Source organism: Euphorbia lathyris, chromosome 3 (genome assembly GCF_963576675.1).
Source record: "Euphorbia lathyris chromosome 3, ddEupLath1.1, whole genome shotgun sequence".
Classification (NCBI taxonomy): domain Eukaryota; kingdom Viridiplantae; phylum Streptophyta; class Magnoliopsida; order Malpighiales; family Euphorbiaceae; genus Euphorbia; species Euphorbia lathyris.
In genome coordinates this window covers 27,281,464-27,353,361 of record NC_088912.1, presented here as the reverse complement: position 1 = coordinate 27,353,361, position 71,898 = coordinate 27,281,464, and the positions used below count along the sequence as shown (strand labels likewise).

The 71,898-nt window shown below is 35.3% G+C and overlaps 5 protein-coding genes across 8 annotated transcripts; 3 read left to right on the top strand and 2 right to left on the bottom strand.

Moving 5' to 3' along the window:
- Positions 1-14,204: 14,204 nt before the first annotated feature.
- LOC136221757 (NAC domain-containing protein 55-like) lies at positions 14,205-15,766 on the top strand. Its single transcript, XM_066009191.1, has 3 exons — positions 14,205-14,373; positions 14,467-14,720; positions 15,449-15,766. Exons 1-3 carry the CDS (start codon positions 14,226-14,228, stop codon positions 15,755-15,757), a joined length of 711 nt encoding a protein of 236 aa, XP_065865263.1. The 5' UTR covers positions 14,205-14,225; the 3' UTR covers positions 15,758-15,766.
- A 9,150-nt stretch (positions 15,767-24,916) lies between these two features.
- Positions 24,917-30,802, top strand: LOC136224812 (endonuclease III homolog 1, chloroplastic). Of its 4 annotated transcripts, XM_066013237.1 has the most exons (13): positions 24,917-25,054; positions 25,219-25,331; positions 26,070-26,133; positions 26,367-26,486; positions 26,757-26,875; positions 27,301-27,367; positions 27,720-27,811; positions 27,961-28,098; positions 28,170-28,274; positions 28,876-28,959; positions 29,654-29,764; positions 30,345-30,396; positions 30,599-30,782. In XM_066013237.1, the coding sequence occupies exons 1-12, from the start codon at positions 24,982-24,984 to the stop codon at positions 30,360-30,362; spliced, it is 1,104 nt and encodes a 367-aa protein (XP_065869309.1). In that variant the 5' UTR covers positions 24,917-24,981; the 3' UTR covers positions 30,363-30,396; positions 30,599-30,782. The 4 variants fall into 4 exon arrangements, with proteins under 4 accessions (XP_065869309.1, XP_065869305.1, XP_065869308.1 ...); XM_066013233.1 differs by lacking the exon at positions 30,345-30,396 and having other exon boundaries at positions 30,599-30,802; XM_066013236.1 differs by lacking the exon at positions 30,599-30,782 and having other exon boundaries at positions 30,345-30,554.
- A 1,042-nt stretch (positions 30,803-31,844) lies between these two features.
- Positions 31,845-34,950, bottom strand: LOC136224689 (protein farnesyltransferase/geranylgeranyltransferase type-1 subunit alpha). The gene is made up of 5 exons (XM_066013096.1): positions 34,508-34,950; positions 34,310-34,419; positions 33,069-33,189; positions 32,851-32,946; positions 31,845-32,534 (listed from the first exon to the last, which is right to left on the bottom strand). The coding sequence occupies exons 1-5, from the start codon at positions 34,748-34,750 to the stop codon at positions 32,103-32,105; spliced, it is 1,002 nt and encodes a 333-aa protein (XP_065869168.1). The 5' UTR covers positions 34,751-34,950; the 3' UTR covers positions 31,845-32,102.
- A 5,314-nt stretch (positions 34,951-40,264) lies between these two features.
- LOC136224878 (gamma-secretase subunit APH1-like) lies at positions 40,265-44,865 on the top strand. The gene is made up of 6 exons (XM_066013308.1): positions 40,265-40,478; positions 40,812-40,967; positions 41,589-41,674; positions 41,913-42,038; positions 42,296-42,423; positions 44,483-44,865. Exons 1-6 carry the CDS (start codon positions 40,366-40,368, stop codon positions 44,618-44,620), a joined length of 747 nt encoding a protein of 248 aa, XP_065869380.1. The 5' UTR covers positions 40,265-40,365; the 3' UTR covers positions 44,621-44,865.
- Positions 44,866-46,407: 1,542 nt separating this feature from the next.
- LOC136223540 (uncharacterized) lies at positions 46,408-50,963 on the bottom strand. The gene is made up of 8 exons (XM_066011597.1): positions 50,777-50,963; positions 50,023-50,201; positions 49,848-49,910; positions 49,523-49,589; positions 49,298-49,398; positions 48,568-48,612; positions 47,570-48,040; positions 46,408-46,855 (listed from the first exon to the last, which is right to left on the bottom strand). The coding sequence occupies exons 2-8, from the start codon at positions 50,155-50,157 to the stop codon at positions 46,685-46,687; spliced, it is 1,053 nt and encodes a 350-aa protein (XP_065867669.1). The 5' UTR covers positions 50,158-50,201; positions 50,777-50,963; the 3' UTR covers positions 46,408-46,684.
- Between the last annotated feature and the right edge of the window lie 20,935 nt (positions 50,964-71,898).

The window sequence follows — 71,898 nt, the reverse complement described above, 5'->3', positions numbered from 1 at the left end:
GAGTATTTTTCCCAATTTATAGAAAAAACAGTACACAGAACATAAGCCTTTCCATTTAGGATGGATGATTGGCAATATTTTATTTTTGTTTTGTGTTGGTAAATATATAAAAATAGTTGTGAAGGTAGCTGGAAATTAAGTGGAAAATAATTCCAACAAGGCATGCCCTTCTTGTCTGATAATTCCAAGCTACTAGGGCCAGCCAGAGGAGGATATTACTTTTTCATAAATTTGTCCAGTGCCGTTTACCAATAAAAAAAAGCTCCTCGGTGTAGGAATGTTTTTTTCCGACTTAATACATCATTTGCCTCCTGAATTTGTCTAAAATGATTGATTGGTTCTTTGAACTTTCAAAATATTTCAATAGTCCCCCGAACTTGGATAAAATATTCAGTTAGCCCCCTAAACTTGCATAAAATATAATCAATTGATCACTCGGTCGTAAAAAAATAAGTTAAATACGGAAGATGTAATTCACGAGTCTTAAAAAAAGTAAAACGACCAAAATCGGAGTATACGATTATAATATTAGAAAAGACAAGTTATATAGTTGAGCAAGCAATAACTTCATTTTTAATCTATTTTTTAATTATGTAATAACATTCTAAGATGCGTGGAATACATATTCCGCATTTAACTTACTTTTTTTACGATCGAGCGATCAATTGATTACATTTTACGCAAGTTCATGGGGCTAACTGAACATTTTATGCAAGTTCAGGGGGTTATTGAGACACTTTGAAAGTTCAGGAGCCAATCAATCTTTTTGGACAAGTTCAGGGGACAAATGATGTATTAAGCCATAATAAAAATTATGGTTTAATAATAATGAAAAACTAGATTTTTAACTAAAATTACACTGCTTAAAAAGATAACAAACAAGGTATAAATAGTTTTTAATTTATATTAAGAAAGTAATTATAAATATAGTTTGATTTTTAAACAAAAGCTTAAAAATATATACATATACATGTGTGATGATATTCACAAGTTCCTAAATAAGTTTTGGGTCTTCTAATATGTCCGCTATTAATTCAGGAATTCATTGGAAGAGATGGGAAGACTTACGTGGTCCAAAATCGAAAGGCGGAATGGGTTTCAGGAATTTGCAGTTGTTCAATCAGGCTCTTTTAGCCAAACAGAGTTGGCGAATCCTGGATAACTCGGATTCACTGGTTTCACAGAAACTCAAGGCTCGTTATTTTCCTGAGTCCAACTTCCTTCAGGCCACCCTCGGTCATAACCCTTCATTCACTTGGCGGAGTATCCTGGCGGATAGAAAGCTTCTGACAAAGGGGCTGATTTGTAAAATCGGAAACGGGCAAAACACGTCCATATGGCAAAGTCCCTGGTTACCGGATAGTATTTCCCCATATCCGTCGAGCACCCCAATGGCTGTTGGGGCCAATAGTCTAGTGAGTGACCTGCTTGACACCGACGACAACTGGAAGTAGGATAACATTAATGCAATATTCAACGCCAGAGATCGAGCACTCATTTACTCCATTCCACGCCGCAACCTGAGAGTGGTTGATTCTTTGACTTGGTTCCCTGAGAAAGTGATATAGATTGAAATCGACTGAGAGTTTTAATCGTAAACTCACAAAGATTACAAACTTCTCTAGCTAAACTAGAAGGTTGAATAAACCCAAACAATGATAACCTTGGTGCTCCAATGGAGGCTTGAATGTTAATTTTATCAAAGTTTTTTAGAACATTACAAAAAGAGAAGCTTAAATACTCCAACTAAACATAGGGGAAAAGACTAAAAGCCCTTGAGTAGGGTTTTTAGCAAATCATATGAATGAGGGCAAAATAGGGAGGAAAAGGAGATAATGGCAGTTCAGTAATTTTGAAGGAATGGCAAAACAGTAATTAAGGGAAAATCAGAAATGGTCCCCCAACACAAGAACTTGGTGGAGAAGTCTTCTTCCCTTGGGCACACCCCGCGCCCTTGACCCTTTAGACCTGGAGACTCGGACTGGTGGGTTCTACGCGTGGCGTCCATGGTGGTCTGCCCTGTGTGGTTGACCTCTTGGACATTCTTTGCTCCGGAGGTTGGCTCCACGCTCCACGCTCCGCGTACTTGGTGGGATGCCCCGCGTGGGTGTGCTACTAGACTTTCGTTTGGAAGCGGGGCTCTCCACGCTCCGCGCATGAGGAGGCATGCGCCATGTGCTCTGCTGGTTGCCCTTACTTTCGCCTTCTTCGGGTGGTCTCTCCCGCGTCCCGTCTCTTGGTTCCTATTTCGGACTTAGGGAAAGGATCCCCTCATCATTCTCCCCTTCTTTGAAAGAGTCAGACTCCGCCTCCGAGGCCTTGGTGGGAAACGTTCCCTCGGGTTTCCACAAGCTAAGATCCTGCACATTAAAAGAAGAAGACATCTTCCCAAGCCAATTAGGAAGGGTTAGTTGGTAGGCATTGGCACTCATCTTCTTGCCAACTCGGTACGGGCCATACTTCTTCGGCCTCAACTTGCTACTCATAACATGCATGAGCCGTTCTTTTCCCAAGTACACCATCACCTCGTCCCCAACCTCAAACTGAACATCCCTCCGGTGCTCATCCGCCTTGGCCTTGATTTTGTTATTTTTCGCCTCAATGCTATGCCGGACTTCTTGGTGCATTTGATGGTAATCATTTGCCAATTGGTGGGCTGCCACACTCTTCTTCTCTCCCTTAGGGACCTCTCCCAAATCAAGTGAATAGTTGGGTGCTTTGGTGTACACAACCTCGAAAGGTGCTTTCCCGGTAGTAGAACTCACGGCAGAGTTGTAGGCAAACTCGGCTTGAGCAACCACACAATCCCACATCTTGGGTTTGTCCCGGCACTTGCTTCTCAACAGGTTTCCCAAAGTCCGATTTACTGATTCAGTTTTCCCATCCGTTTGCGGGTGAGCCGGCCAAAAGTGACTGACAAACTTTGTGTCTCGATCCGACAATATGCTCTTGGGAACCCCATATGTAACCTTACCACTTCACGGTAGAAAAGTTTAGCAATGGCGGTGGTGTCATTAGTCTTCCGATATGGGAGGAAATGGGCCATCTTCGAGAATCTGTCCACTACCACGAAGATAGAATCCATACCGTGCTGAGTCCTTGGTAGCCCCAACACAAAGTCCATTGAGAGATCCTCCCAAATGGTTTTCGGAACGGGTAAGTGCATACGTAACCCGACATTGGTAGCATGTCCCTTGGAGGTTTGGCAAATCTCACATCGCTCCATAATATATGCCACATCTCTCCTCATCCTAGGCCAAAAGTAACGGGAGCTAACCGCGCCCAAGGTCTTATCCCTACCAAAGTGGCCTCCTAATACCCCTCAATGTAGTTCTCGGATCACTCGTTCCCGTATGGACGTGCTTGGAAGACACAACTGACCTCCCTTCATAAGGAACCCATCCACCAACTGATATTCGCCTCTCTCGGCGCCGTTCCTACACTTCTCCCATTCACTTCCAAAGTCTGGATCTTCTTCATACTCTCCTTTGATATGCTCAAAATCCACTAATTCCAAATCTACGATCTTCAAGAGTGCTACCCTTTGGCTCAAAGCATCCGCCACTTTGTTTTGTTGACCCGCCTTGTGGAGAAGCTTATAAGGGAACTTGTCCACAAAAGCGGACCATCTAGCGTGCATGGAACTCCGGAGTTGCTTTTGACTTCCCAAATATTTAAGAACTTGGTGGTCGGTGTACAACATGAACTCCTTGCCAATGAGATAGTGCTCCCACGTGTTGAGAGCTCACACTACCGCATAAAACTCCTTATCGTAGGTGGCCCACTTTTGTCTCCAGTCACACAACTTCTCACTGAAATAAGCAATGCGCCGTCTCTCTTGCATAAACACTCCCCAACTCCTTCTCCACTCGCATCACACTCGACTTCGAAGAGCTTATCAAAATCTGGAAACACTAAAACTGGAGCGGTGCTTAGCTTTTCCTTTATCAATGCAAAGTTATTCTCTTGCTCGTCTTCCCACTTGAAGCCTCTACCCTTCTTCAAACACTCAGTCATAGGAGCCACAATAGCGCTGAAATTCCGGATGAACCGTCTATAGAAAGTAGCTAACCCATGAAAGCTTCTAATGACCCCAACAGTCTTCAGAGTCGGCCACTTTGGAATAGCTCTAACTTTCTCTTCACCAACCTGGATACCATTCCCACTGACCACATACCCGAGAAACACCAAACTTTCCATCACAAAATCACACTTCTTAGTGGTGGTAAAGACGGATCTCAAGTGCTCGACGTGCTCTTCCACTGTCTTACTATGGATGAGAATATCATCGAAGTAGACCACTACAAACTTCCCAATCACCGGACGCAAGACTTGGTTCATCAACCTCATGAAAGTACTCGGTGCATTGGTCATCCCAAATGGCATCACTAGCCACTCATACAAACCATCACGCATCTTAAACGCCGTCTTCCACTCTTCTCCCGCCTTAATCTGAATTTGGTGGTACCCACATCTCAAGTCAATCTTTGAAAAAACCTTGGACCCACCCAATTGGTTAAGCATATCATCAAGTCAGGGAATCAGAAACTTGTACCGTATAGTGATCTTATTGATGGCTCGGCTATCTACACACATCCTCCACGAACCATCTTTATTCGGTGTCAACAATGTCGGCACCGCACATGGACTCATACTCTCTCTAACGTAGCCCATACTTATCACTCTCCTTGGGACTCATCCGGTAGTGAGGGAGACTAGGCAAACTAGCTCCCGACACGAGATCAATATGGTGTTGGATGTCCCGTAGAGGTGGCAACCCATATGGCAACTCTTTCGGAAAGACGTCATGGAACTCATTAAGTAATCTCCCCACATCTTCCGGAACTTCTCCATCCTCGCTTCCTACCATATTTGACGGTGTGCTAGATTTCACCATAACTACGTAGACCGTTTGACTTTCCTCACACTCGTTAATAAATGCCTTGTGAATTGGGCAAACGATCAAAGTAGACTTCCCTTTCGTTTTATTCTCTTCTACAAGAGGTGTGAGAACATAACGAACCCCATCCTTCACAAACCGATAAGTATTCTTCTTTCCGACATGGGTAGCATCTCTATCAAATTGCCAAGGACGTCCCAAGAGTAGGTGGCAAGCACTCATCTCCACAATATCACAATAGACCTCATCCCGATACTCTCCAATATCAAGAGGTACCCGACACCTTTGAGCGACCTTCAACTCTCCCACGTTCTTAATCCACCCCACACTATACGGACTAGGGTGCGCCTGAATAACCAAACCGAACCTCTTAGCGGCGGTGTCGCTAATAATGTTCTCTTGGCTACCACTGTCAATGATTATATTACACTTCACCCCTTGCACTAGACATCGGGTTCGGAACAATTGGTGTTGTTGGTCCGCTTGTACTCTACTTGAGACCAAGAGCCTTCTCACTACATGTATAGCCTTTCCACCATCATACTCCCCCTCATACTCATCATCAATCGGATCGCAACAAACATCCCCCTCATCATCATATTCATCCTCATCATTATATCTCTCGACCATGTTGGCGCTTCTTCGTTTGGGGCACTCATTGGAACGATGACCCAGCTCATTATATCGAAAGCATTTGAATGGAGCCGGCCTTGTATAGGGGTTGTTGCCCCTAGGGGGTTGTGCCGCCTTGAAAGGCCTTACATCCCCACTAGGTGCCTTTCCCATATTAGGCGCCTTGGGATCACTTGAACTTGCAATGCCATTGCCTTTGTCAATTCCCTTGGGAGCTCCTCTCCCTCCATACGTACTCTCAACCCCGGTTCTCTTATAGCCATCACGCCCCCTCAAACTCAACTGAGATTCGGCTTTCAATGCTAAGTTACGGGCATCTTGGACCCGAATTACCATTTGCATTCCAATCCGGTCTTGAATGTTGTATCTCAATCCTTCAAGATACCTTGAAGTCTTTTGGCTTTTGGTTTCCGACAAGTTAGCCATTGTCGAAAGCCGCAAGAACTCCGAGGTGTACTCGTGCACACTCCTTGCACCTTGAGAGCAATTCCGATAAAAACTGTAGATGTATTGCTCGTAGTCGGGTGGTAGAATCCGCTCCCTCAACATCGACTTCATTCTAAGCCAAGATCTAATCGGCTCCCTTCCTCATCCTCTTCTCCCCTCTTTGACATTATCCCACCAAACCGAAGCTCCTCCTTTCAACTGATAAGCCACTAAACAAACTTTCCGATCCTCTGGTATACCCGCATAATCAAAGAACCGTTCCACCTCTAGTAACCAATCGAGAAAACCCTCTATATCGAGTTCTCCTCCAATCGATGGTAAGTCCACTTTCAACTTGAAGGCATCATCCCTCTCAAAATTCCCTTCATACGCCATTCTCACATTCGGCTCGCCTCTATACCCGCCTCTTTCATTACCCCGACCCCCATACGGATCATTCAAACTGAAATGTTCCCTTTCATAACCACCTACAACATCATTATGCACAATATCCATATTCCCGGCACGCACATGCACGGGACCAACAACATCATTCACATGCATATCATTCCTATGCCTATCATTCAAAGCATCATCATCCATTCTAATCCTCATATTCCTAGCAATCATAGGCATCTCAAAATCATCAAATAAATCTCCATCGCTATCACTATCAACATTCCTAATGTTCACGGGATTAGTTCGTCTTACCTCTTGAACTCGAGGGCCCATTGGTTGTGGTGCATGATTTCTTCTAGAGGGTGGTGTTGGTTGTCGTTCATGTTGGGGGCGGATTTGCTCTTCATGCTGCCGGTGAGGTTCTCCGGTGATAAGAGCTTGAGCATTCCGGCCTTCGAGTCTTAACCCTTCGATGGCAAAAAGGATATCCCGCTTACTTAAGTCATGTTTCTCATCTAGCACTCGTAAGGAGTCTGTTAGTTGCCTCACGGCACCTTCAAGAACCTCTACTTATTGCTCCATGGATCTGGTGGCTTCGTTTGTGATACGTGGTTGAACCATTTCCGAGAAGAAGTCTACGGGAAGGAAAACAACTCGGCTCTGATACCAACTGATATAGATTGAAATCGACTGAGAGTTTTAATCGTAAACTCGCAAAGATTACAAACTTCTCTAGCAAAACTAGAAGGTTGAATAAACCCAAACAAGGATAACCTTGGTGCTCCAATGGAGGCTTGAATGTTAATTTTATCAAAGTTTTTTAGAACATTACAAAAAGAGAAGCTTAAATACTCCAATTAAACATAGGGGTGATGACACGCGGAGAAATTCTGATTAACTTCCGTCCCTGTGGGGGCGTCGTTGGGTTCGACGGGGGGAAGCTCTGATGCCAAAGTCAGTAAGGAAGAACAAGAGAGCAAACTGAATTGACAAAGGGTAAGTGAATGTGTACCTTGATAGCCTGAGACGTAGGCTATATATAGCTAGAAATTTGTAACTTACAGTAACTAGAAAGTCTCCATTAATGTTCCATTAATGGCGATTACAAGTTACCTTTAAGCCGGCGGTTAGCTAATTGATAGCTCATTAATGGTCTTTATGGCCGGGTCGGCCCAGCCGTTCTAATGGCGAATGAGTGTTCAAGGAGATTCGCTTCATAGGTTCTCTGACGGGTCTCTTTTGATGGGACCTTTGGTGATCCGCCAGTCGGATCTCTTTGGAGGATCAATACGCGGCGTTCTTTAGGTGAATATCCCTCTTGGTCCTCGGGATAATTCTCAATGTTATCAAGGGGAAAAGACTAAAAGCCCTTGAGTAGGGTTTTTAGAAAATCATATGAATGAGGGCAAAATAGGGAGGAAAAGTAGATAATGGCAGTTCAGTAATTTTGAAGGAATGACAAAACAGTAATTAAGGGAAAATCAGAAATGGTCCCCCAACACAAGAACTTGGTGGAGAAGTCTTCTTCTCCTGGGCACGCCTCACGCCCCGCGCCCTTGACCCTCTAGACTTGGAGACTCGGACTGTTGGGTTCTACGCATGGCGTCCATGGTGGTACGCCCCGCGTGGTTGACCTCTTAGACATTCTTTGCTCCGGAAGTTGGCTCCACGCTCTGCGTACTTGGTGGGGTGCCCCGCGTGGGTGTGCTACTGGACTTTCGTCTAGAAGCGGGGCTCTCCACGCTCCACGCATGAGGAGGCACGCCCCGCATGCTCTGCTGGTTGCCCTTACTTTCACCTTCTTTGGGTGGTCTCTCCCGCATCCCGTCTCTTGGTTCCTGTTTCGGACTTAGGGAAAGGATGCCCTCATCAGAAAGCCGACTCTTACACGGTTCGTAGTGGCTACCACTTAGCTGCGAACTCATTCACACAGTCAAGTATCTCAACAACTGGGTTTCAATGACAATAAATTTGGAGGCTGTATGTCGCACCAAAAGTCAAAAACTATCTATGGCATTTGGTAGCTCGTTGCCTCCTAACTCTTTTGAACCTGGCTGATCATCCTAGTATGATCCCAAATATTTGCCCTGTGTGTCAAGTACCCAATGAGACAATTCAACACGCCATTGTTACATATTCCGTCGCTGCGTAAGTATGGCAATTATTTTTTCATAATGATTGTATGAATGGAATCACTGATTTTATTAAGTGGCTGCAATCTGCCTTTGCGTCTCAACTTAGTGGTGAAATTGGGTATATCTTGTGGTTCTTATAGCGGCACAGAAATAGGAAGGCTTGGGAGAATAGATTGCTACAACCTCGCTCCATCCATGCTTCTGCTATGGATGAATTCAATAACTGGAGATCAGCAAAGTCTCTTTCACACAGGCCGCAACATAGAGGAAGCTCGACTGAAACCTTTTGGCAAAAGCCAGTTGAAGGAACCTTCCGCTCCAATGTTGATGCGGGTACATTTCCAGAGTTTGGGTATTGCTCCTTCGATTTAATCCTTCGTGGCCATTTGGGGAGTTGTATTATAGAAAAAACGGGAGCTTGTCCTGGGAATTTTAGTCCCTCGTAGGCAAAGGCTATAACAATTAAGGAGGCATTAAGCTGGATTGAAACTAACAGACACATGGACAAAATCTAGATTCAGTCGGACTGTCAAGGCAATTCAAGAGGGTTTGGAAGGTTCCTCGTACTTAGTAGATATCATTTCTGAGTGTATTATTTTATTACGAGATCTTGAGTTGTGCTCTATCTCTTTTATTAAACATTCAGTGAATTCGGATGCTCATGCGCTTGCAAAGGCGGTCAGTTCTTTGTCTGTTCATGGTGAGTGGACATGTCCACCACATTTCCTGAGAAACATTCTTTCATATGATTTAAGTTAATAAAGATTCCGTTTATAAAAAAAAATAGCGGGAGAGGGTGGGACCCTCCACTATGTGGCACTTTGTAATTTACAAAGTAAACTAAAACCCATGTGTAGTGCACTCACCATTTGAGGTGCTCCACAAACCTACGTGAAACTCACAACCTAGAAATTTTATCTCAAATCCTAACGATGTTACTCCATCAAGTAACTCTCCTAATTTTAGGACAATGAAATAACCATTCTTCTAATGGTTGGGTGTTACAAGCAACAAGCTTGTAACATCCATTAGAATTGCTCTTAACATATGCAATTAGTCCTTTATTGATAGTGCCTATAGCCCTAATTAGGGTTTTAGAGCGTTTCCCCTGTTGGAGAATGATTGTCCCAATGGAAAGTTTCTACGTATATCGCCTTTTTAAAGACATGTCCAGGTTTGATGCCCTTAGGTGTATGTCTCCTAGTTATGGGCATTAGAATGAGGAGTCAATGGAACAAGACCCACACGACATGTCAGACATCAATACATTGTGTGGTTCGAAAAGCAACCGCGAAGGAGAAGGAAAAAAACCACATGGCATGTCAGTTAGCCGCACGTCATGTGGCTGGAAAAGGCTAGGATCTGTTTCTTTTCATTTAATTCACACGGCGTGTGAATAGTTTAACACTTCGTGCGGTTCATCGGATTTTCAGACCACACGGCGTGTGACTGGCTTTATCAGCAAGTTCTTCACATTTCTACTTTTGTCCTAATTACTAATCTGCCACCACCTATTTTACTTTTCTTGCCATTTTTATATTTACTAGTTTGTCATTACTTTACTTTGTACCCTTTTTAGCCCTAATGCTTTAGGTTATGTTAGTTATGTCTTAGAGCCTTTTAAGTCTCTCTAGCCCGAGATTTAAGGGGTATATTCCATTCTTCTTTTTTTGTGATGGATGCATCTTTTATCAATGTAAAATCTAAGTTAATGGGCAGATTGTGTAAAAGAATTTGAGGTGCAAATATTAGTTTGCAAATTAGGTTTTCGAATATGGAATCAGGCAAAATGAAAGGCTAAATTTAACTTCAAGAAATCAGAAACGAATATTTATAAGAGATCGAGAGATAAAACGGACTTTAAATGGTCTGAAACGAGAATGAAAAAATATTGGATATAAACTATAAAAGCTGAATTAAATGAACTAGAAATTATGAACAACACAACTTAGGAATCTAAGAACTTGACATTTGCATAAGTATTTTTAGGATTGTTGGTTGGTGATTTGGAATGAAGGTTTGAGGTTCTATTTATAATTTTTTAGGGTGGTTTGTTGGTTCTATTGGTTGCCAACTACCCTTATTTTTCTCACATTTTTTGTCCACTAATGCCATATCATCCCCACTACTTCCTAACTTCACTCCTACTACTTACCACATCATCCCACTACCTCATATTCTCTTGGGTTAGAGATTGTGTGGTTGTGCACATGTGTGAGTAAGGAATCAGACTTCAAGTATTAGCCCTTAGTTCGGTTTAGTGTCCATTGGTGCATCCCGATCTTCTCGAATTGTCAAACCACGTCTAGAAGGTTGTTGAAAATCTCAGCCACACAACTGGAATCAAAACTCTAGAAATCTTTGGAACGGAAGTTTCACTTACTTCGCATTCTGGATCGGTAAACTCTAGTAGCTAGGAAGCAAGAAAAGAGAAAAGGGTGGTAGTAAAGGCGCCAAAGTCTAGGCTAATTAGTAGCAATAAAAGCAAAGCTTTTCATAAAGCATAAATATCTGTTTTGGTAAGAATTTCGAGCTTGTTCCCCATGATATCGAGGGCGGCTTCTTCCCTATCCTGGGAGGACAACAGATTCTTTGTCAGAGCTTCCTGAATCTGAAGAATGAAGCCTCCCCTCTAAAGGAAGTCGATATACTTACTGTCTTTCTTTTATTTCTTCAACAAATTTGAAAGGAAACTCGGATGAAAGAATAAAAGAGGATGACTTCAGATTTTAGGCCTTACGAGGGTTTAGTTCTAAAATCTAGAATTTTAGATAAAAAACTTGCTAAAACCCGTGTTTTTTCGATGAAAAAAGATCATTTTAGCAAATCATATATCTTATGATATTAGAAATCGAGCTAGCGAGGCAAAGAAATTAAAATCCATTTCGTGAGCGGGTAAGAATTTACCTTTACCTAAAAAAGGAGTTGTGTTAGCTCGCGTCTACAAACCTCTTACGGCCTTTTCGGAGTTCATCGAGAAGAAGAATAAGAGTTTCGGCCTTGAGGCCATGAGAATATGGAAGGAGATCTCGCTATACCACATGTTGTGTGGCTCCTTTATATGCATAAGAAGTTGCTTTTATTCCTGATTCACACGACGTATGGAATAGGCCACACATCGTATGAATTTAGTCATTTTGGGAAGAGAGTTGTTCACTGCACCCACAAGCTGTATGGGAGCTCAACATGTCGTGTGGGTGCGCGTGAGCGGATCAATATTTTTAACTCCATAGCTCACACGGCCGAGCTGTGATTTTTTAAACTTTGATATAAATATACTATATACTTTTATTTAAATATAATTACAAATAAAATTTTATTTTTATGGGCCAACTGATGGTTTACTATATATATATATATAATCATAAAATACAAAATTTCTAAAATACAATCTAAATTTGCAACAGATTCTTATTATATGTTTGAATAATAGAGATTATAATGTAAAAAATTATGTGGAGGTTGTTCACCGTCCCCAAATTACTCAAATTACTTATCACCACTCTCTCTCGGACACTTTTGCCCTTTTCATTTTTTAAACTCAAAAACTGAAATTCTCTCAAATTTCTTTGAAATTCAAAAACCCGAACTATATTCATGGAACTTAAACACGGTAGAGGAAAAAGATTAATGATTCCTCGGATAAGTATTTTTATTTGAAAATCGAATCGAAAACACAAGTTCCGTCTCCAGATTCGTCTCCAGATTCGGAGACAAAACTCGTTGAATATGTGCTAAACGAGTGATTCACACCAGCTGGCCTAGGCAGAAACGGATGAACTACTCGTTTCTGCCTAGGCGGAAACGGGTGATCTCCGTTTCTGCCTAACCAGATGGTGTGAATCACCCGTCCAGGCCAATTTGGATGATTTTTTTTTATATATATATACTGATTGGATCAGTTAGTTTTTGGAGACGAATTTCAATTAATGTAAATAGGAACTGCAGTTATTCGATTTCCTCGACGTTCTTGGGTCCATTTTTTAGAAATCCAATTTTTGGCTCGGGAGAGAGAGGATATTGAGTTTTTTTAATGGAAAAATGAAAAAGGGCAAAAATGTCCAAGACGGACGGTGATAAGTAATTTGGTGGCGGTGAATAGCAAAATCCAAAATTATTTATCCTGAAATATATGTGAAGAAGAAATAAAATAAAAATATATTCAAGATGTAGAATATAAAAATAAAAGAAATACTAATATTTTTCACATTAAAGTTGTGATACATTTATGAAATATGTGTGATTTTAGAGATGAGAAAGATTTGTTCCCCAACAACTTTGCATATTTGTCATACCATATATCTCCTACAGTGACCTTCCTTTCATCTATATTTGCATATCAAAATCAATGGATATCATCCGTATCTTGTTAATTTCAATCAAAATATAATCTAACTATATATTATATGAATTTTCAATTTTAATCTATGCTTTCTCTTTGACAATTGTAAATTTTCTTCTTATCATTTATAATCTTTGGATGGCTCATAGTTGTTATTAGAAATTACTTGGTAATTGATAAAAGAAAATGTTGGTAGAGATTACAAAGTAATTATAGTGTCTCCCTATATTATATATATATATGGAGAGAATTTTTAACTTTATTAGATGTTTATATATATATGAGACTTTTTTCATATAAAATTAGTAAAACTTTATTAGATGTTTATATATTTATGTTGAATTAACTCTCTCCGTTTCATAACGCTCTCTCCGTCCCATTATATAAGTCGTTTTAGAAAGTCAATTTTTTTCAAAATATAAATCGTTTTGGTTTTCAAAAACTTTTAATTTAGTTTTTTGGTCCAAACATTAAATATTTTGTCTTGATTTATGTGTTTTTTAACATTCCAATGTTTATTGTCCAATAGTTACATACAATATAAATTAATAATTATTGGATTACATACAATATATATATATATATATATATATATATATAGACCAAAAATTTTCAATCAATCAATTAGAAGTCATTTCTTCTGAAAAAATACATCTATAGTTGATTGTTTTTTCTTTCCACCTAAACCAAAATGAACACCATCCTTAACTTTTTATAGTGCAAATACAACTTCTGGTATATTTTGCTCATGTTGTAGCAAGTAGTTGTTTAAGCTGATCATTGCTTGAAAGACCCTCCTTTGACGATACATTTGCGACAACGCAACTATCATCTGGTGGCTCTGGATCATTTCCATCATCATTGTTCATTATAAATAATCTATAAAATAATAAATATTGATTTATCGATAAATGAATAATTTATTCATTTATCGATAAATAAATAATCTCGTTTAATGAATATTTTTTTCGGTCCCAAGGATATGGATTTATCGAGGTTTTACTGTAAATGTTTAGAGAGGGAAAAATCCAAAAACAATGATTTTGGAAAATATAAAATTTTGTTTCATAATAAAAGTGGTACTAAATAACTTTAATTTTTGAAATTTTCCACTTTAAATTCCTTAACGGTTACTTTTATAATATCAATCTAAACGATCATCTTTTAGCAAAACGAAAACCTCAAACCCCATTTGAAAACATTTTTTTTTTTTTTAAGTTCTGTTAAAACAAAGTTGACGTATATGGTAAGGTTGCAAAGAAGAAATCAACCTCTCAAGATTATTATTATTGTCTTTATTTATATATATATATATGTTTTTGCTTCCTCTTTTAAATAGAAGATTCAAGTAAGATTAAGTGTGATTGAATAGGAGAGAAAGAAGAAGAAGATGGTGCCACAATACGGGTTCAGATTCAATCCAACAGACCAAGAGCTCATTGAAATCCTACTCCACAAAGCTTCCTCCCAAGAAATGTCTTCTCTAAGTTTCATTACACACATCAACATATATGAGCATGAACCCCATCTTCTTCATTGTATATTCCTATTCTTATCTTAATTTCTTTGTAGCTAGCTACTTATATACAATATGGTTGTAATAAATATTTAATTACTTTTTTTTGGTTCAGGGAATGAAAGTGCAGCAGTAGGAAAAGATGAGAGATACTATTATTACAAAAAGGAAAACGAGTCAAGGGAAGTAGCAGGAAGAGGATGGTGGAAAGCAACTAGCCATGTTAAGAAAGTTTATGTAAATGGAAATGTTGTTGGACTCAAGAGGCCTTTAACATTCCACAGGTATAGAGATAATGGTACTAGTCGAAGCAATGCCATCAAGACTAACTGGATCATGCATGAGTATACCCTCCATTCCAATCCAACGGTACTATTTTTATTACTTTGTGCTGATTTCAAAACCGAACATAAAAGTTTATGAACTTTGATATACGAAGATGGTGGAAAGAGAAGGTTGGGGGTGCAGGAGCACTCCTAGCTGTCCGGAACCACTCCACCCAGGGGGAGCAGAAGAGAAAACCGGGGAGTCCTATATTTTAACTTCAAAACCGAATATAAAAGTTTTTAACTTTACTATAGGTAGGGGAAGGTATGGGGGTGCTAGAGCATTCCCTCGCGGCTGGAAACCATACTTCTCAAGCATGGCTCCAATCCCCTTGCCACTGCTACTGGGTGCAACCAGTACAAGATAAAACGCCCAACCTTAACCAACTAGGCAATAACTGGTTAAGAGGCATAAATTAAATTATTTAATTATGTCTTTTGAAAATTATAGGCATTACATTATCATAAATACTAATTACATAAAATCTAAATAAACATCGATGGACCAATGTAAATACCCAGGTGAAATACCGGTAAATCACACCCCTTTACTAACTCGATGGTTTTTCAACTTTAAAGTTACTAACATGATAACACAGAATGCGAATTATCAATATTTCACGTGGTCAACCGGTATTTATATTGGTCAACTGGTATTTCAAAGTTTAGAGACTTTTATGTTCTCGTATTAGTACTTCAAAGTTGAGTAGCTAAGGGTGTATATATGGCATAAAATGAATCACTGAGTTATTGTTTTCCATGGTAATTAAGGAATGGAGACTTTGTAAGCTGAAATATAAGGGAAAGCCAAGCCTACAGGAAGAGATGGAGAATATAAGGCAAGCTCAGAACTCATCATCAAGGGATGATTTTGAAGCTGTAAATTATTCAATGGCACCATCAAATTCTAATGAAGAACAAAACTCATTGCTTGCTGATAATAATGCCAGCTGGGTGCAACTTCCACAGACTTCTTATATTGATATTGATGATCCTTACATAAATAGTGATCAATACTTAGAGTTAGAACCCATTCAAGAACAATTTCCTGCCCTTTGGTCATGGCACAATTTTACTTAAATTACATTATTTCCCCAATGTATATTAATCATATGTACAAAGAATGTTTATGTTTGATATCAGAGTTCTTAATTTTGTCTCATATTTTGGGTAACGATCAGAAGTTATGATTATATTTCGGTTTACTAGAAATCACTTTAAAAATAACATGGTGTTTGATAAAACAAAATGCGGTGTTACCAAATGAGACCCTAATGCAAACCTTATGATCTATTTAAAAGGGTGTCTGACTGTCGATGAACTAATTGAACTAAAAATTTAAGTTAGTTCAAAAATAGCTTTTTATTACTATCTCTAATACTCACGAACATTAAATTCGTTGTGTGGTAATATTATTTAAAATATTTATTGTATTTTACGAGATGATTAGTTGGAATTCACAAGTCATAGTTTATGATGACTTGAAATTTAGTCTAGAGCCTTGTGATAATTTAATAAATTTAAAACTTCTTTTAATTAGTCCATCAAATAAAAATATTCAAAAGTGATGATGATATCTGTTATAGGATTCTTCTTGTATTCACATTTGTTTATTAGGTAAGGGAATCTAAAGTACCAAGATTATGTCAAGGAATGAAATCTTATTGCATATCTAAGTTGATGTTAACACAAACAAAACAAGTCTTGGGTTTATTATTGTTTATGTTTCAAAAAAAGCTAGCTAGCTAGCTTATACTTGTTTGACACCTAAGCATTCTTGTTTGCTTTGGTGGTGGTGTTCTGCCTAGCTATGAAAAAGACCATACATTCATACTTAAGATAAAAACAAGTTTCTTTTATATAAAAGGACAAATAAAATTGAGTAAGAATCGAAGATTCGATACTAATTGAACAACACATCTTCCACTAAGATAGAATGGGAAGAATTCAAACTTGTGTACCCCTCCAATTTGTTTAGGCACACATCTAATGAATCGGATTTGAATAAGAAAAATTGGTATTTGATTCCGTCTGATTTAAATCTCGAGAAATCTAAGAAGATGAACGAGGAAGGATTCAAATGAAATCTTTTAATTTCTCATTGAAGCAAGAGGATTATAGAGCAGGGAATATAAAGAAAGCAAACCAAGAAAACAGTTACAGCCAAAATAACAAATTGAGGCATGTCTTTCAATGATTGGTACAATGCATGAATGATAGCAGCATGATGAGGAGAGAATGCATCAGGTGAGGATGTCGTATGAGGTGGTAAGCTGGAATGCTGCTAAAAGGTAATTTGAAACAGTGAAATTTGGAGATAAATTAGGGTTACAGTTGGTACCTATTTGAGATTTTTTTCAATTGATTATCATGTGTCTCCCTCAAACTTGACTTGGTACAGGTTGAACAAGCCAAGTTTGGATAGCAGAAAACGCAACTAAGGCGAATGTTGAGCTTTAGTAAACAGATTGACCAGTTGAAGCGCTGATGGGATAGGCATCAAACGTATCATTCCAGATTGAACTCGTTCTCTTATGACATGACAATCGATGTCAATGTGTTTAGTCCTCTCATGGAATACTTTTTTTTTTTTTGCAATGTGCATTGTTGACGTGTTATCACAAAAGAGCAGAGTTGGTGGAGGGGGCATTGGCTGCAATTCTTGAAGCAAATTTGTGAGCTAGTGAAGCTCGATCTCCGCGAGTCTGAACAAGACGCCCAAATCTAAATCGGGAAAGGCTTGGAGCTGCAATGGCTAGTATGGTTCTAATTGTGGTGAATTTTTCTATAGGGGAAAAAGTAGCATTGAAATCAACTCCCTCTAGTTATATGAAGCCCTTAGCCACCATGCGGACTTTGAACCTTGCAATAGGTCCATGGGCCTTGTGCTTTAATTTTTGAAGACTCATTTGCAGCCTACCTGTCTCTTTCATTCATGGCTTGTTGCTAGGGTGGTTTAGTCTGACATGTGATGCTGATAGAAAAACTTGTTTGGTAGTTGTAAGTTGAATTGTATGAGGTGATTTAGAGGATTGAGGCATTGATGTTCCTTGAATAAGGGTTACATGATAGTCCGTGAGGTAGGAAGGTGGGTATTTTGGTCTAATTGATGTTCTCAATGTGGGTTGTGTTTGTGTTTGAATGTTGGTCAATGTCATTGTGAGGAGGGTCAATATTATGTTCTAGTGTATCTATTGTGTGGTGTCGTGTATTGTCTGCTTTGTGTTCGAGGTTATCCTCGTCATCAAGCAATGTATCATTAAATGTATCCAACTCTCCTTCACTGTAGAACTGTGGACCTTATTGTGGTGCCATACCTATATAAGGATAACAGTTCTTAAAGAACTTCACAAGCCTGGAAAAGAAAATAATGTTAGTGGTTAAAGTCATCGACTTGTACCCCTTAACACCATGCATATATCCTAAAAATACACATTGCACAACCTTATCTGTAAATTTATTCATGTGCCTATCTAGAGTAGAAGCATAAGCCAGACAATCAAAAACTCATAACTGCTCTACGTCAAACTAATGACCATATAGCCTCACATATGGTGTGCTGTTTTGAATAGAGATAGATGGTAATATATTGATTAGGAACACAACATATATCACTGCTTTAGGCTATACGTGTTTTGGTAAAGAACTTTACATCATGATGGCTCTAGTGATGCTCATTATGTCTTGGTGCTTCCTCTTAACTCTTCCATTCTATTGAGGGGTTTCAGAAGATGTTGTCTGGTGCACTATCTATGTTTGTGCATAAAAGTCCTTCATGGTGAACCAGGTCCATTGTCAGATCGTATAACTTTGACCCCTTTATCAAACTGTGCGGAGGCATAGTTGTAGAATTGTTGTAACAACTATCCTGCCTCTACTTTAAAGTCCATCAATGTAATCCAAGTGTAACGACTACAATCATTCACTATTGTTAGGAAGTAATGCTTGTTTGAATATGAATCCTTAATTGACCCCCAAATGTCAACATGTATCAAATCAAAAGGTTGTTTTGCATGACTACCACTCAATTCAAAAGGTTGTTTGTTTTGTTTTGCTCTTTGAAAATGTCACAAGGCTTTTCATTGAATTGAAATGAGACAATACATAGTATTTTCAAACTACTCAACCTCTTAGTAGAGGGATTAACAAGCCTACAATGTCAAAAATGGCTTTGCAAGAAACATATAAAATAGTGATGATATTTGAGAAACTATGTGTTGGTTCCTCTAGGTAATAAAGCCCTTCATGCTCTCTAGCAAAGCCAATCCTCTCCAATTTTGTAGTTTCCTTTAGTACGCACAATCATCCAGTTACTACATCACATATCTTACTCGTTGATAGTAATTTGTTGGTTGAGATGAAGTTATATTCAAATTGAGGGATACACAAAACCTTGCGACGGACAAGTTTTGGACTTAATTCAACTATGTCAATGTATGATACACGTACTATATCCCTATTTGGCAAACTAGCTCTAAAATTTTCAATCTTAGTATATAAACTGTAATATCTTTTATCACAAATAATATGATCTATGGCACCTGTATCGATTATCCAAAACATTTTTGCAGATTTGCTCAATGAATAGCTTAGAATAATACCAGAGTTTTCTTTTCTGTTGAAGTCATTGACACTACCACCCTACCTGGAATTCGTAATGTTACATGAGGATCAGGCCCTTATTCCTAGTTCTTAGGTAGCATTGAGATCACCCTTCGGTACTGGTCTCGAGTGATTTTGAATGAGTCTTCATTTATCTAGAAATTGTGTGAATTATCTTCAACACTAGATTCACTGTCCCCTTTATCTTGACCTTGTGTTGCTGCGTAGTTAGCTCTACGCTTGGATTGGAAACCCTTGTTGTTGTTGTTTTTGTTATGGTTGCCATAGTTTGGATGGTACCCATGTTTCTTGAAGCAAATTTCTTCTGTGTGTCTTGGATTTCCACAATAGGTGCATACCGATTGGCTTTTATTATTTGGTTTGTGATTCTGAACCTTGTTATTATTTTTGTTTCTTCCATATCTATTTTGAGATGAAGCATACAAAGTGGATGTCTTCTTAGTTCATCATATTTCTAAATGCTCATAGATAGAGTTGCCTCTCATATTGGATAGACAATGTAAAAACCTTGTTGAGAGGTGGAAGGGGGTCAATGAGGAGGATCTGTAGCAAACAGTTGAGAAACTGTCGTTCAACCTTTGCAGGAAGGTAATGACCTTATCTACATTTTGTTGAGATCTCAATATAGTGAAGACATCACATATACACGCAGGATTACATCTACATTTGGGCACCGACCTCAAGTTGTGTAGTTTATATACGTGATATTTAGGTTGGTGTAGTATTCTGTAACATTGTTTCCTTCTTACCTAAAACTTTAGATTTCCCTCTTCAACTCCAAAATCCTTAGTGAATATCCTTGTGAAAACCTATGATGCAGATCCTGCCATACATCATAGGCTTTGTCAAATCACATCACACTTTGTGCAATCGGCAATGAAACAACATTCTGAAGCCATGACATGGCCATGTTATTGCAATGCTCCCAATGGTTGAACATGGTGTCTCCGACGATCGGCATCATGATTGTTCTGTCAACAAATGCAAATTTGTTTTTCGACATCAAGGCTACTTTCATGCAACGGGACCATATATTGATGATATAGTTGATTCCAGTGAGGATGTTAGTCATCAGGGATAAAGTTGGGGTTTCATTTTGGGAAAGGTGATAGGGACTGTTGACTATGATAGTTGCAGCCATTAGAATTAAAAGAAAATGCTTTCAACGGAGCAATATTCGCTCTAATACCATAAGAAGATGAATGATGAAGGATTCAAATGAAATCTTCTTAATTTCTCATTGAAGCAAAAGATTATAGAGCATGGAATATAAAGAAAGCAAACAAAGAAACGGTTACAGCCAAAATAACAAACTGTTGCTTGTCCTCTAATGATTGGTACATCGCATGAATGATGGCAGCATGATGAGGAGAGAATAGATCAGGTTGAGGATGTTGTATGAGATGGTAAGGTAGAATGCTGCTACAAGGTAATTTGAAACAATGAAATTTGGGGATAAATTAAGGTTACCGTTGGAATCTATTTGGATTTTTCTCAATTGATTCTCTTGAAAGCTTGTCTATTTTTAGAATGAGTTTGGAATTTATATAAATAGATTGACTCAATCTATTAACTATAAAATTTATATATTTCTATAATAATTATTTAATTGTTGTGTTGAGTTCAGTAGCGGCGACACGTTATGGAGAAAGGGTAACTGCCCTCTTTAATTTTTTTTAGAATTTTTTTTATTATAGATAGAAATTATTGTTAAATTCAATTAATGTATATTGTTTCCTTTATTTTTGGACCTTACCCACCTTATTACTAGACTTTTTTTTTCAAGTTATTATAGAAGTTCTGTTCCTATATTTGGTTGGAGAAATGAAATGAGATAGAATAGCTAGTTTTGTAGTTCAAAAGATAACTTTATCCTCAAATGTAATTTTTTATTTATTTTAAAATTTTAATTATTAGCATCAATTATTCAAATATTTAATATATATTCTTTAAGGAAAACCTGAAAAGGGTAAAACGTAAAAAATGCGAAAAACAAAAAGAAATATGAAAACCGTAAAAACATGAAAAATACAAAAACGAAAAAAACGCGAAAAACATTTTTGCGTTTTGCGCATTTTTACTGTTTTTCCCATTTTTCTCATTTCTCACGTGCTTTTCACATTCTTTTTTTCCCGCTTTTCACGTGTTTACCATTTTTGTGTTTTTACCCTTTTTCGAATTTTTTTCCATTAAGAAATCCCTATTCCTAAATTAAATTACTATTTTTTTTTCATTTCGCTATTCCTAGATTAAATTAATGAATCGCTATTTCACCAATTATAGGATACAAATTATATGGAATAGTTTTTCTATGTAAAAGGAAAATAAATTATTCGAATAATAATTTCTTAAAAATTTATTATTTTATTTCTCTTTTATTCCATGAACCAAAACAAAATTTTGACATTAAACTAAAAAGAAGCCATTGTACTCTTCAAATATTCCTATCAACTGTTAGTAATTAAAAAGCCATTATACTACTTTTCCTTCTCTTGATTATCAATAATTATATGTCCCATTAATTTTTTGGTATATCTCCTTCACCCAAGACTTTAAGATACTTCAAGTTAAACTTGCTTGGCTTTAAATAAGGATGTTCCTGGATTAAATCAATTCCAAAGATGTCAAACTAGCTATATTATCAATAAAATGTAAAGTTGATGATGATGATGGTGGGAAGAAGTGATGTAATACTACTTGTATATTTTTGCAGTACTGTTTTGATAACCGTCACAAAAGTATTGTTACTGTTTAGAGTTGGAATTGAGACAGAAATTCACCATTATCATAGGGGATTTGCCCCCAACGAGAATAAACAATCTTCATTTACTTTTCTCATAGAGTGGGGATGGAAGAAGAAAAATATCTAGAGGTGGGGGTGGACCGGAGATGGACTTCTCTCCCACCACATGGGAGATCCTATCTCCATCCCCATTATATCTCTACGAGGATTCTTAAACATATATATGAATTAGTATTATATTTGATAGGTTAATGTACTTTTATATTGGATAATTTGTAGTTATATGAATTTTTCTATGTGTATTTTTATATTTGGATAGTTTATTTATTTATTTTTATATTTGATAGATTGATGATGCGTTTGTTCTGAGGTGTCAGGAAAGAATAAGTGAAGGATGTGATTATTGATGTTTGTTTTACTAATATAATCGTTTCCTTTATTCATTTTAAGTTTTGAGTTTACCCCCAAACTCTTCTAATGTCGTTAGCTAACTCCCTTAAGGTTTGCCATTACAATTTCCCTCTTTTACTACCATTCACATCTATCCTCTTTACAAAATTCTATTAGTTTCTATTTTATTTTTTAATTTTGTTTGTCTTTCATACTAATTTTTTTAATTAAAAGCCAGGAGGCAGACTAGTGAAGTTAGGACATCCGGCACCCCCTACTAAACATGCATCCATCACCCGAATATATTAAAATGAAAATCTGGAAAGTACAACGAAAAAGAGAAAACTGAAATGAAAAGCTAAGTGAACTGATAGGTTACCCGACCATTCGCATTGGCTCTAACTAAACTATTATAAAATTTCGGAGTCGAGTCCCACCATTGAGCTTCATTACTGAATCTTCCGAAGCAAGCCAGCGAGTCCGCTACTTGATTTCCCTCGCAGAAAATGTGTGTGAAGATCGTTTCTATGTCCCTTAGCTGACCGAGACAATCAAACCAATCCAGGCCGAGCTCCCAAGGCACAACTCTGATCCGTGTACGCAGAGCAAACACAACGTACGTTGAATTGCTTTCCATCCATAGCTTTCTCCATCCTCTCGCGTAGGCGAATTTAATGGCAGTAATCGATGCTTTTAATTCTGCTATATGCGCAAATGGAATGACAGTCGGAAAAGAAAAGGTGCCCAGTGTCCAGCAGTCGCTGTCTCTGAACATACCTCTGCAGCCTGCTGAGGAGTCGGATGTCAGGACCGAAGCATCCGTGTTTGCTTTTATCCAACCAGGAGGAGGTGCGTGCCAGTAGATCGAAATGATGTGTGGGGTAGACAGGAGCTTATTAGGCTTCATAACTAGGTTTTTTAAAATGCGGTACTCAATTGTCGAGTTCCAAATTTTTCCTCTGCCCAAAACGTCAGCCCGTCTTATCAGGGCTCAGAGTTGCTGGAGTGAGTGATGAATATTCAGAGCCACATTGTCCAATAAATTCGCGTTCTGTGCATGCCATATTCCCCCAACCACATTGCCTTTCATACTAATTTATTTTTACCTTTGTAATCAATGATTTAATGCATAATTATACCTTTAAACTTGGCAAGTATTACTTATTGGCACTCTGAACTTTTAAAATAACTTATCACACACTTATAGTTGACTTTAAAACCCTATCACACAATCTATAGTTGGTTTTAAAAACCTATCACACATTTATAGTTGGTTCATTCGGACATTATGCACACAAAATCGTTGATTTGACGTTTTCAACAGATGAAGCGGTATACAAAACGAACTTAGCGCACTTTTCTTTTTTCCTAAATATTGTTTGACCAAAAATTTACTCACATATTCTTTAACTGATCGTGTCTGTAAACTTTTAAACCACATTAAGCATCTTCTTCGACTTCTAACAAGACTTTCTAGAATGGCGAGAATTTGAGCAGGGAGGGCCATGGCTTCTCGATATAGACTGGTAAAAAACTTTTTTTTATAGTGTATACCAATTCCGCCAATGCAGTACGAATTTTGCGTGGCTGGCACAATTTGAGTACTATAACCACGCTGCGCGTATGAAAAACAAACTTTGCAGAACCGTTTTACCTAATCGATCGTGGTAAAGTCAGCAATGGATTGGGCGGATCATCCACGTCACGCTAGGATTTAGGAAGGACATTTACTAGAGTGAGGTGAGTTTAAAGAGAAAGAGAGGGGGTAGATTTTTTTGCTCTAACAGGATGTGAGCATGGGAATTGTGTTGCTGAGCAGAGGGCGGAGAGTAATTTTGCAGGATTGATGACCGGGAAAGGGTTGAAAATTTGTTGGTTTGTTTTAGCTTGGTATGAATGAACATATTTCTTATATATAATATAAGAATCTCGCCATACGGCACGAGAAGTTGAGTAACAGTACTATAATGCCTTTGTTGTGTGAAGAAACTAACACACTAGCTTAGAGTCTCCTGTATAGCCGGTTGTCCCAAGTGCTCAATACCCGAGAAGAGATTTGGTTAGCTCGATCGAAAAGAAGAGTCTGGGCTCGACTCAAGGTGGATGGAAAAGGAATGAAGATGAGTATATCTCTTTTCTCTAACTATAATATAGTAAGGGGTTCGAGGAGCAAGTCTAAGAATCCCGAGAGAACGTCTCTAGCAAGAGCGTGATCTATTCTATTTAAGGAGAAATTTCTTATATAAAGAGATATGTAATCTTGGCCGGGAATTGGTTTTCTCCTTGCCTTAATTGCGGGATGTCTTAGTCATACCAAGGCTAAGGACACGTAATTATACTATGTATACTATAGGTTCGAATCCTGTCCCCGCCAAGTTTATTTTCGTACTTTTACCTAAATTTAATTAAATATTAAATTATTTTTAATTTACTCCATAAAAAAATGTTGTTAATTTACAAATTTTACCCCTCCAATACCCAAATGGCTCTCACCGTCCTCACAACTCCTCTGTTTCCAAAATTCTTGGGACGATTCAAATGCTACAAAATGCCGAAGACAGGATTCTCTTCCAAATCTCTCCAATCCAAAACCCAGATTCTCGCTTCAGACCCATTACAAGGTTAGACAGAAACACAACCTTATAAAGTCCCCAAAAGTTACCAATTTTCCCTCTTTCCTTCTATTATTAATTCCAGTTTGTTGTTTGTGTAACAATCCCTCAATAATTTATGGCTACACATTTCTAACAAGCTCAACTCCTTTCTTTCATTCTTTCTTTTTAAGGTTCCAATGAAGCAACTGAGTCTGAAACTCGTGTTTTTGTGAGGAAAAAGAGAGCCAAGAATACTCTTGAAGTTGCTAAAAAAGAACTTCAGATAGAACCTAAGAAAGAGAAAGTAAGATTATTTTCTTTTTTCCTTAACTGTTTGTCAATTTCGAATGTTAACTTCTTAAATTGTCTAAATCTTAGCTATGTAGATACCCCCATGAATCCAGTACACTTCAAATCATCTATTGTTGAATCATAAGGAAAAGAAAATGAAACTTTTGTTAGCTGAATCTTTCATACCATAATAACTGTGTAGTTTTCTTGGAGGACTCTTACCAAGTAGAAAATCCATCACATGATTATCTTTACTTGACTTATTTCTGCATTAGTTATATGGGTGCATTCTAGTAGTATAGACTTCAACCAATTGCAGCCGTGAGAGAAATTTTAATGAAGGCATTATCATTTAGTAATGCAAAAAGGAAGGCCTTCAGGAAGGTGCAGTAAGTGAACAGCCATGGAGAATTTGTGATGAAACCATGATTCAATGTAGTGAATGTTATTTCTAAAACGAAAATGGAAACGGATACGAAACGCCAAAAAGACCATGCAGCTCTATACAGGGAAAACAATAAGATATTTTTGTTTTCTTGAGTGATGTACTGATGTTAATACTTAATAGGATTTCTCAAAGAGAAGAGTTATAGTTCAAGCTACCTGAGCTAACTGCTTTTCACTCGAATTAAACTTACTTCACTGCTCAGATCATATTTTTAGTTGGATTGTTTTGAAGCAACGATTCCATATGGCTGATCCCCATATTTTTAGTTGGATTATTTAAAATATTTTGCTTTTCTATATGCAGCTGTGTGCACCACCAGACATTGAAGATTTTGCATACAAAAAGCCTATCGGATCTCCCCAGTTGAGTAAGTTATATTTCAATTTCTAAGGTCAAAACTTCCCTATTAAATGTATTAAATGGGTTTGATATGACTATATCTTATACATGCACTCGTGCAGTAAACTTGTTGTTCATTTGACCATTTTTTCGGGATACGATAAAGAGACGTTTCCATCTTCCTACATCTCATTCAACATTGACTTTTATTCTAAGCTTCAGTGGAGGCCACTAATGCTTTTCATGTGAATGCTTCTGCAGGAAAGACAAAACCTAACATTGATGTTCTTCCCGTGAAGACTGAAGTCACTTCTACTATTAGATCAGCAGGTGATGTGCTTCCTGTGAAGACTGAAGCCACTTCTACTATTAGATCAGCAGGTATGTAGAAGGCTATGCGCTAAAATTTGGTTTGCAATCAGTTAAATAAAGGATTCTCCGCGATAAACAAATGATATTTTTGTTTTTGTTACCGTTAACTTTTTCTTTTTTGTTGGATTGATGTTAGTCATTTTGAGTTGACAAGTGAAGGAATTCAAGTTGTTTTTGCTACAAATCCACATCATATAAGATAAAAACAGTATATTTGTGCTTTTCAATGATGACTTTTTGTTTTCTTAATTTTTTTCAGATGTGTTTTATCTCATGCAGATGAACCCCCAGCGAATTGGAAAACAGTCCTTGAAGGAATTCGTAAAATGAGATCCTCAGAAGATGCACCAGTAGATACAATGGGATGTGAGAAAGCTGGGAGTTCTCTTCCTTGCAAGGTTTGTCCTTAACAAATTGATAATGCCTTGATGAGTAGAATAGAAATTTGTAACATGAGTCTATTATTGATATATATATATCCTTGTCACATGTCAATGCGGTCTTTTAGTGAGAATATATTTTTCTTCTTCTTCTATTCGATAGAAAATATAAATATGTTTTCTCATTTGATGCCATTTTTTGTTATTTTTGCAATTTGAGTGCCTACTTACCGGCTGTAAAAGTTTTTTTTTCTTTCTGTATAAATCATTTTAGTAATATCTATATCCAAATCCAACTAACTTGTGGAGAAACTGTAACTTAAATATTGCAATTCTCTTATTCTCACCCTCTTCTTTCAAGAGCAGCTCCTAGTTCTTAATAGCAAAAGTTCTTATTGGTGATGTTCTACTCCCTTACTTATATTTTACCTCTTCCTATGTAGGAAAGAAGGTTTGCTGTCTTGGTATCTTCACTTCTTTCTAGCCAAACAAAGGATCATGTAACCCATGGCAAGTTTTTCCTCATAATGTTTTACAGTTAATAAAATACCTTAGCATGTGCTGTAGTTATGGTCTGTGGCATGTCAAGTTATGTGTGTCGGTGCCCACATTGTGCTTGGATATGATCATTACTTAAAATATTCACTGGAATGATTAAAAAAAACTTGGGAAAACCATGTAGGGGTTCAATATAGGGGAATGAGGTAATTGAAGGGGAAATATATTCAAATTTACTAATCTTTTGGGAAGGGAGGAAAAAAGAGAGTGTAATCATTCCTATTCTTTATCTTGCACAGGCTTCTATTCCTTTCTTTAGTTGTTGTATGCCACATTGACTAAGAATGTTCCTTTTGAAGTGCAGGAGCAATTCAGCGTCTTCATCAAAATAATCTGCTTACTGCTGATTCCATTGATAAAGCCAATGAAACAACAATTAAAGATTTGATTTACCCTGTATGTTTCCCACCAAAACCAAATCAAAATGTTGAAAAGTTATCTTGTTTGCTAGAGATATTTAAATCCAAATAATGTTGATTGTTGTTTCAAGTCCTTGCTCGTTATTTATTTTTCCTTTGATTACTTATTGTACTACTACTATTTAGGTTGGTTTCTACACAAGAAAAGCAACTAATATGAAGAAAATTGCAAAAATTTGCCTCATGAAGTATGATGGAGACATTCCTCGGTCTTTAGAGGACTTGTTGTCGCTCCCTGGGATTGGTCCTAAGATGGCTCATTTGGTAGGCTTATTGATCTCTTCATTACATTACATTTTTAGCATTTGTTTCTCAAGGAAGTTGTGCTTCTTTAGGTTATGAATATAGCTTGGGAAGATGTTCAAGGGATATGCGTAGATACCCATGTACACCGTATTTGCAATCGGCTTGGATGGGTGTCTCAACCAGGCACGAAGCAGGTAAACTACCTTGCGTTTTCTAATGATGTCATTCCTTGAATATTGTCATGGATTTTCTTATTTCTTCACATGGATAGTTTTTGAAATATTTAGCTCCTTACCCTCTTATGCCATGAAATAAATGATGATAATAATAAATGTTCTGTAAAAGATGTCTTGTAACTGAGGCACTGAAAGATACATTTTTTACCATGTATTTTGTTTTTACATGTTTTTACGTGTGCTGCAAACGGAAAGTCTTGGAACTTCCCAACTCAACCAAACTATTGAATTGAACTAGACCAAAAAAAAAAGTCTTTAAATGTTATTTTATTTTTATTGACGTGAATGAATAGTATATGAATAATTTTGGTGTTCCCATCATTGATATATTTATATAGTCATTTGACTTTGTAACTATATGCATAGTTTTGGTGTTACCTATCATGAAACATCAACTAGAATTCTTTTTATACATATATATATATATATATACACACACACGCACACACGCACATACACACATCTTCATTAACCGTTTGATAGTAATGATTTGTTTTTCATGTATTATATGTTGAGAGGGGCTATTACTCATTATTCGTTTCTTTTGGTTCTTTTGTAGAAAACTTCGACTCCCGAGCAAACTAGAGTAGCTTTGCAATTATGGCTTCCTAAGGAAGAATGGGTTCCAATAAACCCTCTCTTGGTACGTGTGTGCAATAGTAAATCATATATATACATGTATCTACAGATAAGTCTTTATGTTAATATAATAAATTATGTATATGCTTTGCATTGTTGGGTCAAATTTTTCTTTGTTAGTCATTGCCAAACTACATAGCAATTTCAGGTTTGGGTAGTAATTGCCAATTTTAAGAAGGCGCTAACTTTGTGCTTTTGCAAATATTCAGCTCGAATATGTCCAATTATTTTCAGCAAATTGAGTTATCATGGTGGAAATGAAAGAATGGATTGTTATGTACGAATTGATAAAAGTATGAAAACGATGGCTACCAACTTAGTAATGGTGACAACAAAATCTGTAGCTGTATTATTTGTTTGTTAAGGGTGTATGAGCCTGAATTTGGTAGGTAGAATTGTTTCTTCTAATGTAGGGATGTCAGAATGGGTTGTTGTGTCATGATCGTACCATCTAATATATATGTTCCACATGATTGTATGTGATATATAAATGCAACAAAAAAGATAATTGTGTCGTGTCGAACAAGTTATGTCTTTGTAAATCGTGTTGTCATGACAGCCACATTCCATCTGAAGCATGGTAGAATTGCTGACTGAGTTTTGTGGAAATTTGTTGCCCAATGTTTATTACTGTTTGTTGCATAAATGATAGAAAGGTATGTTTAATGAAATGTGGTTTGTTGCTTACAAATTCACAGGTTGGATTCGGGCAGACAATTTGCACTCCTTTAAGACCTCGGTGTAGAATGTGCAGCATAACTGAGTTGTGCCCATCTGCATTTAAGGAGACTTCAACCCCAAAATCCAAGGTGAAAAAATCCAGTTTGAGTTAGATGTTGTAATTCATAGTTCATTTTTTTGGACTACAACATGGTCGTCTAGTTTTTGTCTTGTGTATTCTAGTTCTTAGTTTCAGTTTTTGTTGCTAGGAAAAAAAGCATCCTAAGACTCTTGATCTTTTCCATTTTTGTTGATTAAGCCCCTGATTTGTCAATTTAACACATTGAGCACCCAATCGCACACATTAAGTTTCTGGTTACCAGAAAAAGTTAGTTTTAAACAGAAAAACCAGGTTTAAAGAACGATATTCTTTTCATTTGCATTTGAAATTGCTTTTCTAATTGTTCTGAAGCAGCTTATGTCTAAAATGAGTAACATTCTTTTATCTGAGCTTGATGTCCACAACCTTTTTTTTTTTTAGTCAGGAACTTAATTTGTGCAGTTACTATTGATCAATGATTCAATGTGTCAAATTGGTATATCAGGGGTTTAATCAATAAAATTCAAAAAGATAAGGGACCTACAGATGCTCTTTTCCCTTGTTGTGTACACCTTGTATCCCAAGTAGTTTTGTTAGGAAGCATCTGAGAAAAATGGTTTTCTTGGTAGGAGTTGGGAGCATTCTGATTCTGGATGGGGATTATTCATTTTGGAGCAAACTGTATGTATTGGGTAATATTGTAAATATCAAATGATGATGTCAATGTATATCTTTTGAAAAGCATCTAAAAAAAAAATAATGATTTTTCTTCGAAAAAACAAAAAAAAAAAAAAAAAGGATTTTATGTGGGGCGGTTCATGTTAGCCGGCCCTGAATTATTTTGGAACTAAGGCTTTGTTGTTGTTGTTGTTGTTGATTTCAGATCCAATCATACACGAAGATACTAATTTCAGGCTAGCCGAGATTAGGAATGTTAAAATGGATTATCATGTCATAATAATCTCAAAATGGATTATCATGTCATAATTATAAGGTTGTAAAAAACTTTAGGTGCTAATTGAGCAAATAGGACCCTCGAAGAGTTGGGGATTAATCGGATTTGTATTTTTTATTTTTAATAAATAAATTGTTATATAAATTCAATTAAAATATGTATTGTACTATCTAAAAATAATAATGTAAAATTATTTAATATATAAAAACATGTATTTTGTAACATATATCTTAAAAAATGTGCAAATATCAATATTTCAACAACAATATCATTGAAACAATTTAAATACGGTAAAATATAATGTTCATAAATAATATAATTTATCAAAAGTTATAAACAATGTTCATATCATGAAACAAGTACGCTGTTAAACTTAAATATCAAAATAATAAAAACAATTATATTCAAAAGTGAATTATAATAATAAAAAAATAATAAGTGTTTTTGTTCATCATTGCGTACGCGGTCTAGACAGCAAAAAAGAATCGCTTAGGGGCCAAACAAACATCAAAAGAAACTAATCGGAGAAAATCGGAGCGGATTCTCGATTTCAAACGCGTAGGCGGTCCAGATGGATTGTTTTTTAACAATGCATAATTATATAGTAATTTTTATATTTTACCTACTTACGGTTACTGTTAGATGATTGTTTCTATAAATCGTGTTGGATGTAAAAAAAAATTGACAGCCTTACTCAAGGATACATACACCTGTAATTCAATTTAATTCACAGATTTCTATTAGATAATTCATAGTTAGAAACCATTTTACTTCTGAATTTTATCATTTCCGATGCATATATATATGTCATTTTTATTACTTATTAATAGCATATCACTAGCATATCACACACATGTATATATGTGAAAAAATAAATTTATACTATGTTTTGTACTAGTTGAATAATAAAAATCCAAATATTTCGTCAAAATTAAAAATATATTAATCTCTAATTCTATTATGAAATTAAAAAAAAAAAAACGTAATTTATTTTAAAACCTACTAATATGCAATTGAGCAAAATATGAAAACAGATTATTTGTGTTTTTTAATGTCTGAATTGACCCAACGTGCCAATATTAGGAATAAAATTACTATTTGTTGTTGACATTAAGAGTAAAATTGTACAATTTTAAACGATAAAGATAAAATTGCTTCTAGTTGTCACGTTAGGTATTTTTGCACCTTTTATCTCGTTTTTAAATTAGCAGACTAATGAGTTCATACATTCAAATAAATACAAATTTAGTTCAATATTTGTCTTTCTTGAAAATTCAATAATGGTACAAAGTTTATATCGCTATCAAGACACATTGTTCACAGCAGCCTCCCCTGCTCTTGAAGATCTCTACCTAAACATAAGGCTAATGCTGGGCTCATGAGAAAATTACACGACCATCCGATCAAACAACCGACAACTGGTACTAATTCATTAGGCTGACAATGGTAGCTTGCTCTTCCGCCAGTTCCAGTAGTTAACTCTCATCGGATCCACATGCTCCAAGACGCAACAGACTGCTTTTGCCAAGTCAGGATCTAGTGAATCCAAGTTTGATGGCTTCAGAGCATCGATGGCATCTCGAAACTCTTGGTTAGCTTGAAAACCATGGCATAAAAGATCCAAAAGCATGCTCAAAGCAAGTACATGGTTGGTTCTTAAACTTAGAACCTTCAAACATACTGAAGAGATTTGAGGATCACTAATCCATGACTGGTTGTCATCTTTGTAGAGACCTCGAAGATATCGCCATGGACTCTCGTTTTCAGGATTATCTAAGATAGCCTCAATTGTGTATTTCACTTCAGACTCCCTCATGGCTCGTAGGCCTCCCAGGAAGGGAGATCTAGTTATAACAAAATATCTCTGTGGTAGTAGAAATATACATTGTAAATATGTTGCCCGAAAAAGGTAATAAAAGAACAACAACCAACGGAGTCCAAACTCGTCAGGGTCGGTTATGTAAACTCCTTTCCGTAAATTGGTGTTCTTTTGAAAATGACATAAGAAATTTGATTGTTGGAATGAAACATGGAGTTGACTCAAAGCTGACATGTGAATGCACCTCTGCTGTGTGCAAAAATTATGCATGATAGATGATTCAGATGTAAAGAGAACATTGTATTGCTCTCATAGTGTTATAAATAAGAAGTTATTATGTGTTATAATATTGAATGCTTGCCTGATTCCAAGCAGAATTGTTGAAAACATCATCAGTGAGCAGCTGCCCACAATATTCAAGTTCATCTTCCCATCCTCCTAAAGCTTTCAACACCCACTGCACCAGAAGGGGAAACCAAAAACTCATTAAGAGAGAGATTAATTAAGGACTTCTGAAATTTTCATATAGAAGAGAACAATGACCCACATTCAGCAGAAGCAGATAGTACATGTACAAACCTGTCGGTGAGACCAGGCGTGATAATTTTTAGCATCAAGGGAAAGAATCTTCTTGGTAAATTGTAGTTCCCTGGCTGTAGCATCAGTGCCTAGTTTTTCAGCAACCCATCGCCTGTGATGCCTGCAAAGTATGATGTTAGGATTAGCATTACAGATATTATCAAGCTCGTGATAAAAGTTGGAACATGTAAATCTAGATAGGGACTGAAGCTCTGCTAGATAAAATCAAATGTACAACTGATATTCACATTGCATAGTCTAAAAGATTAAAAAAAAATAGAACAAAAAATCCACAGCTACGAATATTATCAAGCTCGTGATAAAAGTTGGAACATGTAAATCTAGACGGACTGAGGTTCCGCTAGATAAAATCAAATGTACAACTGATATTCACATGGCATGGTCTAAAAGATTTAAAAAGAAAAAAAAAAACCCACAGCGAACCGCGAGAAATTAACAAGATCCATTAACTACCTGCAGAACCGAAAACAAAATACAAGTCTATGTTCCCATTAGCTACCCTTTAAATGAGCAGATTTTGGAGTACATCGCAATGGCATCAATTTAACACATCTCAACAGAAAAAGACTCACATCAGATGTCATGGGAATGCCACGAACTCTACAGCACACAATTCAGAATATCCAGTGACGTATTTGCATATCAGACATCGTGCGAAAGAGAAAAACATAACCATTGATTTCAACTGCCAGAGTACACGAAATACATACAGCTATTGAAGCAAAAAGATGTGGAGAATAACTAAAATTTACTTCCTGATTGGCAACTCCAAATGGGACTCTAAGAAAAACAGCACGCGGATGCATATGAAATCTCTATGCCTGACACACAACAAACAAACAAACAAACAGAAGCCTGCTTACATCACCTCATAAGTTTCATTGATAAATTTCTCTGTTGCACGGAGACGGAGATGGAAACGGACACCATTAACATAGCCTTTAAACTAAAATGGAAACGGATACAGATATGGACAGTGAACACAGAACGCTATTAAAGAGAGTGTCCAAGCAACATAGGTAATTTCAAACTCAAATCTCCGTAATTATGTAATTTCCTAATGTGCTATTCCCTTAAGCAAGAAAATTAACTGTAGAAGATGAACTGGGGATCAATTGACTGCCATTCTCTAGTAAAATTAAAAAATGGTCCATTTGAAGTCAACCTTTGATTCCTAATCATGACATTGCATAAGATTAAAATTAGTATAAGCATCTCACCATATCTGATAATTTTTGCTGTTGCCCTTCGCGATCCGTTCAACGAAATCTAGCTCTTCAAGAAGGTCTACATTTAATGCCTCAAGGACTAACCGCCTGAAATGCCAAACCTTCGAAGAAGAAACAACACTGGAATTAGTTCACTGAAAAATAGTTGACTTAAAAGGGTAAAAAAGAAGAAAATTGAAAGATTGTTACCGTGTAATTGCCGGGGTTGAGGAGGATAACTTCTTTGGTGAGTTGCAGAGCGCGAGAGGATCGCTCATCGGAGATATAGATGGCGCGGAAGTAGTTCATAGTTTCTTCAAATACTGGCTTGTAAGCGATGTAAACAACTGGATTCGGGCCATCGTCTTGGTGGACGGGGATGACGTCCGACCATTCGGGTCTCTGGCTCAGTGGCACCATATCCTCCGGCCGCTGGTCGTCGTCGGAGTCCATTTATTCTACTAGTTTTGGCCTGATCAAGTTCAAAAGCAGTGGAAATCTAGACCTCGGTCGAATTCAATAATTATCTCCGTAACTCGAAATCGCCGGCGATATGCAGACGGGAAATGGAGGATGAAATCAAAAGGGTGGAGAATAGAAAAGGCAGAGGGAGAGCATCTTAGAAGAGAATGGAAGACATAAGGGTGGATAAATCTTTTTGACAAATTATATAACTATTAAAAATAAATTTAAACATAAAAAATAGAAAATAACATATTTCTAATGATGAAAATAATTTTATTTTATTGTAATATAAATGGTCGTTTTTTTTTATATCACAAATTTATATTAAACAATCAAATCATTGCGAATGCAAAAAAAAAAAACAACACAATCAGAAAAATCTTTAACCAGAATTTTCAAATCGGACAGAGATCGAACCCAAACAGCTAAACTTGCAACAAAATTTGCTTGTCATCTCTCAAATACAAATTTGATTGAAAGAAAAGAATGAATAAGATCGAGAATGTCTACTAGAATAACACCCAACCAATTTGCTTGATCTCCTTTGTACAAATTAATAGCTGAAATTGAGTCAAATGTCACCATAACATTCTGAAATCCACAATCACAAACCACACGTATTGAATTGAGAATCGTTAAGAGCTCAGCATGCAACACCGAAATTGTGGATCCAATAGGCTCACCATCAGATAGCATCACATTTAATTTAAATAAATTTGCATTTTGAGGAATCCATGTAGTTTGGACCGGTCATCAACAGCAACTCCCACCATTCAAACATGCCAAATTACTAATTATTCCCAAATCGACCACACCTGCATCCACAGAAAAAAAAAATTAAAATTATCTGCTCCATGCAAACCAACACCAACATCAGCAATTTGCCTTGATAGCCAAATTGTAATTTAAACCCAATTCCTTATTAAGTCTCCGCCTATCATGCGTCAAGCCACCATCCAAAACTCCAAATTCCCAAAGATAAATACCATTTAAACCTCCACCAATCTTAATCATACCAGCTCTAAAAAAAATTAACAGAATCCGTTATAGCCGCCAAATATCTAATTTCACCAAGCGGCCTCTTACCATGAGTTAATTGATTCCTCTCGAACCTAATATAGTGAATTAATCCACAAAAAATTACAAACTCCATCATCGGCAGCAACTTTAAAACATCAGAAAACCACTCCATACAAGACAAACCTGCAACTTTATACATAGGATAAACCAAATTTGTCTATCTCCAATAAGATCTCATACCTGGACATTCCTTAAAGATATGAATTAAAGACTCGGAATGAAAACCACAAAAATAACAATGTCTTATCACCTCAATCATTTTCCTCAACAGATTGTCATAACACGGCAACACATGATGTACAGCATTCCATACAGTATGAATGAATTTTGAAGGAGAATTAATCTTCCATAAATTCCCCCAACAAATCAGGACCCATAGATGAAGTCGCAACCCTTGATAAGACTCTTAACGCATCAAAAGCAACTATATACCCAGATTTCACTAAATATTCTCTATTTTTAAAATGTACCCAAAATAAAGAATCCGTAGAAATCCTTTAACTTAAAGGAATTTTCAAAATTGCATCTGCAACATCTGATGAAAAACAAAAATAAACCAATTCTCTTTTCTAATAAAAATTATCAAAATCTATCAGACATGAAACAAAATTTGTTGGAGTTGGATTCAAAACATACAACGGTCTATTACACGGCACATCAGGAATCCACTTTGCAGTCATCAAATCAATTGTCCTACCATTTCCCACTCTCCAGCAACTACCATCAATAATAACGCTTTTATTAAACTCATCCAAACATGACTAGCACAGAATCCAAATTCAACTAACCTCCAAACTTCCTTAGCTAAAAGAGCAAGATTTAAAGCATACATATTTCGAAAACCCAAACCACCCTTCTCTTTAGGATAACATAATTTATCCCAATTCACCCAATGAATGCGTTTATATACAGAATCATGATTCCACCAGAATCTAACCATCATTTGTAATTCATCACAAAAGGACTTTGATAATAACTCTATTTGTAACTCTTTGATTAAAAAAAAAAAACTATATTTGTAACAAATAAAATATTTGAAACTCAAATAAATAAGCAACGAAATCATGATATATTGACTTGGTGCTCATTGCCACTATATAAATAAAACTAAACTGAAATCCTAATAATCAAACAACAACTTTTTTTTTTTTATTATATTCTGAAATTGCTCAATCTATAGGTGCCAATTACAACTAGAGGCAATCTTATTAAAACTCAATTGAGTATATAATTTTCTGTACAAATACAATATAGTTCTTAACAAATTGTACCATTTAGTAGTTAGCAAATTGTACCATGGAGTGGTTGGAATATTTTTTTCATGTTGCCAAAACACAAAAATATGGTTCTAAATACTAATCTAAACTATAATTTGATGGTTACCAACATGTTAAGCTTGCTATTTATAAGAGAATGAAAGGAAACGAAATTAAGGAAAAAAGTTAAGCATGATGTAAACAAATGAAAGGGCAGTTCTTTGATAATAAAAAAAGTTCGGCATCCTCTCCTTTTAAACTCCATTAAGGTACATCTGTGACCTGCAAGATGGAAATAAGCCTACAATATCAACCTTATGTTTCTAATATTCCAAAATTTTTAGGAAAAGCAACCATATAAATTTAGATTATATATTGAGGGTTACAAAATCATGAGAACGAATATGCACGGACAAATTAGCCTGTCAAATCAGCGAGCAAAAAAGCAATGCATAATAGATTTCTAAAATCCAAATGCTAATCTTAGTAGAGTCATAAAATATCTTTCCGTTTCATCAGCCATGAGCAAGAATGCAGAAGTTTACTTCCATATATCTTTTACGTTTTAACAGTGTTTCAATGCAATTTTTTTTTTTGTGAACTAATAAAAGTGCTTAGAAAATCCATATTAACTTAATTAACTTTTGTTCGTTAATGGGTAAATACAGCTAAAACGCGTTATGAACCTGAGAGGTTTTATTAAGTTAAAGGCGTAAAGCCAGTGAGAGTGAGGTACTGAACTACTTGCCAAAATTACGTGATACTGATATACCCAATTGGGTGGCGATACGGTCCATACTCACATATGAGGTCCAGTGAAAAATTAATTTCACCGTGTCTTACATGATTTTAGAGGGTATTACACAACACTCTGATTCCTACAACTTTTATCTTTATGTTTCATCATCCTAGCAAAAGAATACTTTAGTGATATTCTAGTACTTAACTGCACAAAAGTTGCATAATGGTGGAATTAGTTCTTGTGTTGTTATTCACTGAGCTAGTACTTAGCAGCACAAAATTTAGAGGAATGTGAAGTTGTCTAGGAGGTTTTACAGAAGTATGAACTTGCCTCAAGCCAAACCTTAAATTATCAGAAGTTAGCTATCTTGTTTAGCCCGAATGTACAATATGATGAGAAAAGTGCAGTATGTGGGGTGCTTGGTGTGGTGGAGACTCAAAATCAAGGAAGATATCTCGGTCTTCCCTCTTTGGTAGGGCGCAGTAAAATAGAGGTTCTTCAATACATAAAGGATCGCGTTTGGAACCGTATTAATTCATGGCATTCCAAGCTCCTTTCCCGCGCAAGCTATTCTTAATTTCACTATGAATGTTTTCTTGCTTCCTAACTATCTTTGTCTAGAAATTGAGCATATGCTAAATGGCTTTTGGTGGTGTAATAAAGGAAAAGACATAAGATGACTCAGTTGGGATAAGTTTTGTGATGTTAAAGAGATAGGTGGCTTGGGCTTTAAAAGGTTGCGTGAATTTAATATAGCTATGTTGGGTTAGCAGGGATGGAGGTTTGTGACTCAATCCAATTCTTTGGTTTCGTGCATTTTTAAGGCTAAATACTTTAAAAATTGTAGTTTTTTGGAAGCAGTTAAAGGTAAGAACCCAAGATTTGTTTGTAGTAGTACCTTTCAAGCAAAAGATTTACCGATTCAATGTTGTAGGAGAAGGGCTGAAAGTGGTGAAGATATTAGGAACGGTCATGATCCTTGGTTGATTGGTGGAATTAAAGGGAAACCATCTATAATTCTTCCTCAAGAAATTGCAGATGCAAAAGTTTCATCTTTTTTTTTTGAAGTTAACTGTAGAAGATGGGATGAAGAAATCATAAGAGATATTTTTAACGAGGAAGATCAAAACCTTATCTTAGTTTGTCGCTTTCTAGTAATTGCATTCAAGACATTTGGTTTTGGAGTTTAGAGAATGATGATTCTTTTTCTGCGAAAAATGCTTACAAATGGTTATGTAATGGGACCCAACTGGTTGGTAATAGTATGTGGAAGAAGATGTGGAGCTTGAAAGTTCCCCCTAAGGTGTGTAATATGCTTCACGTGCTTGTAGATATGTTTTATCTACAGATGTTGTGCTTATGTAGAAACGTGTGTCTGTCAATCCTGTTTGTGCTATCTGTAATTTAGATTTTGAGTCTATTTTACATGTGTTTAGAGATTGCATGCGCGCTCAGTCTGTTTGGAACGCGTCTGGTTTGGGTAAAGTGTTTGGTGACGATTTTCTTTGCTTTAAAAATTTGTTGGAATTCATTCTTGCGAATTTTAGCGCCGAGAATTGTTGTTTGTGGGCTATGGTTGTGTAGAATATGTGGTTGAATAGAAACAATTCTATTTGGAATAATTCAAGGAATTCTGCAGATATTTGTTTTCGTTTAGCGTGCAATAGGTTGAAGGAGTGGCGGGATGCTTAATTAAAGGGGATGAATGTTTGTGTCCAGGTTGTTCCAGGTGGGGCATGGTCTGCTCGGGGTGAGATTTTCTGGTTACAGCCTCATCCATCTCACTTTAAACTGAATGTGGATGCCTCTATTATCTCGGGATCGGGTCTGCTAGGTTTAGGGGCGGTGCTACGGGACTGCAACGGTAAGTTTTGTGGAGCTTTTTCCAAACTTGTGCGGGTGATTGCTTGTCTCGTGTAGGGGAAGCTATGGGAATTCGGGAAGCTCTAAGTTGGCTCGACAGAAAGGGTATGGACGACTGTCTTGTTGAAACCGATGCAGAGATGGTGGTTTTAGATCTTAATCAACCTGCTTTCAGGTTTTATTACGACATTGTTCTTGATGATTGTAATAGGTTGATTCATTCGTTTAATAATGTTAATATCATTTTTGCTAGTCCTTCAACGAATAATGATGTTAGTATCATTTCATTGCTCAAGCCTTGTATTCTGATTCTATTTAGTTGATGGTATTTTATTTCAGAGGAAAAAACACACACTCAAAGTTTGTTAATTTGATTGTTGATATATGTGAAATATGAAAATGAGTAATATATTAGACTAAAGTGAGTATATAATAATAAATGGTCAATTAGATTAAATTGATAAAAAAGAAATCACTATAATAATGAGTACAAATATTATTCTGGGTTAAATTGACCAAAATTATGAGTTCAGGACTAAATTGAACTTATTCCAGTAACTATTTTCTCTATTGATCTTCCGTTTCCCTCCCTCTAAACAGAAATTGATGAGAATTTATCGTTTACTACTATCAGCACCCTGTTTCAGGTCTGAAGGTAGAAGATGACCTTAGCGGCAGGGATCGGGTACGCTTTGCTTGCATTAGGACCGTCACTTTCACTCTTCGTCTCCGTTATCTCCAAAAAGCCTTTCTTGATCCTCACCGTCCTCTCCAGGTACATATACTACTAACCCTTTTCCGGTTTCCCTTATAATTTCACTTTCCCTTTCATTATTCAATGTTTAAGTTCAAAGTACGTCACGAAAAATTTCTAAAATTTGAATGAAATCAATATTTCTATCATTTTGCATTCTTTTTTTTGGGTAATTTGACTTTTAGATGTTAAAGAATGCATTTCTACTTAGCTCATGTCAGTTATCTTTTTCATATGATGGATTATGTCTATCTATAGCTTAATTGAAATGGGCATTGTCTAATTTCCCATATGAATTCGATTTTAATTTGTTTATGCTGGCTTTTCATGGGATGCTGCAATCAATTTATGCAGTGCACTGTTATGGCTTATGAGTCTCATTGTGTTGTCTGCAATATGGAGGGCCTTTCTTCCTCTGAAAAGCTCAGCGTGGTGGCCATATGCATTACTTATAATAACATCAGTTAGTTTCCAAGAAGGGCTTCGGGTTTTTTTCTGGAAAGTTTACAAGTAAGTTTGTATCCCTCTACTTGGTTTTTGTTGTCACTAAATGTAACTTGGGCTCAATTAAGCAGTCATAAATTACAGCATTAGTTTGGATTGACACGGTCTAAGCATTTTTTTAATGGATTGTGATGAATGTGCTTATCAACTGTATGTTATGTTCATGAATAACGCTTGCACAAAGCTATGCTTTTGTTCAAACGTTCATTCATAGCCATGGGCTTAAATGCTCACAATGTATGAAAGGCATATTGGATTGTGAAGTTACTGTACTTTGCAAGTGATTTTCACAATTTAGAGTTGTTGATTTAATCATTCTGTGATAGTCAAAAGGATTAATGTGACGGGAAGAAGGAACCTACCATTTAAAGCTTTGCAGGCTAGAAGTGCATAGTGAGAGAAGGGTTACTGCATTTTAAATCATTTTTGGTGCTTTTTCTGTTTTATGCTGCTGGCTTTCCGTTTTCTTGCGACCTTTGTCACTGTATAAATACCAAGCGTGTTACCTTCGAGAAAGTTATTTTGCAATCGTGTTACATGAAATGCTTTCTCATGTATGGACAAATAAAATGCAACTGATGTCTAGAATTGCCTTTTGTACCATCTTATTGTTGTGAACTTGTGCAGGCGGCTGGAAGATATATTGGATGCTTTTGCAGACAGGGTCTCCAAACCCCGCTTATTTGTTACAGATAAGATGCTAATTGCGTTGGGTAAGCTTTCATGAGCTTTCAAGTTCTTCCTCCATTTGCCACTTACTAGGCCTACAAGTTTCGTTTGCATTTAGGAAAACTCTAAATTCTTCTCCTCAACTTGTAAAGACGATAATGCATGCAGTACTTCTATAGTTTCCTGCACATAAAACCCACTATTTTTCTTAGAGTGATATATCTGCTTATTTTCTTGATAATTCAATGTGTAAGTTATTGTCACTTAAATGGAATTATGCAGCTGGTGGATTAGGTCATGGTGTGGCACATGCTGTGTTCTTTTGTCTTAGCCTCTTAACACCAGCATTTGGCCCAGCAACATTCTTCATAGATAGTTGTTCTCAGATGCCATTTTTTCTTGTTTCTGGTAAGCTTTTCATTTTATGTTTTTAACATTTTACTTTATTTTCATGATAATGATTCAATGAAATTGATGAAAGAAAGTATATTTGTCACCCAACAAATGTACTGATTTATTGATTCATTTTTGTAACCTAACTTTCTTAGCAACAGTTAAACAGTTATCGGTGCAGACTTGTCTTAGTGATTAGATCTTTTTTTTTTTGGTAGTTTGTAGTTACTTAAAAAGTTGCATTGCGCTAAGTTTTTGTCATTGGATTGCAGCTATTATTGCTCTTGCATTTGTAACAATCCACACTTTCTCAATGGTCATTGCATTCAATGGGTATGCGGAAGGGAACAAAGTGGACCAATATTTTGTCCCCGCAGTTCATCTTCTTGCAGCATTGCTGGTACAAACAAAAGGCTCACTCTTTTTCTCTATATTTTTATGCTATTTAATATTAAATTTTGCTTTTTATATCCAGTAATTACCTTGGAAGTTAGAAATTGAAATGAATGAATTCTATAACGGTAATAACTTAGAACACATGTTGATAGATGTTCATGATATTGGCTGCAGCAGACCTAAAATTTAGAAGGTTTGCATCACTGGAATTGCTGCTGGAATGTCATTGCTTTTTATAGTTAGATCTTCCAAAGCTTCATTAAGCCGATAGGAAATCATGTGGAACCGGAAGACCTTAAAATCTCAAAGCTCATTTAATCAATGCTTTTTTACCTAATTATAATTTATAAGACGATATGATTGATAATCAGAATCATTTCCTATGACTATTATTGACAGCTATTTATCAATTTATGGTGTGAAATAGTAATATTTCTTATTTTGTGGAATTGTTGAAGATATTTACCTTTTTGTGGTAAATCTTTCCATGAGCAAAACAATCTAGAGGTGATTCTAGTCCAGATCTGGACCAGAAGACACCCCTTAAGGGGGTCAGTTCCAGTTCTTAATAGGGTATTTTAAATTTGTTCTGTTAACTCTTGTGAAAGAAAATGATAATACATTGATTCTTTAACTCTCAAATCATGTCAAAGTCTCAACATAATAGAATGCTGAAGTACATAGATGATTTGAGAATCTTCATTAGAATTATCAACTCGGGGTAAGATGGAAATTCCTAGCCTTGTTCTGTGTCCGATTCAGAATTGGAAAATAGCTTGGAATTGAAACATTGGCCAATTCCATGAATTGCAATTTGAATAGAGGTAGGGGTGACCCCGAAGTTGAATCTGAACCAAGCCAATGGGATCCCAATTCCTCCAGAGGACATAATGTAAGTTAAGGAGGTCAAATTGAAGATTTCAAAGCAGGTTTTTATAGGTTTCTCTTAGTATTACTTCAGATTTTTCAACTCCCAATTTATTTAAATATTCCCAACATAATATCTAGATCATCATCCAAGTGTTCGAGATCAAATATTATTTAATTTTTTTGTGTTGAAAAAAGGGAAAAATTATTTTGAAGTCAATTTTTAAGAATTCAGTTGCTTATTTATCCTCTCAGAATTTAGAAGAATCAAAGCCTTTATACCTTGCACACCTTAATTTAGTTATATACCTTGATACCTCAGATCACTATGTACCGACAGTTAGTGTACAATTGCTTGTGAAAATAATTATCTTCTTCATTCTTCTTGATATATTGTCCAAGAATCAACTCTTTGATTTATTTGTCAGCCAACGAGAGCTGTCTCAACTCAAGGGGTAACTAGTAGAAATGCTCGTTTTCAAGTTTGGGGTTCGAACCCCCATTCTGTCAAAAATGAATTCCATTTAATAGGCGATCTGTAAATTTTACTGTGATACCTCACCAAAGTCAATGGTTTACCCGGCCTTAGGACTGGGTTGACCTATTGGTACCTGAACTTCTGTTCACCAAAAATGAATAGAAGAACTCTTTAGTTGTCTGAATTCTGGGGTGTTGATGTGAATATAATATTCCCTCCGTCCTACAAATATAAACATAAATTAAGAAAATAAAAACGGGGTTGTACTTATTTGATGGGACATCAATAAGTTGAATTTGCCTCTAGACTCATGGGACGAAGAGAGTAGGTAAATAAGTTGTAGCAAGGAACATCTGTACCTCCAGTAGCAGCGTAGTGTTTATTCGAGAAATGGAAATCAGTGTGTTGTTTTAGCTCATTCAGGCATTTAGAATCTGAAACAAATGGTCTCAAGCTAAGAAGTTCTTGGCAAGCACAGCTCTCCTTAACTGAGGTCGATTATCGTACTAATAATCTTGGATTAGCCCCACCAAAGCCAATAATGCAAGTGTATGATTCGTGGGTAAATTGTCCTGTATGCACTTCTCTATTCGAATTCTTAATTTTCTGCATATTGTTTGTATATCAACCTTCTCTCTTGCTTCAAGAACTCATTGATGATGATGTTATTTGCAGTTTCTGTTTTAAATTGCTCTGACTTGTTCTCGTTCTTATATAGACGCTGGTGAATTTAGCATCTGGGGGATGTGTTGTTGGGATTCCTCTTCTCTACCTTGTGGCAATCTTAACATTAATGCATTGCGCGAAAATGACATTGAGGAGATTAACAGAAAATAGAACAGAAAGTATTTCATAGTAAGTTGAGTTTTGTAAAGCATGTCCTTTCCCCAGAGGGAAATTGTATCTATTACGCCTGTGGAGATTTGTGAATGGCGTAAAGAAAAACTGGAAATGAAAGAAAAAACTTGTTTCTGTTGCATCCTAGCAGGTCAATTTATCTGTAGTATTATTATCAAATTAGATGCATATAAGATTTAGAGTCTCATTGAAAGATGATGTTTTGCAGGGCAAATCTTTATATATGATTCAGTTTGAAATCAATCATATGGATGCTTCTCACGATGTAATTAAGCTGCATATGAACTGTGTAAACTTGATTCTACTTAACATAGTGATTATACTTTTTCTGCAAGGAAAAATTCTGATGGAGCATAGAGCTGCTGTTGTTTTATTTCAAACGGTAAACATAAAGAATTTCGGTTAAGATTTAGAAAAGAGCTGTTGATAGCTCTTTTGGAAGGATTATCAGTTAAATCAACCTAAGTATTAAAATATGTTAGTAATTTTTTACTTTTATCAGTTAATCTGTAATTTCAACTATTGTTTGTTAATGCTATTTTTTCGTTTAAAAAAAGACTTTCATTTAAAACAAATTTACTGTAAAACTAATGCTTAATTATTTAAAAGTAAAATATAATATTTTTCAAAATAAATAATTCTTAGGTCTACTACATTCCTAGCTCCTTCAAGTTGTTCAAAAAGTACAGGGATCGGTTGTAGTTTTTGGAGGAATTGGAGAATGTATTAAGCCTAATTCCTAATATAAATTTAATGATTCGAATACAACTGTAATAAGTGCATAAGCAAACATTTTATAAATTATAACTTGTTTGTTATTTGATTAGGAAGTAAAAAATAATTGTTTAGAGAGATTCCAAAAATAATGATTTAGAAAATTAAAAATTGTGATTTTACAGGAGTTGTAGTTCTAAATTAATTTAATTCTTGGACTTTTTTAAATGAATCATTATCGGTAATTTTGACTTTATTAACTGTAAAAGAGTCATTATATTAGTAATGTGAAAAATCAAAAGCCATAATGTCCAGTTTTGGATTTCAAAGACCATCATAAAAATAAAGCCAAAATCGAGGGACCATGGATGTAATTTATTTTTGATAAACTATCAATTGGTTTTGTAGCAGACTTGTAAGTAGCTGATCATTTCCTGTAATCCTACATAAATAATTAAAAAAATAGAGGATCTCACCTCTCATTTGAGTAATTCACACTTCACCTATGAAGCACAGACTCGGGTGCGGACACAGCAAGCGGCATTTTTAGAAAATATGAGACACGGGTGCGGCGGGACACGGCAAATTCTATATAATTAATTATATATATTAGATATAAAATATATAAAAAAACTTGCTAAATCAGAAAACAAATCGAAGAAGGAAGAGAATGAAGCTCTAAGTGTTTATAATCGCGATACACATGCGAGAATTAAATGTAGTTTAGGTTTTTTTTTTTTTTTGTCAAATTTTGTAATTGAACCATAGGTTTTAAAAGATTTTAAAAAAAAAACCCTAAAGTTTTACATATTTTCACCATTAGCCGAGTCCCCGCCGTGTCCCACCGAGTCCCTACCGTGTCACTGCCGAGTCTCATCCGTGTCCCTGCCATGTCCCATCTGTGTCCCATGTCACCGCCGTGTCCCGCCGAGTCCCCGAGTCCGGTGAGTCCGACATGGCCACAGCGACCCCGGGAAAGAGTCCCTGCTTCATAGCACTTCACAGATATCACCAATTTGAACAACCCATTCAAGGAGTGAAAGTGAAACTAAAATTTAAAGTCAAACAAAATAATATAATAACAACTGATATTCAATCTGAATCTTATTTACTGAATATTCTGATTTACAACTCAAATATTAAAAGAATTCTAATAAAGAATAGAAAGAACAAATTACATGGACCAACGAACAAAATTAGATGAGCATGAGCTTAACTATTTGTATTCTGATTTCATTATTATGAAACATAAAAAATGTGATCCGTAATATGCACAAGTAGTATTTGAAGTAGATAGAATGTGAAAAACTATGATCAGTTGCTACTTTTGTTGAGCTCAACTTTATGTTCACTTGAGAAAAAACTTCCAAATATCTCTGTCAGTCAGTTCCTTCACTAAACGAGCCCCAAAAATGCCCTCTTCATCTACCAGAGATCTCAGGTGCCGAACTCCATTATTAAAGCCCACATAATTTCTCTTTGTTGCCATGTATACCACTCCATATGGTGGCCGCAAACACTGCTTATTCAAAAGTAGAGAAATGAAGTTAAAAATAAAACCGTATCAAACAGATACTTATTTGTGTGTGTAATCCAGATTTCACAGAAGCAACACTTTTGTTCAGTTATTTATCCATAGGAATCAGGTGTAAAATTTCGATACTAGAATACAACAAACAACAACAACAACAAAGCCTTAGTCCCGAAATGATTCGGGGTCGGCTAACATGAACCATCATAATGTAGCTAGCTACCAATAACAGGTATGAATTGGATTCATACAATTAATCAAGATATAAACATCAAATCTAATGATTGACTTTATAGTTAACTCAACCAGATAGAGAAGGTTATGAAAAGGGAAATTATTGGTAATCACAAGCGCCTAATCGCATGGACAAGCTAGCTTCAATTCCTGCATTTATCAGTATTCTACCATCACTGCCGTTTATCAAATGTAAGAACTTATTATTTATACTTGTTCATCTATCATTGCTAGCATTCAGCTGCTATTGTGGCAACTTAAATTAACCTGTATATTTACTGATTCACAAATTTTTGACAGATTGCCTCAAAATGTTCAAATTCTAAGCCAATCCTTCCCTAGACTTGTGCAATTGCCTATCTTCTCCACTAAATTCTCTAACTCTGTATCTTGTTCCATGTCATCACCTTTGCTAATTAGATCGCTGAAAAGGACGAATTAAGTACACCAAGAAATAGAGCAACTGACCTTTTTAATGAGAGCATAGAGCTTCTTTAAATTGGTGACAGAGTATGGGATATCCGTCATCAGAATAACATCATATCCGCCTTCTCCATTATCAGTCTCACTAGCCCTCTCCCAGGCCCGGCTACCTGAAAGCTTTCTTGATCTCCTTGAGGAAGTTTCCACCCCTACAGTGCTACCATCTTGGCTACTACATCCATCCATGAAATCCTCCTCAGAGAAGCTCAGGCTTGTCGCTGTTGTCATTTCAAAGCCATCTTTCCTCACGACAGATAGGACAGTTGGAAGTTCTTCCCAGTCCCCAGCATAGAAGCGAACTGATGGCGACAGGGTTTGTCTTGATGGAGTAAGAGGGCTCTCTGGCTGTCGGCTCTGCCTGTCCCGAGCTTGCTCAAGATTAGCAAGGACATTTGGTATAGTCATGCACCTTATGGATTCTGCATTCAGGTCTTGGAAGTGCACTGTGCAAGCCCCCTGCAATTGACACAACATCAAGGAAGGTGTCACAAAACATCTTAACTTTCATGATTTATTACAAGAGCACAAAAGAGAGCTAATATCATTAAAAAAATAACTTAAATCAGACAAATTATTGTTGAAACCTCCTGATCTACTCAATTTCTTGTGACTGTAAAGATGGGAACATGATGCTTGTTGTATTTTCTATTGTGCAAGAATCTCTGAACCTTGCCAGCTATTTATTTCATAAATATTGCTTCATAAATAGAGAGGAACTTAGAGAAACAAGTGGTTTTACACATAGCAGTACTTAGTATTGAATACAAGCTTCACGGTGGAGGCCACAACCTAATTACTAATTGCTTCCTCATAACATTAAAATCATGAACAGAGGGGCACTAAATATTCTGAAAAACATAGCTAAGTGCAATTTAGTGGGCTAAAATTTGGTGAGAAACCTTGTTGTATTAACAATATTTTGAAATACCATCATAATTAACATAATTCAGAAAGAATTTAGGACTATGGTCAACAGAATTTACCTTCAGGCAAGCAAAGATTCCTGGAAGACCATAGCTACAACCAAGCTGCAAAAATAAAAAAGCAGAAAGAACAACCGTCAGCTGATTTTGTTAATAGCCTTCAAATGATAAAAAAGACTATCCACATCAGCATAATATCAAAAATAAAGGAAAGGTAACAGCTCCTACATCACCAAAATAAAGGGTAGATAGTAAAGTTTCTTCATAGTTGAACAAGGTTAACTAGAAAAGCTAGTGAGGAGAACTATTCAGGGTCACTCACAAATAGTTTATTGGTATTTATCTTTAGGACACAACTTTTCTGAACACATCAGAAACAGTCATTTTTATAGTTGAATCTAGAGAACTAAATCAATACATAACTTCTTAACCAACAATGCCAAAAAAAAATCTTTCCATCCATAATAACATGAAAGGAATAAGTCTAAAAGAAGTCCTTTCACCATTACCATAGAGAATAAATTATTTAATTTTGATCAAGTTTAATATGCAAAAGGCAAGCCAATACTTCTTGTATAGCACCACAAAACAATTCTAATATCCATTAATTGTTGTTACCATCTGTCCAAACAGTTAAAACAATTATGAAACCCCAAGTTTAAATAGCATGCCCACACATTGTTCATCATAATAACCAATGTCCTGTGACTTCAGTTTAGTGTCATGCCTCTCTCAAATGCATGCAAGAAAATATGAAAAGTTGGAGGAAATTTTTCAATAATTTAATTACCTCAAGCACCCTTTTGCCTCTAAAGCTCAATTGTCCATCACGGATATCATGTTTGAGTATATTTACTAGATCAATGGAGCTGTCCCAAGACTTCAACGATCCTACAATACCAGAAAAACCTAAATGTTACCAACAATCAATTCAGTAATTTAAATTCTGAATCCTAAATTGCACTGAACTAAAACTTTTATTTTCAAGTATATACTGAACACCTGACAAACTTACCATCAGATTTTGAGGATATCATTTCAGAACCAGCGAATCCAATAATATCAGCGACACTAACTTTTCCCTGAACAGGTCAATGGAAGAGTAAAGCAAGTAAGTAGTCATGAACATTAAGTTGTGGCATTGTATCTGACAGGGTAAGAAAAACATTTTCTCAAGTTGTCAATTGCAATGTTTTGAAATTATACAACAAAGACTTTATGAAAAATAAACCACATAACACATTCTTCTAGAAAGAAACAAAGAACCAAATTCCTGTTAATTTAATCTTTTGCACAAATGAAAACCAATTGCAATAAACCGTGAATAGTATCTTGCATACCTTGAACACATTCATCCCTTGCAATTCGACATTCTCTCCCGCATATTTATAAGGATGAAACATCTGCGGGGTGTAATATAAGGATGTGAATTAACTTCAAGGGTAAATCTTAATATAATATATATATTAGGTTATACCTCCATTGCACAGACACATAAAATTATGAATTTCCTACCTTTGAAGGGAGAATTTCAACTGCTGGAGAAGGGAGGTGCACATCTCTCTCTGAAACACTGGAGATGCTGAGACTTGTCCGATCATGCGGCATCAAGCCAGGTAAGCACTGAGCAAGCAAGGATGGTGCACGCATTGTACTTTATCTCTTAGAAATCAATCCTTCGGAAAGAACACTACCTATAAATACCAATATTTCATATCAGTAATGTTGAAAGGAATCTGAATTAGCAGCAAAAGTATTCTTAGAAATAGAAATCAGATCATCAATCATTCCAACCAATAAGAAAGTGTATTACGTGTGTGTGTGGAGAGAGAAGCAACATTAAAATAAAATGGATACTATTTATTTATTTTTAAAAAGAAGGAAATCTGCAATTCCAAACAAAACAGTAAGCATAAATATTACATATTCTACAATTTTGAACTATGAACTGAGCATTTGGAAAAAAAATAATAACAACAAAAACACCGTCCGTAAAATATATACAGCAAAGCAATATAACATCAACAAGATAAATGATAGACGCCTTACAAATACATAATCAATCACATTAATTGACAACGAAATTTAACGACAAAAGGACAATGAATGAGAGGATTCGCAGCTAATTTAAATCGATAAACCGAAAAACTTCTACACTCATTTAAAATTAAGAACGTACGAAGATCTACAATCATTATGAACAACATACCTACCAAATTACCACCACTGTATGCATTGCAAACTAAACAAAAAGAGGAAAGATACTCACCGAGAAGGAGACGGAGAAGGAGATAGAAAGCTTAATTGCAAGAAAAGAAGCGAATAATATTATAAGGTGGAAAAGGAAAATATGATCGAAGAAAAGTCTGTAATCTAAGAGAAGAGATCGTCGTTCTCATTTTGAAGTCAATAAATTAAACAGAGTCTACTACCAAACCCAAGAGGGATACGCGAAGAACCTTCTCATTCACGACTCAGAAACAGTTCATCTTTCTATATTACTATAATACCCTACGGTCTTTCCATTTATCACGGCATTGGACACTCTCTCAGCAGTGTAGTTCTACTTGAACAAAAAGTCCAAAAACCGATTATCAAACCCGATTATCAAACCGAAATTCTTATTTGATTTGGCTATTTTAATATTTTAATTTGGTTCGGTTGTCAAATTTTTTCTTGTTCAGTATTCAGTTATCGGTTCGGTTATTTTTTAAAAAAACATTGGTCTAACCGAATACTGAACAGAATTTATGTTTAAATAAAAAATATAATTTTACTTATTTATTTATTCTTTCATATTTAAATTTGCACAAAAAAACCCCAAAATTTTAGTTCTAAACATTATTGAATTAATTTATAATATATGAGATATTTGGTTAATTGATTTTGAAATTGCAAATTCCAAATTAATGAAGCTAAAATTTTATAATTTATAACAATTTTAACATTTAAATTAAAAATATAAAAATTTCGATTATTTGATTGGTAACCGAACTGAAATTTTTTTATTTGATCAACTTCGATTATTTTAGTTATTTGGTATGGTTCGGTTAACCGACAGTTCGGTTCGGTTAGTAACTGAACTGATACTCAGCCCTAGTTCTGCAAGGTAAATTATAATCATGGCTCCTCAACTTTGTCTTTATTTTTATTATAGTCCATAAACTTCAAAACGAGAAATTATAACTCATGACTCTGGACTTTACTAACATAATGTCACGTATCAAAAAAAAGATTGAATTGGTTATTTACCATTCAAGTCCGTTATTATTTATTTTCAGCTTATTTAGTTATTTGTTTCTTTTGCTGTTATTTGTATTCCTTTTCTGGATTGATTAGGTGGATCGTGATCGTTTAAGGTTATGTGATTCTCTAGAAAATTTGTTATGCTATTTTGTCATTTAGTAAAGTTGTTATCCAGTTATATATTATCACCGTTGTCCCTTGTACCCAAATCTATACTCATTCTATTTAGAGACGAGCACATGGCCATGGCAAATAAATCAATGAAATTATCAAATTATTCCTTTCTATTTTCTGCTTCTTTCTCTCTCTTTCTGTCCCTATCTTTTTCTACTCTCAAATTCATCACTTTTCAGGTCACTAACCTGACATTAGTATCACAAAACACCTTTCCTCCGACCACCATTTATGGCCAGCAACTCCATTAAGACACGAATTGGAGCAACAAATAGAAAAGCAAAAGCAGCAATGGAAGCTCTCGAACTATAGCTACAATAGATTATTGAGCGTTTCAACAATTAGTTTGAGGCAGCTGCTGAGAAAGTAGAGAGAATGCAGACTCGACTTACTGAGATACAAACTACCTAACAGAACCAAATCATCACTCATCGTTTAGAGCAGAACCAAGTACATAAGCGTCAAATAGACTCCCAAGCATCATTCGAAGATAAAATATGCCAAACCTTAGCTGATTTGGCTAGGTTGGCAGATTCTAGACAAACTAACTTAGAATCCCTCCATATTCTCTAAGCCAAAGAGTTTCTTCCTCCCAAATCATCACCCCACAAACTTATCATGTCAATAGAAACATTGCTTCCTATTGAGACCATCAAGAGAGGGGAATATTAGGTAGCGGGCCACAAGAAACAATCACTGGAGAACCAGCAACAAACAACAATACACCCTTCTTCAACAAACTTATTCCAAAATGTGATTTACCTTCCTTTGTTGACACAAACATGGATTTATGGATCAGTAAATGCTTTAGATATTTTCAGCTCTTTGAAGTGCTCAAGAGAAGAAGGTGGAGCTAGTAGGCCTTTACTTGCAACGTAAAGCTGAAAAATGGTACAGAAACTGGATTCCTACTGATCCATTAGTTTCTTGGGAAGATTTCTTAGTGGAAATAGAAAAGAGGTTCAAAGGAACTCAATAGAAGATGTGGTGCAATAAATAGAGCAGGTCAAGCAGGATTCCATTGTGGATGCATATCAAGATCAATTTGAATCCACTAAGCTGAAAATAGAGAAAATTCATGCAACCATAACTGAGGCCTATTACATTTCCAGTTTCATAACTGGATTGAAACCAGAAATTAGATCCTCTGTGAGGAAATCTAAGCCTACTAGCCTATATGCATCCATCAAGTTTGCCAAACTCCAGGAGTAGCATGTAAAGGATTTGATGGAAATGACTTTTTCAATCTATTGAAGAGTAGCTTGTGATTTAGCACACAAGCTAAACCTCCGGCCATAATAATTTCTTGCATTAATGTTTGCAACTTTATTATATGAGATGATATCGCCACTATATCATCCCTTCAGACAGCAAGCTCATTTTGTAATACTTGATTTTCTTCCTCAACCTAATAATCTGATTAGGATATCAAGCAATAACAGGAACTCGAACAATGATAGCTATAACTATTACATAGAAAATACAAAAAGATTGAAGTACGTTGACTTTTATCTTTATATTAATAAAAAGTATTTTCATTAATTTTATTTAGTTCCAAATGATTTTCTAGAGTTTTCAAAATTTTTACTTTTAAAAACATTTCTCGAAATTTAAAATTATTTTTTGTAATTTTAAAAATATTTTGAAAATCAAATATATTAACTTTCCATCCAAACATTAAATCAAATACTCCCAAAAAAAATCAGAAAGATTAATATAGTTTGCCAAAAAAAAACAGAGGTAGGAAACCTCCTTTATAATGCCTCACATGCGGCGCGGACACTCCCCACTCAAGCGATCAGTGCATGTGGCACATGTGAATTCTCCACCTTATGTGCCACATAGCATACGTCCCCCAATCGTATCGCCCCACATGGCATTCACGGTATTTGGCGTGTGGGCAACATTGGTGACGTGTGGCTCCCCGATATATTTTGGTCTCCAACTTTTTCCCATCCTAGGGTTTTCTAGGGTTTCGGTAACGTTGATAAGGTTTGTTTTTCAAATACCTTCTTTTGAGACTGAAACAATTTTCTAAAACAATAAACTAAATTATAGTTCGCAAATTAATAGTATTTTAGAGAATTTTAGTCCATTTTTTTTACACATGAACAGTCCGTAAAACATGTTCTGAATATATTTTAATTAACCTTAACATATATAATTATTATATACTAGTAAAAAAAAACTTTGTTTTGAACATAAAACGTGGATCAATTAGACAGCATACAAAATTCTACATTTATGATACTAGTAAAAGTTTTTTACTCAACTAACCATATAAGTTCAAACATGGGTTTATCAGGTTACTTCTTGAAGCGCATACTATCGTTGAGATTGCAGTAGAAGAAATTGAATCACGAAGTTGTATTGCCGGTCATGCTATTTCTACACCAAAGTTGTTTGGGAGGAAGAGTGATTGTTCCATGATCTAAATGTAAAGTCCCTATAGAGAGAGATAACTCCCCAAATTGAAAGGGATAGGAAGAGATATTTTATGTTTTTTTTATTTTTAATTATATAAATTAGGTCTAATTAACTCTGTATACATATCTTTAAGGTGAGTTAGAAATTATGAATTGAGTACATATTTACAATTTCCTCAAACTGAGGTTTTCTTCTTTCCTCCATTTAGAAAGAAGGGTTGAAGGTTTTGGGCCTGTAGCTTTCCCCGTCCCCCCTTCGTCGGGCGGTGCTTGTGTGTGGGGTGTGCCACCAGAAATCGGGCTTGAAGTTCTCGCCTTACCAACGAGCCGACAGCTCATAAAAAAAAATTATTATGTCATATTTTTTCAGTTTTCTCCCACATTCGTATGTCACTTTTCCTATTTTTCCAAAATTATGGTTTTTTATTTATAAAAAAATAACTGAATTTGACAAAATTAGAAATAAAAATATGAAATGATAAAGCACAAATATAGAAATTACTTAAGTGTAAAATAAAATTCAAACTTGATTTTTGATGTAATTTCTCTATCTTTAATAGTACTAATCCTATTAAAGTTAGACCATCAATTCTAAATTAACTATGATAATATGATTCTAATTTTTTAATTAAAATAAAAAATTGGGTTAATGTGCAAAAATACCCCTAACGTTTTGAGTCAGGAGCAATTTTACCACTAACGTCTAAAATGGTGCAATTTTACCCTTAACGTTGGAAGCCAAGAGCAATTTTACCCCTAAAGTTAATAAATTAGGTCAATTTGAGAAATAATTCATCAAACTGTTTTCTCGGTCATGAATCTTGTTATCTACGCTTCATACATATGTCATTTTATCAGTAACAAATCACAAACATTCGTTGGGATATGAAAAAAATAAAAAATATACTGTCTTTTTGTACGGATTAGACAAAAAAATTCAAAAAATCTACCGAATTTATAAATATTAATCTCAAATTCTATTATTAAATTATAAAAAATATGAAATCATTTTTTTTAGAACGAATTATTATGCAATTGGTGCAGAATAATGAACAAAAATATCTGTGTTTTATAATAGTGTCTGAAATTAACTCAATTTATCAACGTTAGGGGTAAAATTGCTCTTAGTTTCCAACGTTAGGGGGTAAAATTGCACCATTTTAAACGTTAAAACGTTAAAGGTAAAATTGCTTCTGACCCAAAACGTTAGGGGTATTTTTGCACCTTAACCCTAAAAAATTTTAATCACTTTAATTCAAATACTAAATTAGATAAGGATTCATCTATCCGTACAATAAAAATGCATAATGATTTAAGGGTTAAGGTGTAAAAATACCCCTAACGTTTTGGGTCTGGAGCAATTTTACCCCTAACGTCTAAAATGGTGTAATTTTACCCTTAACGTTTGTAGCCAAGAGCAATTTTACCCCTAACGTTGATAAATTGGATCAATTTCAGAAATAATTCATCAAACTGTCTTCTCGGTCATGAATCTTATCATCTACACTTCATATATGCGTCATTTTATCAGTAACAAATCATAAACATATGCTGGGATGTGAAAAAAATAAAAAAAATATATTGTCTTTTGTATGAATTAGATAAAAAAAAATTCAAAAAATTCACCGAATTTGTAAATATTAATCTCCAATTCTATTATTAAATTACAAAAAAACATGAAATTCTTTTTTTAGGATGAATTGATAGGTGCAAAATAATGAATAAAAATATATGTGTTTTATAATAATATCTGAAATTGACCCAAATTACCAACGTTAGGGGTAAAATTGCTCTTGGCTACAAACGTTAGGGGCAAAATTGCACCATTTTAGACGTTAGGGGTAAAATTGCTCCTGACCCAAAACGTTAGGGATATTTTTGCACCTTAACCCATGATTTAATAACCGAATGAAATAAAATCTAAATTCGTAATCTATTCCATCCGAATTAATATGACTGGGCATTTTTTTTCTACATGTGAGAAACACATTCTCAACCATTTTTTTTTAACATAACTTAATTTAAATTCTAAGGAAGTATGGAAATTTATTAGGTAAAATAGGATTTTATTTTGGAATTGAGAGAAGTCAATGTGGTTGGTCAACACCACGTGAACCATTAATATGTGAAATTTGACCAAATTATTGAAGCTTGCATCCTACATAATCAATACAAAAATCAAACTTCTCATTTCAGATTTTGGTATTCCAACAAAATTATTTATACTAATTAAAATCATTTAATCAATCTAACACAATTTATAATTTCTCAAACATGAATTTCACAAATTGAGAATTGATTGAAAGCAGATTTTGAATTTCCTAAGTGAAAAAGTCATAATTTTTTGTTTTTTTAGAAAAATTATTCTAATTTCATTAGATAAAAAAAAATAAGAAGTACAACAAGCAAAATGTAAGGAATAAAACCTCACATGCTTATACGGGCTAAAGCAAATAGAATATCCACAAAAGGGTGAAAATGACTGCAAAGAGTAAAAAGAACCCATAAAATACATAAAAGAACACAAAACAATAGTATATTTCTCGTTAATCCAAATTTGTAGAAGACATCTCTCATCCAAATTTCATCCTTTAAACCATTCCGAACATTCGGATCTGAGTCTTTTTTTTGTTGCAACCACGTAGATTTATTGATCTACGGAACATGACACGTAATTAATATTATTTCATTAAGTTCTGATTTCTCTTTCCACGTACAATTGATAGAACTTAACAGAGTAATATGAAATGACGTGTCACGTTCCGTTATTAAAATTTAAATTGGTATCCTTTTTAAACGTTAAATTTTATATTAGTGCTATTTTTACTTGTTAAATTTAAATTAATACTTTCTGAACAACTATTACCTTAAAATTTGAGGAGGGAGAATGAAAAATCAGCTCCAACAACCTTTTAATGGCTCCTCAAATTACTAAGACTTTCTTCATTCTCTCAATTAATAGAGAGCCTCTTTCCACCTTTTAGTGTCTTTTCATTCATTTTTTATTAATAATTTATTATTAAGGATTCTCTCCTCTCACTATATTGGTAAATATAACAACAATTAATAATTTTAATGATAAAATAATAAATGAAAAGTGAATATAATGAGTATTGTTTGTGATGATATGTCTTAGTCACTTTTAAATCACTAAGAGTCAATTATTTATATTATTTTTAAAAAGTCAACTAACAGTGTTTTGGAGATGGTGTGTAATGGGTTTGGAATTGTTTTTCAACGCGTGATGAAGTGGGTGTCAGAAAAAAAGAATGAAAAACTACACATTCATTCGATTTTAGTAGCATTGAAAATTCAGTTTTGAGAATAGAAATTAAAACACCAAAATTGACAAATTTGTTGTAGATGGACCCAGAAAACGCATTTTTCAATGTCAAAATATATTTATATATTTTCCATTTCACAAATTTGAAATTCTCTTCTGTGTATTTATGACTTTCAGTTACATACGGTTGGATTTTCCTTGAATTATAGTATACTATAAAACGGTAGTTGTAAGCAAAAATTTCATAATAAAGCTATAAATTTATCCCAAGATATAGTTATCGAAGGAGATGGAATTTAGTTTTTTTTGGAAAGGGATAATAAATTAAATCAAAGAATCGAATCGGAACAAATAGTGTCCTGCACCCACAACGGTGCAGTATAAGCAATAACTCGCTAGTATTGGAAAGGGCATGACGTGTAACGACATGAGCATCCCTATTCGCTAGACGCGGAACAAAAGACACTTTGAAATCGTGCCTAGAATCAAGGATAAATTTACAATCCTGGATAATAGAACCAAAGTTCGAAAGATCGAAACAAGAAGAAATAACACTACTGACCACTGAAAGGGAATCAGACTTGAAAAAGACATTTATGCAGTTTAATTCAACAACCCAAAATATAGCCTCGCGTAATCCCAAAGCTTCTAGCATGCGCACATCCACAATCAAAGGGACAAGAGTGCGGCAAGCCATAAACGTACCATCAGATGACCGTAGTAACGCACCCTAGCCACCTCGATCCGTTGTAGCAAAAACCGCAGCGTCACAGTTGCATTTTACAGCACCTGTCGGCGGCTTGGTCCATTTATCCACGGGACGGACTCGTTTAGGCGGAACAGTAGCATGAACGATCGACCTTGCTCCCGTGGCTAATGAATGATTCGCGGTGGATGAACCCCCTACGCAGAATACAGAAACAGCAACAGCAGTGTCCAGAAACGGCAGATTACAGCTCGCGTTGAGATAGCCCGCGCTCGGCACACCAGTAGTAGTAGCAAGGCTCCGCGTAGACCCGCCTTGATTGCCGGCGTCACAAAAAGCTGCACCCGCCATTGCAGCAGACGGCACCACAATATCGACCAGCTCCCCAATGTTCGACTCGCCTTCTCATGTACCTGACGCTTCCTGAATCCCATCCAACGACTCACAACCGCTTGACGACTCACAGCCGCTGCTTTCGAGGTTCGCCATTCAGATATCGAGCTGCTAATGCAGTAGCCTGAACCGGTAGTTGAACTTTACCCTCCCAGACAACTTGGTTCCTCTAGTTCCAAATTGTCCACAATGTCATAGCCACCATACAAGCAAGCTCCTGCTTCAAAGATGAGAAAACCTGCAAAACAGCATCGGTTAAGTAATCAGACTGGAGTATATCTGTGTTGATTCCCGCTATGTACTAACATTCCTGGAGATACATCCAACAAACACATGGTAATCATGCTCCACATGACAGAACGGACAATGAATTGGAATTAGTAGACCCCGAGAAGCTAAACGATATCTAGTAGGAATGCAACCAGCATCTAATTTCTAGACAAACATCTTCACTTTGGGGGAATCTCCAATTTCCACAGTCGGCCCCAGCCCGCATGGCCCACTTCCCCTATCTCCTCGGTGCATAGGATTTCATGTTTTAATCATTTGTTAGGCGAATTCCACAAGTGCACGGTTTCGCTTGTAGTAATAAAATATCGATCCCACAGGGAACGTATGATAATTTGATTAGAATTTATTGTCTTTATTACATTCGTCTTCTCAAAGTTTATAGGAACGTTTATGGTTTGAAATGGTTTAAATTGGTTTCTAATCCTAATTTTGGTTATAGTTAAGATTACAACATGTAGAGATTAAGTTTAGGTTAAAGTAGAATTCGAGACTTGTTTACACAAAGCAAGAAAACAACTTATAACTTTGATAAGATTATTAAGATGTAATAATTTATCGATTAACACAATTAATAGGCGTTGAACCGTAGAAATCTCTCTAGATCGGAGCATATGTCTACCTTAATAAAATTGGTATTTATATCCGATAAGCCGCGCTCACGATCATATCTTCCATAAAAACTACTTCTTTCAAGTGTTAAACTAAGTTTCCTTGTAATTATATGAAATGTATATGTTTTAATGAAAACACCAGAACCTTACTTCGAAGGCAACATCAAAGTAACAACAGAAGAACATATTGAATTGAAAAGATATATTATTAATTGATTATAAATCGAATCAAGTTAACAGAGAAGAAGAAACATGGATAGCATTTTGACGAAATTTTTGAGTTCCGGGTTGTCAATCTTTCCCTCAAACTCCGTAGGTTTGTCAAACCCTTTTGCGCTTCAGCCGTTAGTTCCTCTCGCTGAATCTCGGAATAGAGATGGATCGTCTACTACCAGAATGCAACTTATCTTCGAACCAAACTTGAACTCTAAACGACAATAATAATAACTACATATTGTGTCTTAAACTATTTACACAAACTTGTAACTTTATAACAAGTTTGTGTAACCAAACTTATGAACTAGAACTACCAACATAACAACATTGAAATAATCAACATTGCACCACAATAATTCTGAAACTTCTTCATCTATTTATAATATTCCAAGAGGTATTTTGAAGAGACGTGTCCGTTGGTGAAGAGATGCCTCTATCCGGATGAACGGATACGTTGTTTGGAATTAAAACATGTGAAAACTGTGCAGGATCTTCGCTGTCTCAACCGAGATTATTGGAATCTCAATCACAACCTGGGGCTTGAGGGAGATTGCTGATGAAAATGTATATCCGGTGCTGAAGTAAGCGTGTCGCGACCGAGAATTTGGGAATCTCGGTCGCGACAGGGACTTATGCTCCCGCTCCCGACTGCTTCCCAACTCCTCGTATCGGTCTTCTGATCTTGCACGTGTTTTTAGCTCGTAAATATGATTTTCCTCTCATTTTTGCTCTGTTTTAGCTCCTATTTGGATTTTACCAAATAATTAAGTACCTTGCACAATAGAAACAAATATAGACGTAAAAGTATTCTGAATGAACGTAATCAACATAATTTTAATACAAAACTGAGGTAAATATCGATGTTATTTTAGGTATATTTTGGGCTTAACAGACTCCCACACTTAAGCTTTTGCTAGTCCCGAGCAAAATTATCATTTAAATTTATCCTTTCAAACGATCTTTGAAAATAGAATATATTTCCACATATCATTTTTAAATTAGTTAGACCAAAAATAAATAAATTTATTTAAGGTAAATTTATACGCAAAACATCAAACTAGCTAGGATAAAAGTGACTATCATCCGTCTTGTATGGCAATTTTTGTAATGAAGCATTCGGGACGGGTGTAAGCACGCATGTTTTTGATTTTCGGTCTCAAGGCATTTATAAGCACAAAATTTCCTTTTCCCAAACCTATACGAAAATATATAAACATGAATTTAGGTTTTTTGTTAACTTATTTGCTAAGCACGCCCGTGATAAGGGTGGTCTCGACCGTGACTTTATATACATTTATTTATTTGTGTCTGTTTAAGAGGTCCCAACCATGTCATGGGTGGACGCAACCGTGACTTTAAATTTAGACACGTTATTTTGCTTTTAATTTTAACGATCCTTTCATACCTCAATCGTGATAAGGGTGGTCACTACCGTGGCCAAAAGTATCATTTTTATTTATTTTTCTTCCCTTTCATACCTCGACTATGACATGGGTGGTCGCAATCATGGCCAAAAGTTAAGAATACGAATATTTAATTAAATATGGGTTTAATAAAATTTTAAAATGGGAAAGAAAATAGTACATTCATCCTATATTGACTTAAATCAACATGTATTATGGCTAAAGTTTCCCTAAAAACTTCAATTGATTTATTTAAAGTAAGATGGAATCAAACCAAGCAAAAAGTGTTAGTTTGATTAATGCCTATAAACCTAATTGAAAAAATAGAAATAAGAATTATATTATCATGCATTGGCATAATATAAAAGAAAAATCGAAATAAAGAATTTATTACTTATATACATTTACTCAAGATATTTTCTTCATAAAATCGTGTCGGAGATGTTTTTAATAATATCTAATATTGTTGCCCTTGTAGAAATATTTAATTATTTCTAGCATATTTATATAACCTTAATAGTATATTTATAAATTTTTAGCATATGTAATATGTACACATTTTTACGTAGGGAAAAATGTGTGTGCAAAAATAATATGACAAACATTCGTACTCAAAATAAGATAAGTGAACTATCTCCTCCCACACTTAAATGGGACAATGTCCTCATTGTGCAAAAATGGATAAATCAGAAAAGATAGAGTACGAAAGTATAAAACGAAATAAAGGAGTATGAAAAAAAACAAGGATAAAATAGGAAAAGAAAAATAGAAATAGACTAAAAAGTAAGGATAGATAAAACCTGAATGTGAAGGAGAATCCGTAATTCAAAATATGGAGACCGCGTCGACTCGACTCCGTGGCGGTGGAAATATGATAATGACCGACGACGAGTGGATTGATGTTCTTTCCTCAAATTATAGATGTGTTTATCTACCTCATCGCTTAAGTTCGTTTGTCTATTATTGGCATTTATTTATGCCAAAAACTTTATTGTTTGCTCGGTACGGGAACTGCTCTAATAACTGTTTATGTGATCCAAAACTCGTGGCTAACCCACAACTTCATATATGCTGTCCCGGACGTCTTCATGTGGGTCCTCATCCTCAATCTCTTACTCCATCCTCACCAAAATTTGCTTCCTAATTACCAACTGCTTTAAATACCTTTGTCATGTGAACTCGAAGTACCAACATCGAACTTGCAAATAAACTAGGCAACATTGGTGAATCTACGAAATTAATGTGTAAAATTGCGGCATAATCCAACATCAGAAAATAATTATGAGTAAGTGGTTGAAACTGCTCCAAACTACCCGTAGCATCCAAAACAATACCCGTAATCAAGGTACCCAAAGGAACTTTCTTAGTGGTTGAAACGGTGGCTTTGATTAAAGTGTCAAAAAGTTGTCCAACGTTATCTACCATCAATCCTTTAAAAATGCAATCCATGACAAACAAATCCCGACTTCGAACCTTCTACCCTTCAACATGCCCAAAATGAAGAGAAACAGAAAATACAATTATCTTTAAGGGGCTTGTTAGAAGTGTTCTTGGAATCAAAGTCATCCAAATAGTTGAGGCTGATCACAAAAAAATATGTGTAAGAAAGCAAATCAAATATTCATCCCTTCATACCCAACTTCATAAATTTTATCCAAATTCCTAAATGTAAATCTCTGTAGTAAAATCCAAAAGAGAATATCGTGAAACACGAACTTTGGCCCGAAAGAGTGCATATACCGCTTCCCTTCCTCATCTGAAGTAATGTCGAATGTGAGCTCTATATTCAACACGCAAATGATTAATGTAGGAGGTAAAGGAAACATTGTAAGTAACCTTATTATGTCTAGGCTTGGTGTATAAATGTCGGATTTGTGAAAGAAAAATAGAAAAATTGTGAAAAAGATAGAAAAATGGAGGGTTACGTTATGGAGTTTGTGTGTAGGGAAAAAGATTAATAGTAAAAAGGTGTATGGGAAAAAAAATCAAAAATATTTTATAAAAAAAGAAAGTATGTTGGATATGTGAAAATGTGTAAAAATTAAAGTTGATATGGTGTGGAATTGATTGTGGAAGAAGAAAATGTGTTTTAATTAGAGAATAAAATGGAAAAAGTGAAGGAGTTAAGCATTGTTTGCGGAAAATCAAGAATCTAAACTGAGATTTTCAAAATCTCGATCGCGACAGAGATTCTCAGTGAGAAATAAATCCTACTTAAGTTTCTGGCTTGCTGTTTCTGTAGAGATATGGATAATCTCTACAGGGATTGTTGTGCTGTTAGGCTAAAAACTTGTATCTTGTGCATATTCAACTTATGAAAATTATTTGTTCTTGCACTAATGTTCCTGTAATGATATTTAAACCTGTAAAAACTCAAAAACAACATAAAAATTAAATTAAAGGTTAGCCATAAGGGCTTTCCTTAAACGAAGAGTTTATAAATAAATAATTTCATTAACATGAAACATATATACACAACCATAACAATTGAAAATAGGCAAACTAAAACATAGAAACATATTTACAGAGAACAACATGCTAAACATAACGAAACAAATCTAATCGTTATCTTCGTGAATGGAAATTCCTCGTTCTTGTACTCGGTTTATTTATATGAATTGTGTACCGTCTCGCTTTAAAAGAAAGAAACCAAGGACCAAGAACTCGAAATAGTTAATATGCATGTTTGACAAATCATTCGTTCTCCAAGAACTCGAGATCAAGGACGGAGAATGGTTCATTCTCGCTCCAAGGAACGGAACTTGCACTAAGATACAATGAATAAAATTCTCATATCCAATTTTCTTGTTTCTTTAAACAGGAAGTAGATATCAAACCGTCTATTTAAAATATGGGAAGGATCCACAACATTACTGTACAAGAATTTTTTTTTTTTTTGTGTGTTTAAACTGATGCATTAAAGATGAAGGAATTCAGAAATTTGAGAATGAAAATTGTAATGTTGAAAAATATGTCAAGTTTTTAATTTGTTGGTTCCCAACCAAAAATCATGACTATTGAAAAATGAAAAGGTGTCTTTGGTGCCTTTTGGTGAATAAAAAAAATAGACATTAAATACATAGAGAGGAAATTATTTATTTTTATTATTTATTTATTTTTTTTTCAAAATACGCGTGTCGTGGTCGAAAATTCGGAATATCGATCGTGACACGCATTGCCCCTTGGCAAGGAATGCTTTGTGTTGGTCCTTTCTAATCTCTATAGAGATTTTCAAAAATCTCAGTTGAGATTATCAAAATCTCAGTATGAGCAGAAATTCATCAAACTCAAAAAACAAAAATCTCAGTTGAGATTTTAAAAATCTCTACATGAGCAGAAATTTAAGTTTGATGTAATTTCTCTCAATTTTTTATTCAATTGAGATGTTTTAAAAATCTAAAGACACTTTCCTAATCAATGACAAATATGTAAGATACATAACATACTTTGAATATCTTTCAATGATCAATTTTTTTTTTCGAATCTAACTATTATTGTTAAACTAAAGATGAATATATAAATTAAACTAAAATGAAATGTAAAGATTAAAATACAAAAAACTAAAAAAAATGTGATAATCCTTAAGAATTCTCAAGGAGAATCAAAATCATGGACAAAATCAATTACTTGGACCTTACGTTTTCTCAATTTAATGATCTATTGATTCCAGTTGAATGCCCGAACTTCTAGTTTTGTGCACAAACAGGAACTATGCGCATGAACTGAAACTGTTGAAACTATGGTAAAAGTAGACAATTACTTCCTGGCGGATAAGATAATTTCAATGACTGTATTCCTCATTCCACTTTTTGGTGTATCTGTCTGAGAAGAGATATCGATCAACCGGCGCAAACTAGTTGGTGATGATTCTGTTGTTTCTTAGAGAGATAAATGTAGGTGTTTAAGGAAATGATATGATAAAAGAAGAAATTATTTTGGTTTTATGTAGGATTTGAATAATTATTTTTACAAAGAGAAATGATGTTTTGGTGAAGGGTTAAGTGTATAGAAAAGAGGTAAAGGTGTTTAGGAAGAAGTAATTTTTTCTGGAAAAACCATCTGTGACGTCTGATAAGTTTTTTTTCAAAAATTTTCTTTCCCTTCTGATGTATCTGCATGTTGAATTGCTTTTCTGTAGACTTCTTCTGTGCATTTTATTGATAATCAAATCTCCAGTTTATCTTTGAGAAAACTTGGATTTTTTTTCTGCAAACAATCTTAATGCAAACGTTAAATAACAATAAGGATTTAGTCCTAATGACCATCCTCATATAAATAAAAACTATAACATAAATAAATACACAATTTATAAAAAAATCTATAAACCAAGATTCGGAATAAAATTAAAACAATAATTAAAAATCAAATATCAACACCGTTCCCCGGCAACGGCGCCAAAAACTTGTTAGGCGAATTCCGCAAGTGCACGGTTTCGCTTGTAGTAATAAAATATCGATCCCACAGGGAACGTATGATAATTTGATTAGAATTTATTGTCTTTATTACATTCGTCTTCTCAAAGTTTATAGGAAAACGTTTATGGTTTGAAATGGTTTAAATTGGTTTCTAATCCTAATTTTGGTTATAGTTAAGATTACAACATGTAGAGATTAAGTTTAGGTTAAAGTAGAATTCGAAACTTGTTTACACAAAGCAAGAAAAAAACTTATAACTTTGATAAGATTATTAAGATGTAACAATTTATCGATTAACACAATTAATAGGCGTTGAACCGTAGAAATCTCTCTAGATCGGAGCAGTTTCTACCTTAATCAAATTGGTATTTATATCCGATAAGCCGCGCTCACGATCATATCTTCCATAAAAACTAATTCTTTCAAGTGTTCAACTAAGTTTCCTTGTAATTATATGAAATGTATACGTTTTAATGAAAACACCAGAACCTTACTTCGAAGGTAACATCAAAGTAACAACAGAAGAATATATTGAATTGAAAAGATATATTATTAATTGACTATAAATCGAATCAAGTTAACAGAGAAGAAGAAACATGGATAGCATTTTGACGAAATCTTTGAGTTTCGGGTTGTCAATCTTTCCCTCAAACTCCGTAGGTTTGTCAGACCATTTTGCGCTTCAGCCGTTAGTTCCTCTCGCTGAATCTCGGAATAGAGATGGATCGTCTACTACCAGAATGCAACTTATCTACTAACCAAACTTGAACTCTAAACGACAACAATAATAACTACATATTGTGTCTTAAACTATTTACACAAACTTGTAACTTTATAACAAGTTTGTGTAACCAAACTTATGAACTAGAACTACCAACATAACAACATTGAAATAATCAACATTGCACCACATTAATTCTGAAACTTCTTCATCTATTTATAATATTCCAAGAGGTATTTTGAAGAGACGTGTCCGTTTGTGAAGAGATGCCTCTATCCGGATGAACGGATATGTTGTTTGGAATTAAAACATGTGAAAACTGTGCAGGATCTTCGTTGTCTCAACCGAGATTATTGGAATCTCAGTCACGACCTTGGGCTTGAGGGAGATTGCTGACGAAAATGTATTTCCGGTGCTGAAGTGAGCGTGTCGCGACCGAGATATTGGGAATCTCGGTCACGACAGGGACTTATGCTCCCGCTTCCGACTGCTTCCCAACTCCTTGTATCGGTCTTCTGATCTTGCACGTGTTTTTAGCTCGTAAATATGATTTTCCTCTCGTTTTTGCTCCGTTTTAGCTCCTATTTGGATTTTACCAAATAATTAAGTAGCTTGCACAATATAAACAAATATAGATGTAAAAGTATTCTGAATGAACGTAATCAACATAATTTTAATACAAAACTGAGGTAAATATCGATGTTATTTTAGGTATATTTTGGGCTTAATATCACTCTCCAATTTTCACAACTCCGACCACCCAATAAGATTTGAAATTGCAGAAAAATTAAAGCTGTTTAGTAAATATAAAGTTAATACTCCCTCCATTCTCAAATAAATGTCGTTTTAGATAATTATTTTTATTCTTTTTTAAGTGTCGTTTTCGTTTTTTAATAAAATTTAGTATAGTTTTTTGGTCTAAACATTTAAATTTTGTCTTGATTTATATGTTTTTTAAGCTTTCAAAGTTTCTTCTCCAATCATTATAGGAGAGGGAGTTTTTATTTAGTTAATCTATGTAAATTTGTTAATTTAAGTGCATATTAATTATGTTTCTTAATTTGTGTGAAAAATTCTAAAACGACACTTATTTGAGAATGGAGGGAGTAATTAAGACTTAAGAATGATTTTTTTATTAAAAAAGAATAATTTATTATTATTATTTCTAAACATAATAATGCTCAACGAGTTTGAAGCGTGTGCAACACATGCTCATTAGAATACGTTGAAATTTCATCAATGAATGAATTTGTGAGGATTTGAACCCTTGACCATTTCCTCTAAGAGACTTTGATACCATGTCAAAAAAAAAAAAATAAACTGATAGTTAAAGAACAAGAATAACTTATAATTTTTTTGCCCTAGATTGTTTGAAACTAACGAAGCTCCCCCTAATTAAGAAGGAATGTGGGCCTTAGTTAAAAGTTCAGCCTAGGTGTGTTATAGGTGGTGGTCGGGAGAGGTGGTTGCGAGGTGTACTGATAGGGGAAGTTCTTTTAGATAGAGATATTGATTTGGATTTGATTGAAGATAAGAAACGGAAGAGGGCACAACATGCAACAACCAAAAAAGCAGTTAAGGGTGCTGGTAGTAGCCTCAGGTCTGGTACCCTAAAATCTACCACTAATATCGTATCAGATGGGCTTGAGACAGGTTCATACTAGACATATTGGCGTCAGCGATCTGTCGTGGCATTGGCAATCAACATGCAATACTTACCCTTAAAAATTTATTTAGGAGTTCTAAGCCATCTTTTATGTTTTTAATTGAAACATTTGTTCATGCAGACAAATTTGAGTACATCAAGAGGCCAGTTTGGTTTGGTAATTATTTATGTGTTGATTGGAAAGGTCGTAGTGGTGGTTTTGTCTATAATTTAGTTAAATAATATTGATTTTTCTATTATAAATATTCAAGTTGTCATATTAATGTTACGATTTCTGATAATGTGATGGGTGCTGGAGAAGTATGGGTTTCTATAGTCAACCTAACCGTGCTAAATTTGACTTATCTTGGAATTTAGTAAGAGAGCTTCAAAATTGCTTGTCGCTTCCATGGTGTGTTATTGATGATGTGAACTGCATTTTGACCCTAATGAGAAGAGTGATGGAGGTGTTTACCCACCATCGCTTATAAATAAATTTCTAAAATCTCCATTAGATTGGAATCTTACAGACAGGGGCGGATGTAGGGGTGTCAAAGGGGGCATGTGCCCCCCCTTCATCCCATAAAAAAATATATAAGTCCAAAAATAAGGGTTAAAATGCAAAAATACCCCTAATATTTTGGGTCATGAGCAATTTTATCTCTAACGTCTAAAATGGTACAATTTTATCCCTAATGTTGGAAGCCAAGAGCAATTTTACCCCTAACGTTGATAAATTGGGTCAATTTGAGAAATAATTCATCAAACTGTCTTCTCGATCATGAATAATAATGTCTGAAATTGATCCAATTTATCAACATTAGGGGGTAAAATTGGTGCAAAATTACAAAATTGATATGCAATTGGTGCAAAATAAAGAAAAAAATGACTGTATTTTATAATAGTGTCTGAAATTGATCCAATTTATCAACGTTAAGGATAAAATTGCTCTTGGCTATTAGGGGTAAAATTGCACAATTTTAGATGTTAGAGGTAAAATTGCACCTGACCCAAAATGTTAGGATATTTGATGCGTAACAACCCGAGAATCCCGAAAATGGATGATTACGAGTCGCAAACATTATAATTTATGTTTTTTATCAAAAAAATCATGAAAATAATGCATGAGAATTGAACGATTTTGAATTTTTCGTCACCAAAAATTGAATAATTTTGCATTTTTTGTCATAAAAAATTGAACAATTTTACATTTTTTGTCTAAATTTTTTTTACGTAGAATTTTGACCCCCCATCTCTCAAATCCTGGATTCGCCACTGCTTACAGATTTGCACCTTGAAGGCTATGGTTTCACTTGGGAACAATCTCGAGGTCACCAAATTTTATAAAAGAACGTTTGGATAGATGTCTTGTTTCTCAAGTTTGGCTCTCTCGCTTCCCTTCGGCTTCTCTGTACAATGCAACTTTTTCCTCATCGGACATTTACCCATTATTCTAAACACTTGCCTTGAAGTTCAAGCTTCCTCTAGAAATCATGCCTTGAAGTTCAGCTCGGTTGGGTTCTAATCTGAGTATGATTTGGTGAAGTATCTGGAGTTCACGAAACACCTTTATACGAGGTTTACGATGGTGTGTGGGGAATATAATTCATATTAATATTTGGCGAGACCTGTGGCTATGTGATTCACCAAATCTCCTTCCACGAACAGTAATGGTTTTGTTGTTAGAATCATTGACTATTTCTGAGTTTCGACTTCCTATATCTTGCGATTCGGATATTCAATTACTTAGCTTATTGTTTGGGGAGGATGATGTTCGTTCAAGTTTGCTTATGTCCGCAGGTGTGTTTGAAGCTAATAATCAGTTAATCTGGCACTTTGATAAAAATGGAATATATATGGTCTGATTTGGGTACATGGGTGGCTTAGGACAATCATAGTGTTGGTTAGGCACCCCCTTTGGAGGTACAATGGTCGAGATTATAGTCATTCCCTATACCACCTCTAGTCAAATTAGTCGGGTTGCATGCATGTATTTTATTTATCTCAATCAAAGATATTCTAAGTAATAAGGGACTTGTGAATGATAATATATGTGGCCGCTGTAAACAAAAAGGTGAACATTCAGTACATTTATCCCTGGATTGCGTGTATGCATCTAGATTTTGGCAAGCGTTGGCAATTGATCATCATATCCTAGTACAAACTTGTTTGTGTACTGGTTTGAAGGTTTTATCACCACTCAGAACCAGCAAGAGGGCCAATCTTTATGTATAGGATTGTGGGAGATTTAGTGTCAATGAAATGCATGTTATTGGGAAGGGTCTTTTCCACCGGCAAGTATTACAACTAAGTTATGCACTAATTTCTTGCAAGTTCATGAAGTCTCCTAATATGGGTTGTTGTGGTTTGTCTCCCATATGGATGGTTGTCGTTTATCTCCCTATATGGAAGATTTGTGTCTATCATGACATAGATCTGACTCATTGAAAGATCATGAAGTTATTTCTAGAGAAAGAGACTATGAATCGATTATGAGTGGAGTGTATTTCTTGCCATTGTGCCAAAAACAACTTCAAACACTCTTTACTATTGCTCTAGCACGATATATGTGTTAGGGATTAAAGCCAGTTAATCAACTGTAGCGCAGCGGAATTGCGGTTTAAAATTTATTTCTAATCCCTTTGAGTTTGATCTTTGTCCGTTAACCATTGATTGAATAAAACCTTTTGATCTGTTTAAGGATATAAACATACCCGGACTGTCTCTTCTAGAGACGGCTGAAGAATCCACAAGGTAGTAAGATCTCCGTAGTCAGGTGCACGAACATCTATTGAATCAGAACCGGTGCTAGCCGAAGAACGGAGAAGAACTGGAGAGATTTTGTAAAAATCCAAGAAAAATCCCACTATCTCAAAACACATATATGTTTTGCCGAAATTCTACTTCAAAGAATTGAGTGGTGGCCGAATATGAATAGTAGGTTAATTAGGGTTAGGAGTTTAATTTATATATATAGTGTATTTCTAAACCTAGTTGGTTTAGGATTAATTGGTTAATTATAAAACTAATCCAATCCTAACCTAATCACTTAAATAAATACCAATAGTATTTATTTTATGCAATTAGTTATGGTTGGATTAAATTTAATTACCCCAATTAAATAAACAACACTAATTAATAAATTAATGTATCAGTTTAATTAATTATTCACTGAATGCAATTCTATTAATTTACAAATTAATTAATTACATCCTGCGAACTAATTAATCAATTAAACACTTAACTCCTAAGATCATTAATCAATTACCTTGATACAAAGTATCAAGTAATCAATTAATTTACCACCAATTAATTACCTTGACATTTTACTGTCAACCAATCAATTAATTCTATCTCTCCAATGTACCGTTCTATAAGTTCTAACTCAGATGTTCGATGTGCACGATCCTATGGGACTGTCCTTAGCTAGCAGTGGGCTTATGGCTCACAGACAGTAAGTGGGTTCTAGCAAACCATTACCGCCCCTAACTAAGACAGAGTTTCAGCAGTCTAAAGATGCAGAGACCCTGTAGTTATCTCTTAACGTCTTTTACCATTTGATATCGATATTATAAACTAAAGGCATGGCGGCTGTCATCCTCTCTGATGTTTATGATATTTCTTGATCTTAAGTAGATTAATGAATCAGATAAGTAAACTACTTATCAGGGTGTGGCCACACACTTATTAATCTCACTTATCAAGTGGCCTGTGATATCATCTCACTGTTATGTGAGTGGTAATTCCATCACTTCACTATCAATACCAACATGTTCACCTGTTCACCCAATCATACCCGTATTTGGCATCCTGTTACAGACCTGTTAGGCGTATGTCAAAGTGAACCGGATCCCACATCGA

Excerpts from the sequence above, each read along its gene's own strand:
- LOC136221757 (XM_066009191.1), top strand. The coding sequence starts at position 14,226 with ATGGTGCCACAATACGGGTTCAGATTCAATCCAACAGACCAAGAGCTC. Across the intron at positions 14,374-14,466 it reads TGAACCCCATCTTCTTCATT|GGAATGAAAGTGCAGCAGTA; the intron begins GTATATTCCTAT and ends TTTTTGGTTCAG. Across the intron at positions 14,721-15,448 it reads CCCTCCATTCCAATCCAACG|GAATGGAGACTTTGTAAGCT; the intron begins GTACTATTTTTA and ends ATGGTAATTAAG.
- LOC136224812 (XM_066013233.1), top strand. The coding sequence starts at position 24,982 with ATGCCGAAGACAGGATTCTCTTCCAAATCTCTCCAATCCAAAACCCAG. Across the intron at positions 25,055-25,218 it reads CGCTTCAGACCCATTACAAG|GTTCCAATGAAGCAACTGAG; the intron begins GTTAGACAGAAA and ends TTTCTTTTTAAG. Across the intron at positions 27,368-27,719 it reads AAAGGATCATGTAACCCATG|GAGCAATTCAGCGTCTTCAT; the intron begins GCAAGTTTTTCC and ends TTTGAAGTGCAG.
- LOC136224689 (XM_066013096.1), bottom strand. The coding sequence starts at position 34,750 with ATGGACTCCGACGACGACCAGCGGCCGGAGGATATGGTGCCACTGAGC. Across the intron at positions 34,420-34,507 it reads TCAACCCCGGCAATTACACG|GTTTGGCATTTCAGGCGGTT; the intron begins GTAACAATCTTT and ends TCTTCTTCGAAG. Across the intron at positions 32,535-32,850 it reads ACAATTCTGCTTGGAATCAG|AGATATTTTGTTATAACTAG; the intron begins GCAAGCATTCAA and ends CTACTACCACAG.
- LOC136224878 (XM_066013308.1), top strand. The coding sequence starts at position 40,366 with ATGACCTTAGCGGCAGGGATCGGGTACGCTTTGCTTGCATTAGGACCG. Across the intron at positions 40,479-40,811 it reads ATCCTCACCGTCCTCTCCAG|TGCACTGTTATGGCTTATGA; the intron begins GTACATATACTA and ends CAATTTATGCAG. Across the intron at positions 40,968-41,588 it reads TTTTTCTGGAAAGTTTACAA|GCGGCTGGAAGATATATTGG; the intron begins GTAAGTTTGTAT and ends GAACTTGTGCAG.
- LOC136223540 (XM_066011597.1), bottom strand. The coding sequence starts at position 50,157 with ATGCGTGCACCATCCTTGCTTGCTCAGTGCTTACCTGGCTTGATGCCG. Across the intron at positions 49,399-49,522 it reads GATATCCTCAAAATCTGATG|GATCGTTGAAGTCTTGGGAC; the intron begins GTAAGTTTGTCA and ends CTGGTATTGTAG. Across the intron at positions 48,613-49,297 it reads GAGGCAAAAGGGTGCTTGAG|CTTGGTTGTAGCTATGGTCT; the intron begins GTAATTAAATTA and ends TTATTTTTGCAG.